The sequence below is a fragment of the Strigops habroptila genome, chromosome 2 (assembly GCF_004027225.2).
Source record: "Strigops habroptila isolate Jane chromosome 2, bStrHab1.2.pri, whole genome shotgun sequence".
Classification (NCBI taxonomy): Eukaryota; Metazoa; Chordata; class Aves; order Psittaciformes; family Psittacidae; genus Strigops; species Strigops habroptila.
Window position 1 is genome coordinate 59,996,445 of NC_044278.2, and position 71,106 is coordinate 60,067,550.

The 71,106-nt window shown below is 47.5% G+C and overlaps 1 protein-coding gene and 3 long non-coding RNA genes across 24 annotated transcripts in view; 1 reads left to right on the forward strand and 3 right to left on the reverse strand.

The window, feature by feature from the left end:
* Positions 1-22,683, reverse strand: part of LOC115604244 — a 107,060-nt gene extending 84,377 nt beyond the window's left edge. For 4 of the 21 annotated variants that reach the window (XR_003990169.1, XR_003990168.1, XR_003990165.1 and 1 more), the window contains exons 1-3: positions 13,625-14,515; positions 12,827-12,877; positions 6,602-6,684 (exon numbers count right to left, since the gene is read on the reverse strand). This is a non-coding gene — a long non-coding RNA (uncharacterized LOC115604244). Of the gene's footprint in view, positions 1-6,601; positions 7,505-12,826; positions 12,878-12,961; positions 13,075-13,290; positions 13,498-13,624; positions 14,516-22,536 lie in introns of those variants that run through there. The other 17 variants (XR_003990183.1, XR_003990178.1, XR_003990182.1 and 14 more) reach the window with 15 other exon arrangements.
* Positions 22,684-24,778: 2,095 nt separating this feature from the next.
* POU3F3 (POU class 3 homeobox 3) lies at positions 24,779-29,185 on the forward strand. The gene has a single exon (XM_030477159.1). The coding sequence runs from the start codon at positions 26,096-26,098 to the stop codon at positions 27,413-27,415; it is 1,320 nt and encodes a 439-aa protein (XP_030333019.1). The 5' UTR covers positions 24,779-26,095; the 3' UTR covers positions 27,416-29,185.
* Positions 29,186-34,697: 5,512 nt separating this feature from the next.
* Positions 34,698-42,025, reverse strand: LOC115604246. The gene is made up of 4 exons (XR_003990185.1): positions 41,790-42,025; positions 41,398-41,548; positions 36,797-36,909; positions 34,698-35,000 (listed from the first exon to the last, which is right to left on the reverse strand). It is a non-coding gene; the product is annotated as an uncharacterized LOC115604246 (long non-coding RNA).
* Positions 42,026-58,761: 16,736 nt separating this feature from the next.
* On the reverse strand, positions 58,762-60,824 carry LOC115604250. Its single transcript, XR_003990193.1, has 2 exons — positions 60,756-60,824; positions 58,762-59,561 (listed from the first exon to the last, which is right to left on the reverse strand). It is a non-coding gene; the product is annotated as an uncharacterized LOC115604250 (long non-coding RNA).
* Positions 60,825-71,106: the final 10,282 nt, after the last annotated feature.

Below are 71,106 nucleotides of genomic sequence, written 5' to 3' on the forward strand. Positions count from 1 at the left end.
ATAGTTTTCAAATGTAGCTTAAATGGTATTGCACTGGCAGGAGGACACAAAACCTTTTTTGTCCTCAACATGTTATGCGATATAAAGCAAGCTGTTCAACGTCTTTTTCCTCGATTCCTGGGTAGGTCTTACAATTCTCATTGAAGAATAAGAATAAATAGGATGACCTCTGACAATGAGAAGACAAAGATTCTTCTTTAATCAAAAAATCAAACATTTGTCCCTCAAAACACATAATTCTCTTCTGACCACACAGTTTGAAACAGGTTCATATAGGCAATTGTCAAACGTGTTAAGCCAGTCTATACTTACCTCATTTGGGTATTACACCCAGTATGGTATGCTCACGTTTAATACCCTAAATTACTGTATCATATCAATGGACTTTCCACCAGCACACATTTGACTACTGATTTCACATATGGGGCTGGGTCTAACTTTTCTCCTAATATGGTAATGGCACAGGCACAATTTAAATGATTCCTGAGCCTTGTAAATATACACCAGATGTATCTTTTGTAAATGTTACATTTTTCAACATCTCAGCATTTGTGAATAGTTGAAAGTGATGCCAGCCATGCTTTAATGGGGCACGGAAGCATGCTGCATTCAAAGAAATGGCACACCATTGCAATAGTCAAAATTACAAATGCTGTCAAAAAGCTACATTTTCACTTTATCGATTAGCGCCAGGTAACACAGCTCTCCATATCACACTGTCATACATGCTTGTTTCAGCTGATGTTTCCCCAGTGGGTACACAGAGAGGGATGTGGAGCTCCCAGGGCCCCCCCAGGGAAGAAGAAAGGCAGAGCCCCAGAGAACACGATGTACCCCCCAGCCACCCCTGATGGGCCAAGGTGGAGCAGGAAGGGGTGCAGGGGCTGCTGCTCCCACCGACATGGTCATTACCCATTGCCAAGAGGCAACCACAGGGATACACATGCTTTCCCAGGGCTGGGGAGGAAGCAAAGCACACCTTTCCTACCGGAACTGGTGCTGTCTGAAGTTACAGTACGTTTTCTCGTGGCACAGCCTCCTGCTGCTTGGCCCTTCCTTGTTGCAGGGGTAACTCAGCTCAGGGAGAGACATGTCCCGTTAGGGACCTCTCCTGGAGTGCATGATGATTTCATTCAGCTGTAAGAAGCAGCCACCTCCTGGACTTTCCTGGACCCCTTTTTTCCCCCAGGCTTTTGCTGGCTTTCCAGTGTCACTGCAGAAATCTCATAGAAGACCCAGGAACACGTGGGTGACAGGCTATGGAAAATGTCCTCTCCACACTTCCTACCTCATGGCACTTACCCTACCCATCACCACCGCTTCCCAACTGCCCTGATGTCCTCCTTGTTAGCACCAGGTGGTAAAAGGACCCATCAGAAAATCAGCCGGCACGTTTGCCTGAAAATGCACTTCTCCTTTGCAAGATTTGCCCCCCAGCTGTCCCGCAGATTCGAAGAAAGGCCTTTATAATGTTGCACAGTTACTATTATTTGCAAGGCAGAATGCTTTTGCTTGGTGAATTTTGTGCTGGAGTTTCACAGTGTGCCTCAGACCAGCAAATCAGCTAAAATCAGAGCTAGGTGGCACATGACAATAAACTTAGAGAGAACGGACTAGATATAATGCCCCACTACAAGTATTATTTCCAAGTTCACAGGCTTGGAAATTAAAATGTCCCTGGATCGCTGCCATAAAAAAGAACACTAAAAATCAGGGGAAGAGGTCTGGGCATCTGTTAGAAGCATCTAATATATACCAAATGTGTATGCTGAGCTTCTTAGATATATGTGTTGTTGAAATATAGCCTACGACTAATGTAAAAACAGAAATATTTTAATTGTGTTTTTCCATTTGATATTCAAATGAAAAAATATATCTTATTAAACATAACACTTGGCTTTGCTATTTTAATAAAAAATAAGTTGTTGAGGAAAAGAAAAGCAAAACTACTGATTCCTTTCCTTATGATGATCAAATAAGCCTTTCATGTTTGTATCTTATACTTCACTTTTTAGCATTTTGAGGCAAATAGCAGATATCAAAACTTAGTAAATAATCAAAGACTTGTTCAGTTTTTCCAAACTGTCATGCTGCTTATCTTGTAATAACTGATCTCTTAGGTAGCATAAGCTATTTAATTGCTACTGAAGATTATTTGAATGAGAAAAAGAGACGACATTCTCCTTTACCCCTCAAAAAGACAAAACTATATTCTTCAAAAAGACACATGCCGACAGATAGATTCTGATCTCTTCTACACATGCACAAGTGCAATAGCTAATTTTACAAGATTTGATAGGAGCTGCATATCTGAGATTACACCCTGTCCTCCTGACTGCACATTCCACATGGAAAATGGCTTAATTTGGAAATAAATTTAGTTGCTGATAAATCCAGCAACATAGTCTGTGGGCATCCAAAGAACCAAAGCTATTGAATCATTTTAAAAAGCAGCTAAGTATGCACAGCAACTGTATTTTAAAGGGACTTTTTACAGTGTTGGCCAAGTGCGTATTCATGTATCCCCCCTGACATGATAGACTGTAATGGCTTCGGTCTGTCATGTCAACCATCTGCATATTAAACAGTCCCTAAGTACACATTGACACAGGAGACCCTAATAGCTCTGAAGCCATAACAATCTATTGAGTCAATAATATGCATGTTAAAGAGCATCTCCTGTACTTCCATCAATATCTTTTATCTTTCCCTTAATTTGTACCTTCATTTTATATGTATATTTGGAGTTAAGGTTTTAGGAACCTTTATCCTTTAACGTGCTGCCACAGATGTGAAACATGTGGCATAGAAAGGCATATGCAGTAGCAAAACCCTTCCCTAGTATCTGGGCCAGATCTTTAAACGAGCACTGTAATATTTTTATGCAGGCAGCACACATTCTTCCAGATAAGGTGGAAATAGCCCCTCTTTTCTGCTGGGCCAGATCCTGTGCTGGTGAAAAGCCCAGGAAAGATTCCTGATGATTTCACGGGGTTTGGATGGAGCCCAGTGTGATGCTACTCATTTCCTATTATACATTTCCTTCTAATTAAATGAAATAGGTCACAAGGGGAAAATGAAACAAAAGACAAATGTATTTACTTCCAGTAATATCAACTCCAAAAAAAAAGACAATCAGAAACAAGAGAAAAGACAGTCAAAATGCACTGATTCTTCGTTAGCTTGAAATTATGTCTGGTACCACAGTCTTAATTCATTCCTATGTGATCCTGAGATCTTTTGTACTATGGGAGAGGGAGACTGTTATTTAAGCATAAGAAAATGGTGGCTTAACTTCTTTTGTCTGAATAGCCACAGAGAAAAAGCTTAATTTGCTTTTCCCCAACTTCACATCACTGTACCGTGATGTGATCCTCTTGCACCTGATCATAGGACTTTCCCATCTTCTTTTGCTCCTCTTGCTTTCTATAAGCATCACTATTTGGCTTACACTTTTAAGTGAAACCAAAATGCAATTTGTGTTTCCAATAGGCTGACCCAGGGACAGGCAGGCCACCTGACTCTATCAGCAGATCTTACTGGCCTGAATTCCCCCCTCCTTTCCACTAATTTGACACCAATGCATCTTCGAAGCACATACGGATTTATTCCAGCATACTCTTGATTAACTTTCGCACCAGCGAGGGCAGAATCATGGTACTCTCCCGGCTGCTTTCCAGGAGCGTGCAATTCATCCTCCCTCTGCCTTACACCATTTCATGTTGCCAAGCACACCAGCCCATATCATCTGATTCTGTAAGGGGATGTTCAAGACAGCATCCCCTAACCTCATAACAAGCACTGAAGGCACCTGCCCTCTATTAAGTCCTCACAACTTACTGGTAGCCAGCAGGCTTTTTCTTCCCAATACAATGACAGGGAAGCCAATCAGATGCCCACCTCCATGCCCAGGGATTTGCTCAACCATGAGGCAGGTCTTCAAAGCCTTGGAGTAGTGCATCCACTTCATCCTACATGCCACCGTGTGTGTTTTCAGGACAGAGCTTTCTGAACAGCAGGTAATGCAGTGCTCACATGAGCACAGTATTCATTATGTGAGCTTATCCACTGAAGATCTAGCAATCACATTTAGGTTTGCGCAGGGGATTTTTTTTCTAAACGAAGAAACTGTTGAAAAAATCAAAGCAAATGAACAAAAGCTAAAGGACAGATGCCATAAAAAAAAAATACAAGCAAAAGTCACTGAAAGTCCTGCTATCTACATTGCCAGTATTTCCTTTAGCTGAGGGAGTCAGCCCAAGTGGAGCTCTGGAAGGGTTTATTTCTGCAGGAAATGATTCGTTGCCAGCTCCCTTCTGTGATGCTGCAGTTCATCACCAAATAATAGATGAAGCTCAGCCCTCTCTCTGCAATAGTATGGGTACAGCTTTGCCCCTTGGAGGAAAACGCGTCCTCCCTGGTCTTGCTACAGGAGCTCTCCTTCGCTATTCACTCTAATCAATGCTGGTACTCTGTGTAGCACTGAGTCCCACAGCCAGGGCCAGTCCAGCCCCGGTGAAAGTAGGAATGTCACACAGCAATGACGCAGCAGCTCTGGATCATATATGACACCTGCTCACCTGTCCCTTCCATTTGCACTTAATGAGCCCTGTAAGCCTCCTTCCCTGTACTTACCAGAGTTATCAAGCAATGGCAAAGGAAGAGGAGGGCTGTTGGCCACACAGCCAGAAAGACAGTCCTTTAATGCAAATCCTCTGCACCGAGGATTACTGGGTTGGGTAATGCTCAGTCCAGGCAGCCAGCACTTCCAGGAATCGTTCCACTGATTTATGAGGAGAGGTCGCCCAGTCCAACCCTGCGTTAGAGTAACTGATACCAGCTCCAGGCAAAACAAGAGTCACCAGCCTCAATCAGTAAACGAGCCAGATATGTAAGGGCGATGAAGAGAGTGTGAGTGAAAGAAACACAATACCACAGGCAGGGTGCTCCATGACCCCCGAGCAACCACCTTATGAACACTGCAAGTGCAAAGTGGGCTCTCCAAGAAGGACCTCACCTTCTCCCACCTCATCCCCCTCCTGCGCAAGTCCATCCCACAGCCAACTCCAGCTGAGCCTGCCCCAGGCTGGCCTGATCTTGAGCCCACCAAAGTCAATGGAAAGATTCCCAATGACTTCAGTGATAAGGGCCCCACACCCTCAGGCAAATGTGGGAGAGCAAAATGTGGGCAGGGCTACGATTTCACTGTCTGTGTGCATAGGATGTCTCCTTCCCCACACGAAGGAACGCTGGCCACCCTTCCCACTTTTTTGGTTCTCAGTGTTCAACACTGCACCTGGAGTTATCTTCCATTTACCAGGGAGCTGATTTAAGTGTCTGACTCAGTCACATATGTTTGGCTCCCTTATCCAGAGTAAGATTTGGCCTACTAGCTGTGAAAACAGCTTATATCACATGTGCTGCAAAGCCCAGCCAGAACAGGCTGAATAAAGGATGAAGTTTAATCATGGAAATGTTGACCTACAAATAGAGAACAAAATGTTAAACCACATGGTATAGGGTGCTGCACGCCCCAAATATCAAGGAGAGAAAGAAGAATTGAACACATTTGGAAAGTAAAGCTCACTGTTTGGGGTTTGGGGTTGTTTTTTTTTTCTTTTCCTTTCTGCAGATTCGGAGAGTCAGACCCACACTGTTCCTGCTCGCGATGACACCCTGGCATCTGAAGAACAACATGACACCCACCACAAAATGCTGCTGTTGGCTGGCGCTGTCTAAAGCGGTGGGTTTGGTGAGGGAGGTGAGACTGCCAAAGGAAGGCGAGTGGGGGTGTCACACTGAGTGGGACCCGGCCACCAGCGTGACTTGGGTTTACGGGACCTGTGCAAACTGGGGTGAGGTAAACGTGAAGGGCATGAATGCCCCTTTCATCTCACATCCTTGAAAACTAGCTGTGGGTTACCTTTAACGGCTGGGGGGGCCTCTGTCATTATTTTCACACCACCTTTCAGCTGGGACGTTCTCACCTTTGTGGGTTTCACACAAAGAAGGGCAGCTTTTTTGGCAGAGAATCCATTTCCATTTTTAATCACAGCCATCACACAGACAGTTCATCTCACAGGATGTGAAAACTTTCTCATAGGCTTTATTTAACATCATTTAGGGGGTTGCAAAAGACAAAGAAGAATTTTTTAAATCAACAATCGTCTTGCTTTTCAACAACTTGCAGGCTTTGTCTTTAGGTACGCTGCATTTTAGTCAAATGTAGTGAACAGCAGCCGGCCAAGCCTTACTGACTGACAACTGTTTCTTTACAGGATTTCTGTGTGCCAAAGAGCTGGACAGTAATATCCATTTGGTATTCATGGAAAGTACTTGCAGAACAATAATGACAATAATTGCTTCTGATTCTTGTGTTTACAACACTGCCAAAGTATCATTAGAGCCTTATTTATAGATAATAATGCTTATCAATCACACATATTTGAATTTTGGAATGTATTAGATTAATATTCTTTTGTAACTTGCTTCTGCACTAATGCTATGAAAAGCACTTTCTGAATGCAGCCCACTAGGAAGGGCTCGCCTCGGGAAAGTAAAAGCGTCCAAGCCATCTGCAGGTGAGGGACAAAGGGCATACCTCTTCCTCAGCAGGCAAAACGCTGGAGCCGGACACACAATTCCCAAAAGCACGTCCTTTGGACTAAAATCGGGGCTGGACTCCTGAAAAAAAATACCATGAAAGGTGTGATAGTAGTGTCATGCTTGAGCTCGCTTTTTGATGCTCTAAGAAAGGGTTTGCTTTCTACTGCTTTATAAAGAAACCAGTTTTGGGGGTGAGGAAAAGGTTTGTCTATCATCCCACTCTTTAACGGCCCGTTCCATCTACCCCATGGGTGAGTTTACTCTGGACCTCAGGATTCCTCATCAGTCGAGCGGTGGGTAATGAGAAATATAGCACAAAAATCACTCCTAATTTTGGTTATTAAATAATTCCAGCTTTTCTCTATCAACGTCTGCTGCAATTCAATAGAAGGAAAATGGATTTTTAAAAATGACAGTTACAACAAGCAAAAATGTCACCCAAATCTAAATATCAACTGCCATATATTCATATTCTTCTTTGTCTCCCTGTAGCCCATTACAATGCTGAAAAATACACCAAAGCAACTGCAGTACCAAACTCTCTAATTTTTGGAGTGTGGCCAGCTCCATAAATTTGCGTTTAAACAAATAAAATCCATAACAGTGTAGTATGTCTTTTTTTAATTACTGTTTTTTTTCCCCCTGTGATGGTTCTTCAAGCAAATGTAAAGAGGCTCTGTCGGTTTAGGGACCATATTTCCGTCTGCCTTTCTTTTTTCCTTTTTACTCGCTGCTGATGTAACCACTATAAATGTCAGAAATTAGAGAAACTGGGAAGGGAGGGTACAAGTGGGGCTGTATTTTATTCTGTGTGTCCATTTTGTGGGTTTTATGGTGCTCCCTGCACAGTCAGGATAACCTGTTCCTCAATGTCACAGCCTCCATTGTCTCCAGGGATCTTTCACAGTGGCAGAAAAAAGAAATAATTAAAACACAGAAGCTTTAAATTGCAAAGAACACTTGTGGCTTTGCTGCAACTCCCCCAAACTGCCTCTACCCGATATATTTTAATAGACGAAATTACAAAGTGATGGTGCCCCTTTAAAATGCGTTTCGTCCATTAATATTCTAGCGTGCTTTGCTTAGTGTGTTTATAAAACGCCAGTATTGAGGTTTCCCAGGAATTTCAAACCTATCAAGACAGCCGGTGCTGAGCACAGCCCAATCATTTCTAGACGAATCCAGGATTTGAAATAAAATTAAAACCTAGCAGTGTAGTTAGAGATTAAACCAAAGAGCAAAGTTGAGACCAGGATGCAGAGGGGAGCCGCGTCCTTACGGGTTTGGCACAACAAAGAGGGCCATCGCTCCCGGCCCAGGTACCCCAGCTCCTGCGGGGGCTATGGGGCCAGCCCGCCCTTGGTTTTGCTGGAAGGAGGGTCCCCCTGCTTCACCCACCACTGGCAGACAAGGAAATTATCCCTCCGAGTATGGGCGCCAGGGGTGCACAGAGCTTTGTGCTGGGCCCCCTTCCCACTTTCGTCTTGACACCGTCAGTGCAAAACTGGTCCCAAAACTTGATGGTGCTGCGCTGAGAGGACTTTGACTGATAACCAGTCATAGGTTTTGGTTCCCCTGCTTCTCCTCATCTGAAGAGGAGCCCATAACCCAGGTGCACACGACCTGCTACAGGATTCACCAGAGCAGAGGTGTCTACGGCATATTCTCTTCCCAGCCATTGGCTGCTCCTCAAAATGTTTGTTATATTTTCCTTAGGTTTCAACACATCACAGTGGAGAAAGCTGTCCCTCTAACAGGTCTTTAAAATTTACATCTTATTCTTTCCTAACAGTCCTAAGAAATAGCTGGAAGAGATCAGTACTAAGATCCTAATTTCGGAAAGTCAAAACATGAGCATTTAAAATCATAATTCACTCTATGCAGATTCCAGACTTCTTATTTTCTTAATTGAGTAATGAACAATAATTTCTATTATTGATGTTTGTTTTTTTCAGGGTGGTAGTGGTTCAACCGTTTCTCCTACCTTTCTGAAGGAAAAGGCAAAGCAAAGAGTTATCACATGGGAAAGGTAGGGTTTTGTTTTATATTCATAGGACTGATGCTAAACCTATACAAAGATAAAAGCAGAAATCTCCACAATAGCATTTTGCCTTTCTTTTTCAGCCAGAGATACCAGAAGTTAGAGTTCTATGCCCACATTTGGATTCCTAAAGAAAAGTGGCCACTTTTTTTATTTAATACTGAGTTTTCACAGTTCTCGCTGGAGTCAAATGAAGGCGTAAATGCCCAATGCCCTTAAAAAATAGTCCTTTTCCTGAATTACCCCTTTCCTGTGCCTGTATGAACGCCCTGACAAAGCTGGCCCTCCTGCACAAAATAAGTAGATGACCCTACAAACACTTCTCACATACCCCATCCATCCGTTTCAGCACACGAGTTAGAGCTGCACTAGAAGAATCAGGTCTCAAGAAAACCCAAGCAATGAACAGCAAAAACACCTTCCTAACGATAAATGGGGTTAATGCAGGTTGCATTTTTGGATTTCTAGATATGGCACATGAAAATCAAGACATAAAAGTTTTGACTAACTTGTTCACTAACTGTATCTCGGTGGTCACAAAACATTAAAAATGAACATTCAATTGGAAAAGATCTAAACAGAGAGAGTTTCAAATGTGTATGTTTGTCATACCTTTTTATTTGCAATATTTCTCACTAGAACAATATTATTCTGTTTGTATTTAGTGTCAAGTTTATCATCAAATAGTTATTCTTTCTGCTATCAGATTGCACAATCATTGTGTATTTATCCCTCCAGACACATAGCATGAACATTTCTTTTCCTTATTTTTATATCATCTATAGCAACTAAAATTTGGAATTTGTAGTTTCACATTGTCTTCATAGAACTGTAAGACACAAGCAGGAATAAAAACAAAAACACACCTTTTCATCAAGTAGCCTGCTAACCAAAAGGAGAAAGAAAATAATCTTTGTATATTTCTAAATAGTCCTGTAGGATTCATATACTTTTACTATGTGCTATGTATCATATAGTTTCTCTCTCTGTTGTGACATCTCTGATTACTTAAAAAGAAAAAAACTTTCAAAAACATTAAGGCACAAACCTTTGTATGGAGTACTTTTAGTATGCTTTTTATTCTGACAAGGTTAATAATTATCCTATAAGCATGACATAGTGTTTTAGAATGTTGCTTCTGCTATGAGTTAGCATTGTGCATATGGGTATAAAAGTGGAAAGAAAGGTTATTTCACAGCAGAGAAATGTATATTTAAACAAATTGTAATAAAATGGTAAAACTGTTTAAAGAGGAAAAGTTGCAGGGTTTTTTCCCATCACAGCTATTCCGAACCCAAAATATCTGCAGCAAATTTCAGAAGGGCACTGGCATTTGTAATGAAAACACAAGCTACTGAAATTAGTCTGAGATAATTGAGAGAATCACAGCAAATGTCCCAGGGCTTTGGGCAGAAGTGGCCAGAAAGAGATCTGCTGTGTGGCAGGTGACAAGCGTGTCCCCTCCCCACCACCACCAACCTGCCTTCTTTTGTGGCACCTGTGACTAGCTCCTGGTGGGAAACAGGTTATGGACTAACCAGGCTTTGTGCTGTCCATCAGTAAGACAGCTCCTAAGTGCTTACAGTCCTCATGACAGCCCTAGTCTTCCCTAGAACATGCAAGTGCTCTTTTCACTAAGCTCATACACATCCAGCACTTCCCAATGGTGCAAAGACACCTTTTTTTTGCCCAACTGTTCAAAATGCCCAGTCATATGTATCCTGTGTACCATATGTAGCGACTGCCATTGTGGCTGGCCTGGTTGGCCAGAGCCAGGCTGGGTAGGATCTAACCCTTAGAGGGCTTCGGCGCCAGGACAAAGTCAATGTGGCCCTCAGACCTAACCCCATCCACATCAAACAAATGCAAAAATAATCCCTTGGCTGATATGAAGGTCTCATGGAGGTACAGAAGGCCAGATCCTGCTCATTCCAAGGAGGCAAAATTCTGAGTGGTTTCAATGAATGGGACAAAGCAGGATTTGGCTCATCTTGAGGAGCACAAGGTTTGATTTCCGGAGGCTGAGCCGTACCTGCTTGTTGGAGAGGGGCAGTGTGAAACGCTGGAGTCAACAGGCCTTGTACTGAGGAGAGGACCAAGGGCTACACTTTGTCCCCACGAAAACCAACTGCAAGGCAGGCAGTGGCACTGCAATTTGCCCCTGAGCTTTCGTGCTGGGCTTCAACCCTGCTACACGCTTTCTACTAACTTTCCTTGCAGGAGTAATTCTTAAATCATGTAATGCCAAGTGCCAGAGGGCTCACTTTTTACAACATCAAGCTGAATCGTATCAACTCCCATTCTAAATTTAAAATATGATTGCATTACTTCACTTTATACTTTTTATAAAGGTCCCGTTGTGGTGCGGTTTCATGAGGTATAAAAGCCCATGCAGGTATTATGGGCCGTATCAGTTCATTTCATCTCACTAATCAGCTGCTTAAAAATGTTTTCCTTGCAGCGCAGTAGAAAAATAAAATAAATGTTCTTTTTTATCACTTCCCAAATTAAATTCATATTCCATAATGACCGTATTTCATGTGCAAAATAACAAAATATGCTTACATACCTGACTTCACTTCTTTAGTGAATTGCTTCATTTGTAAAATGTTGCATATGAAATTGAAGCCTAAAATGAATTACTTGGTTTTTCTTGATATGAAACCTTAAGTTCACAGCAATTTTAAATATGATACATTTAAAATATTAATATTTCCCATATATTATTCACTGACTTTCAGGTTTCATCTCAAGTTAGTGGCACTTCATATTTCAAAGGAAGAAGTGTTTCTTTTTTTTTCAGTACTAATGTTCTATTAATTCACTTTGTAATATCATTCTGGTTCAGACAAATGAAATTGCACTAAATTGCTTATGCCAAGAATCTTGCTAAAGTTGTTGGCATTATATAAAATTCCATATTCCATTACTATTTTATACACTTTTATCTCTGTGGCACCTTTTTAGGCATAATTCATAGCCCTGTTTCGTTAGTTCTCGAAAGACAAATATAAGCACAAATATTTTTATGCTGAGATGGGGGTGTATATAGATATTTACAGTAAAACCTGTAACTTAAGGGACTTTTGCAAGGCACCAGATGCAAACTCCCAGTGAACTACCTTAACAGCTTTTCCTTTATGAACATTTTTATTTTGAGTAGCTTTCTCTCCCAGCATGTATTTCATCGCACACGTGTATAAACACGCATGTACGCACACATACACGTTTGTGAAAAATAAATGTATGTGCGTGCAGTAATACTCAAAATGCCTCATATGCATATTATGCAACATATGCCATTCATGTAATCGTTATATATATAAATAAAATTCATTTTATAGATGCAAATAAAAGATGAGAAGGAAGTCCTTAACGGACCTATAAAGGCCTAAACATAGACAGATTCTACATCACCTCCAAAGAGCTGAAAGAACCATGGATATAAAACAGAATTTTTTTATATATGACCATGTATCTTTTATAATCTTTCTATAAAGTCCACATGGCCAGATAACTATTTCCAGAGATGTGGATGGAAGTTATACCTGGACAGGCTGGAAATCTTTAATGAGTAAAGCAGCATTTAGTCCTACGAAATGCCTTTCAGGAGTGAAATAATTACAAAGCGCTGGAGCAAGAGTAGCAAACAGCGGTAAAATCACCTGTAAATAGATGTAAGGAACTATAAATACACCTCAATATTTGCATAGATGACTTTCTCTGGCTGTCATCAAAATCAGGTGCTCGGGAGCTAGAAATCTAACTCCAAGGAATACAGATTAATACATTTATATGAATATATAGTCTGTGTCTTAAACTTTAAGATTGTAACATTATTAATAATGCATGCTCCTTTTTTAATGCCCGGTGTTTGCTCCCTTTGCAATTTGCAAAATAAAGATTTTTTTTTCTCTTTAAATTTGATCCAACAAAGAAAAAAAAAAAAAAAAGGCAAAATAACTGATGCAAATCCCTGTCACTTGTGAACACAATGAAATTATACAGAGAAGAGCAAATACAGGAGAGGCTCCTCCTCAGAAACAGAAATGAATGCCCTGTTCCTATACGGTCCTCAAACGCCAGGATTTTGAAATATGAATTAGACCTCAAATGCAAATTAACCTCGGAAGGGGGGGGGAGAGGGGAAAAAAGAAAAAAAATATCAGAGAGACATACCAAGTCAAGCGCTCCTTTTTCTGCCTATCTCGTCCTCAATGGTAAAATAGGCTAAACAAAACAAGTGCACATCAAGACAGAGCCAATTAAGGACAGGAAAGCGGGGAGGGAAGGGTGAGGAGGGGAGGAAGGCACCTTACTGAGCGCACGGGGAGTGGGAGCGCAGTGTTCCCCCACATCTACCTTACGGGGGTTCAAAGGAAGACAACCGGGGTAAATTGGAACCAGCTTTGATTTTTGTCATCCGGTTGCACCCGGGATGCGGGAGAAATGGGGGGGGGAGGGGGGGGGGCGCGAGGAAAGGGTGGAAATCGGTCTGGGCGGGAGTGGAAGGGGATAAAAAGGAAGGGGGGTTTACCGAGCGAGGGTGCCAAACGGTATGCAAATGAGTGGGGTTTTCTGGGGGTGGTGGGTGGGGTGCGGGTTCTTTTAGGATAAGAGGGGGGGTAGAGGAAAGGAGGCACCGTCAGTGGCGGGGTGAGTGGGTCCCCGCCCGCACGCTCTGCACAAGCGTGGGGGAAGGCGAGGAGAGTCGTGCGGGGGACGGCAGGAGCCCCGTCGGGGGGCGCGGGGCAGCGCTGCCTGCCGGGGGGTGCGGAAGGGCGCGGAGGGGCGCGGAGCAGCCGCTGCGCCCTGTCGGCGGCGGGCAAGAGCGGGTGGGGCACGGAGGCTGCCCCTTCCCGGGAGCGAGGGTACTCCAAATTGGGAGGTGGAGGTGAGGGGCCGCCCCCTCTACCCCTCCTTCATTCGCCGCTTCCCCCCCCCCCCCCGCTGCTCCCCCCGGCCCGGCTGCCTCACCGCTCCCGGCGGCTCCCCGCTTGGAAATGGAGACCGGCAACTCTCGCCAGAGCTCACCAGCATCCCACGGTCCTGAGGAAGGAGTTTGGGGCGGTGGGGGGAGCGGGCGAGGGGGGGGGTGTTTGAGAGTGACGGTGAGGCGAGGAGGAGGAGGAAGGAAGAAGGCTGGTAAGAAGGGGGTGGGGGGAGACGGCGCTCCTGAAATGGAGCCAGCCCAAACAGGAGACGATGCTGGAGCGGGGTCTGCGTCATTTCGGGGCTGGGAGAGGGCTCAGCTTCCCCCCCTCTCCTTGCTCACATGCAGGGGGGGCAGGACAGGGCCCTCTCCGCAAGCCCTCGGGGCCGGGACGGGGCAGGAAAACCCCACTCCGGGAGAAGGGATAAGCCGCCTTCGGTCTCCCTAGCGATGCCAGGAAAGCAAAGGGCAGGGAGAGGCGTGCGGGACACGTCCGCTGCAGGGCTGTGGGCAGGAACGGTCACGAGTGGAGGCCCTCGGCGGGGCCGGCTCCCGCGGGGGAAACGGGGTCCCACAGCCGGACGGGCTCCGGGGAGGGCGGGGGTAGGAGGAATGATCGGCATTTATAACTGCGGGGGAAGCTCGCAGCCTTTCAAAGAGTTTCATCTGGGTGAGTGGAAATGCCTTCTGCCCCTTTCACTTTTGGAAGCGCAGCGGTCTTTTAGGGGGAGGAAGCAATTTATTGGTTTTTTGCCTGCTGGACAGTAGGTCTCTTTGAGCTTACGGTCATGTCCTACGGCTGCAATTATAAACAAACTTTCCTTCTGCAGAGAGGAAGTAGCTGAGACTGAGGGTCTGAAGCTAGCGAATGGCCAGCGGCTACCCCAGCCTTCGCTGGCCCTTATCAAGAAGAAAGGGGAGGTGGTGGCGTGGCCCTGCGCAGAGAGACGGGGGTGCAGCATGCTGCATGTCCAAGGCAGAATAACTGGCCTGGGAACACCTTCCCTTCTTCCAATTGTGCCCACCTCGTTCAAGGCAGCTTCTTTTTGAAACTCATCCCCTCAGAAGCTTTCTAAACTCAGATTCAGATGTTCACGTCTATGTATTATTTTATTATTATTATTATTTTCCTACCAGCCCGTGGTGTCAGCTTTAAAAAGCAAAGCTGCTCGTAGTGGGGCTGCGGTCGCAGGTGCCATCACAGAGGCCCATGTTGAGCGTCAGTAAAAAGCAAGAGAAAATGCTTGTCCCCAGGCAAGACTACAGTGCTGGTACACAACCATGTACAGCCTCATTCCAGCCTTCTACAGCACCTGCCACAGCAAAGGTGGCCAGTGCAAAGTCCTTAAAACACTGACCATGGTCATTATTGTTATGTGCATGTAGATTTTAACTTATTTTATGACTCTGCATTTGTGTGTATGTGATACATGAATGCATACACACACACATATCTGTATGTATGTATATATTCAATAGCGATGGGCCTGCTAAACTGAGCAGTGATTTCTCTCCTACAGATAGCTGTATAATACACACACATAGCAATGATACCTAAGGTGTTTGGGGTGGGGATGCATAATATCTTATAAATTTGAAGTTTTTATCAGGCAGAGCAGATTACTTTAAGCGTTCAATTTCTCAGCGATCCAATTTTATTAGGATTTACTATCATTCGTGCTGCGCATCCCTGGGGAAATAATGCTTTGATTAATGTAATCCTGGGCTGGGATCCGCCACATGCCCCTCTCCCAAGAGAAGGGCCCTGTTTGACAAACAAAAACAGAGCAGCAACTATTGCAATCTGCACTCACCTTTCGAAAGCACACAGACCTGCACGCACACACGCACACAAAATTTAACCCCCGCCTCCCCCCGACTCTAAATACAATAGCGGCATCTCAAAACAATGTGAGCTTATTCATTTGCACACAATGCCTCTGATTCAGTGTGGGCTGTACAGTCCAGCCCTCAACTGCACAGAGCCAGCCCAAAAAGGATCCTGCTCTGTCCCCCGCTGAGAAGCTGAAGCATCTCTGGGAAGCTCAATGCCTCTCTGTATTTCAGACTCTCCTTGGGCTCACAACATTTCTGCCTCTTTGTTTCCCACTGCAGGCCTTGCTGCAAACCGATTCCAAGTCTGCTCCTTCAATCCACCGGCAGCTCAGGGGCCCGAGAAGCTGGCTGTCCCTACGAGGCTCCCCGGCACCCACCTGGGGGGACATGTTCCTCCCTAAACGGGCCCTGGTAAGTGAACCACAGCCAGGCACTCCGCTCAGCTCACAGGGGGAGGGTAGGGAGGACACCCAGAAAACAACCTCAAACAGAAAGTCTTGTCACATACATTTTTAAAGGGAAGAAACGAAAGTATTCCTCCGCCTTTGGGGGTTGCTCGGGTTTGAGCAGCTTTGTTCCAGCCACCACCACCACACACACACACCCCACAACCACCACCGCCCCCCCGCCCCTTCTGTTTGTGTCAAAGGCTGGCAGGAACAATAGCGTTTAAACAGGAATAAACATGCCCAGATCAGAGCCCAGCCCCAGAGAAAGCTTTCCCTTTCTTTACATCCCTAGGTGAACTGCCCGGTGCTTCCCCTTTTCCTCCTCCTCCCCTCTCCCCCCTGAAATGACGCCCAGCACCGGCAGCCTAAATAGCAGTTTAATGTTGATTTTCTCCCCTCTATTCTTCCCCCCCTACTCTCCTCCCTCCCACCCCCCCACTCCCCCCCCCGCAACAAAGCGGGTCCCACTCCGCCTGAGGAGGACAGCCAGCCTCCAGAAAGAGGGCTCTGGCCGCACTTGGGCCACTTTATTCCAAGTCCGGGTTAATAAATCCAGGGGAAGGAGGAGGGGAGGGAGGGATCTCCAGGCTGGAGATGAGGAGGGATGCGGTTTGCGCCGGGGTTTTCAATAAGATGCTGCTCTCTCCTTCGTGTTTACCCACTGACCCCCAATACGGTGACTCAGCGATTACCGAGCACTGGGCGTCTGGGGGGGGGTCCCCCCCCCCCTTCCTCCTCCTTTTCATTCCTGATGAAAAACGTTGCAATTACATTTCTGCATGCTGATCTGAGAGTTCAAATAACAAGCCTTAACCGCGTTATCAGGCACTTGATAAAGAAGGAAGGAGGGGTGAACGGGAGAGGGGAACAAATCTAGGCGTATGTGCCTCTGAGTGTACGTATACCTATATATCCGTATAGTTACATATGTAGATAGATACATATTAAATGAAAGACTGCTAGAAGAAGAGAACGGCTGTTGCTCGGCCTGAGTCCCTGCAGCCGGGCAGTTGAGGGAAGAGCCTCAGTTTAAAACAGCACCAACCAAAGGAGGGAAGGAGGAGTCGCAAATCACTCCGGGGAAAACTTATTTGGACCCAGCCTCTGGGTTTTCCCAGGGCAAACTGACTCTCCTCCCCGGGCTTGATCCAGTTTTCCCGCTCCCCCTCCCACCCTGGGGGAGTTCCATCCCTATTTCGCATTTGCCTGCCCAGCAGCGGCCCCCTCTCCCTCCGCGCCCCGCCTGGGCGGGCGTTTGTTGCCACCTCGGCGCGCCCGCGGCCCGCTCCGCGCCCGCGGAAAGGCCGGCGGAGGGGAGGAGGCCGCGGGGTGGCTGCAGGGCCCCCGCCGGGATTTTGGGTCCCCGCCTTTACGCCTTTACCCTTCCCTCTTTTCCCCCCGCTCCGATCCCCCCCCAGCTCTTAGCAAGCGGCAAGAAATTGTTTCAGAAGTCGGGCGGCGGCACTGAATTCCGAGAGGGAAGGAGGGAATAAATGCGGGGAGATGATGAATAATGTTAACTTTTGACTGTAGGAGTCATGATGGAGTTGAGCGAAGCGTCGGGGAAATATGTCATTTAATCCCAGGGCTACCGTTAAGTCCCTTTTATCAAACGTCGTGATGCTGGAATTATACTGCTGTAAAAGCGACTGAGTACTTAAAAGTATCCAGCATCAGGCACAAATACAGTGATGGGAGGAACGGGTGTAAAATGAACGCGCCTACAAACTAACCACACGACCGTTAAAAGCCCAAGCGGATTAGATAAATATAAATAGATGTGCCTTAAAAAAAAGAAAAAACCCGGTAAAACTGGAGCTGCTGCATTCACGCAAGGAGAACAGACAGCGGGTGCGTGTTTGTGTGCAATGCCAAAAAGAGCAGCCTTAAGGTTGACCTACTGCAATCTGCACTGAGCTCCTCAGACAATAGCCAAGTTCAAATGTCAAAAAATCTAATAATAAAAACCAGACCTGCCAAACTGCACGAACTGTTTTCTGGTGTATCACAATTATTCACCCTCTTATCCACTAAGAGACTGCCAGTCCTTATGCGCCTAAAAGAAAAATCTATGTAATGCATATGGATCTTTCTTTCCCGTTTTTTTTTTTTTTTTTCCAAGTGTGAAACGCTATTGAGATGGCAAGCACGCAAATCGGAATGATATCATGTTTAATAAAAGCGGGGCTAAGGTTTTCACAGTCTCTTTTAAAAGGCTCCAACTTGTAAATCCCCTTTTTATGTCGCTACATGCACAATTATTCTTATAAATAAAAATCTACATGTTCAAGGAACTGGATTGGAACTATACAGCCCTATGATTTTAACGTCGGTGGGAGCATTAGCCATCACATGTAATGTGTCTCTGTTGAGCTCAAGTCGACAGATAGATTCTTCCATTCATTTGGCAACTTTCCTTGCAGCCTGTGAGAGGTGAACCCCGAGCATGACACCTCAGGAAATACCAGAATTATGAGGCTGGGAAGGAAAGGACCCCGGGTTTAACAGCTCTCCCGCTTTGCAAGGGCGGTTCTGTGTTATTGTCCTAATTTCTTACAGTACCCGGGGTGCTCTGTTATACTCAAAACAATAAATAAGGTTCCGAGCGAAGCCTTCAGAATAAAAGGTGCGGAGAGATGATCCGCCTGCCTATTGTGTGTCCCGTTATCATCGCCAGCCTTTAAAAGTAACCCGTGTGTTTTCCTCTTTCCTCCAGGCTGGTTAGTGTAACATTCCCAGTGCAGCTACCACCCTGGTCCTAAGAACTATGAACTACGGTGGGGGGAAGCTTGAGAAACCCCAAGCAGATCCCATTAGCCAAGACGGTTGCGGCTCTGGAAGCCAGTCAACTTCGCGCTTCCAGCTGACTGCTGGATTATGCCCGGATGAGTTTTACATATAGCAGGCTGTATACGGAGTATGTCTTTATGTTTAACATTTTAATTTGGGAATGCTAATTAGGCACTCGGTCTCCACGGTTATATTAGTAGATACCTAATCATTTCCCACTAGAAGTAAAGGAATACGCAAGACGGTAAACACTCTACTTTCTTTTCCCTAGCTCCGCGACAGTATAGCTTCTTACATCCCTTTTCCAGAGGCGTCCCTTCGGACAAAATAGGCATTTATTAAAAGAAAGGGAGCGGGAGGGTGGATGGAAAAAATTGTTCCCTGTAGCACTCTTACAATTGGGGTGCTGAGACCCGGCAATCCTGGCTGACCTGGGCTTTTTGGAAGGCAGGCAGCAAAGTAGTTCGAGTTTTGCCGAATTAACTTGTTGCTCGGTTTAGTGTGAAGTTTTTGCTGATCGCTTGCGGTACCCCGAAGCTGCTGACTGAGGGAGGTACAGCGCAGGGAGCTGCTCTCCGAACTGTGGTGCTGTTAAAAATACAACGCAGGGCACACTTGGGGGGATTGGGGAGTGAGGGGAGGCAGAAGGAACCTGGGGCGAAATCCGCTCAGTCTCAAAGCCGAGCTGATGGACTTTGTGGGGCTCTTCCAACTCCAAAACCCACCCGCTGATGAGGCGAGGGAAATGTTCACTTAACTACGGCAAATCTCGAGTAAGCGACCACGTTTCTGAGGAGAGTTGCGCTCTGGAAATGTGTTTTACTAGTCTGGAATATTGCTAGTGCTTATTTCGCCAAACGTGGTAGGTGGAAAGTTTTGTTCATGTAAATATCTCAACCTTTTTCCCGCACGGTCAATACAGACGGAGACTCGACTCCGTTTTCCAAATGAAGACCCACGAACACTTTAAATTAAAAGTTTATGTTCGTGTAGGTCGTTTTCTCTCTGTAATTACTTTTCTCTCTTCTCCTCCCCCTCTCTCCCCCTTTTTTTTTTTTTTCCTTTTTCTGTACGTGTATGTAAGTGTTAGGTTTTTAGGCGGGGAGCTCATCTTGCCAGGTTCTATCATATTTATGGGCTGTGTGATTTCCAGGGCTCCAATTGGTCTTTCCTTTATGGAGGCAAGGAATAAAACTTTCCCAGTCGGACGGAAACTGCTGGGGCTCCAGCGGAGGGGAACAAAGTGGCTTCAATTCTCCCCCCCGCCCCGGGGCCACCTCTTCCCCCCTCCCGCTTCGAGGGCTGCCCGGGACAATCCCCCCCCCTTGCAGGTGCGTTAGGGGATGCTGCAGCCACGCTTGTCCGTGTGCCCAGCATCGTGCCGTGTTTAGGAAGGAATACCACTGAATTTCTGAAAGAAATATCTGAAAGAAAAACTGAATTTCTCCTTCCTATCTCCTCTTGCAGCCACTTAGGGAGGGAAACGGAGGAAAGAAGAGGGCGCTTGGGGTAAGGGGCTGAGCCTGCGGGTGTTTGGCAAGAGACAGAGAGCCGAGCGGTGCCGCGCTGAGCTTCGGCCGCCGTCGATGTTTGTCGGTTTTAGTTGAGGTTAATGCCTGCGAGTGTCCCGGGCGGCGACAACGTGTGCCCGATGTAAGGCCGGTGTGGGCAGGGCAGGAGGCGGGGGGGCCGGCGCTGACTCTCGCAGGTAGAGAAGTTGGGGGGGAGACATGGGAGGAGTGGCCAAATTGGGGGGAGGGAGGGAAAAAGAAAGCAAAAAAAGGCTCCTTTTCCATGTTTAATACGGCGACTAAATATTAAATGATGTAAAAAAACCCGAGTCGCTTTACTGCACCTTCAGGGGCTTAAACGCCTTACGTGAACAAAAAACCCCAACCAAACGTGCGTGGCACCTCAGGCTCTCCCGAGCCGCCGTGCCCGTGCCTGTGTTTAATGAGCTGCTCTCGCTCCCTCGCAGGCTCCGGGTCCGTTGGAGGCATCGCACCAACTGGGACACTTTTGGGGTGGCCTTTGAACGTGCAGCAACCCCCCTCCCCCGCCATCCGCTTTGCCACCCCGGTTCCCCCGCCCGCCGCTCCAATATACTCTACTCCGCTATCGCCCTGCCGGCCTCGGGAATTTTGGGGCTCTCCCCTCCCCGGCCGGGGTGCCTTGGGGAGATGGGAGGCCGAGGCCTGGACTGGGGGAGACCCCAAAGCTGCCCCCCTCTCCCCTTCCCAGGACGGGCCAGGACCGGGGAAGGGGGGGGGCGGGACGACGAGGGCCGTGCATGGCGCCCCCTGGCGGTCGCCCGTCGCCTGTCGGAGCGCGCCGAAAGTTGATTTTGTTCAGCAAGCCGTAGCGTATAAAATTAACGACAGCCAATAAAAATTAGCTTACATGTTTCAACCGTAAAAGTCCAAACCAAAATAAAGCTAGTTTTAGTGAAGCAAAGGCGCTCTGCTTTGGCCCCGTTCTCCCTTGGCTTGAACCGGGGTCCTTTTATCTAAAGCCCAGTGCACAAACATATAGCTTAATGTGACTAGTGTTCTTCCTTTTATTTCTTTCTCTATGGCAACCAATATGTTCTGCTCAGAAATGTTCCCCCATCAAGGAAACAAATGATCTTGAGGGAGCAGCTCTATAAGGCATCTGTTCCGATGGAGCACACAGAGTTAACCCCAGTCAAAAGAGACGCTGGGCACGTCAACAAGAAGTGGAAAATGAGCGATTCTTCTCCCCCCCCCCCAGTTGAAACCTATACCTCCCTAGTTTTACAAGCCATTTTATTGATTTGACTATCGACCGTTTCCAAAGAAGTAACTAATTCTAGGAAATTACAATGATCACCATGCATTGTGTATCCAAAAGAGCAGCAACGGAGGGGAGGGGGGGTAGGGGAAAAAAATAATTATGCAAATAACACGGCAAAATTAAAATAAATGAAAGTCACGTAATGGGATATTTAAGCCTCGGTAAAGTTTTCAGGAGCGGTATCTGGCCTAGTAATTTAATCCTACATTATTTATCACATTATTTATCACACTGACCCAAACGCTATAAAAGAGTTTCAGATCATTAGCCCGCACCTCTCAATTAGAAGGGGTTCGGGGAACGCGGAGAGACAGGCGAGGCTGTCAGGAGAGAGAAACCGAGTGAGATCGGGTCTGTAATCCCCCAGCCCCAGCCTCCTCGGAGAATAAAATGAAGGGATGTCCTGGTTAGTTTTGATTGATTACACTCTTTCTGATGGACTTTCACTACAGAGCTCTAGATGTTGTGCTTAACCGGCTGTTCCCTAGTTACAATATTAACCCTCTCCGTGCACCCGCCGCTCCGCACCTTCCCCGGCCTTCCCCCCGCCCCGCTCCCGGCCCTCCGCACCGGCCCCGGTAGCAGGTGCCCGGGTCACCGAGCACCGGCACCGGACCCCCCCCTCTCCGAGAAGCAGCGTTTACAAACATCCCGCACTTCTGCCTCTCCTCTGCTTTACAAATCTGTCATATTTTCGAGAGCTTTCCTTTCTTCCCCCCCCTCCCCAACCCTCCCCACCCGAGCCCTGGTGTTACAATAATTAACAGTGCCCAGAAAAGTGAAGTAGTAACCAGAAAGACTTTCCAGAGCTGAAGAATTGCTTTGCTGCCTTGAGCTTTGGAATGAATCCATGCTTTTTATGTAATATTTCACTAAGGTGCTTTTTGTTGCTGGTGGGTTTTTTTTTTTTTTCCCTTTCCCTTTTTTTTTTTTTTTTTTTTCCAGCCTGTTTCCTTCCAGGCAGTTGCCATGGGTTTCCCTATCTTGTCCTAAGCTTTTGAAAACATATATCCAGAAGAGTTTAAAGAAAACAAAAGTAGATTTTTGAAAAAAAGTAAAACACTTACCGATCATACTTCCAGGATTTAGAGAGTTTTGTTTTTTTTTTTAATTTTTGATTTTAATAAGGTGACAGGGGGGAAAAAGCATGTTCTCAACTCCAGCGAAACGATCCATGTTAAGATTTTCCTTTGCACTGACTCCACTAAGCCCCGCTCTCCACTAGTCTATTATTTTCACCAAAATATATGAAAATTTATGCAAATGAAAATCAGCACTAACTGTTCTCCCCTTGTTATACTTTGGATTTTTTTCCAGACAAAACAATCTCACTCTGCAAGGGAGGGGGTGGGAAGAGTTGGGGAACTAACTTGGTTGTTGGTTTGTTGGTTTGGGGGTTTCAAATTTTTTTTTTTTTTTAATAAAAGGCATTACTCCAGCTCGAGCTTTATTTTTTGTTGTCGCCGTTATGAGGGTGTACATTTATTTATTTATTTACTTTAATTTGGGGGGGGATTTCTCCCCCCCCCTCCTTTTTTATTAAGAAAGTAGATCTGTTTGCAGAGGCGCTATCACGTTTCATCAGGCCACCTGAGACGGCTTTTGAAAGCGTGTACTGTGAAATTCATAGCAGTAATTTAGACAAAATCCTCACTGTATATTAATGAAAGACGGCCCCATGGCACCGTTCCTATCCTCCCCATTCAGTGTAAACAAAACCACGAGACTCACTCGGTTTTTGAGCCTGATCCAAGCAAAATCGGCTGGAAAGGAAAACATGGGGTTCTGGCACTGACTATTCAAACGTCTGCACCTGGAGATCTCAGATTTATTCAATGAAATCTGTGTTGGATCTTTTAGATATAAAAAAGAAACCTTTGGAGGACGCATGGGAACAAAAAAAAAAATATTTTATATATACATAAATATATAATCGTTATGTTTGGGGTTTAGTTACCAGTGCCCTTCAGATCCATACTCTTCACTTTAATGGTTTTCCTAAACCTACCTACCACGGTATTTTTGGCAGCGCCAGCCGGGGGCCGGTGGGAGCTCCGAACACCGGGGGCCGGCGGGGCCGGGGGGGCCGGGGGGGCCGGGGCTCACCGCCTCCCGGGGCCGAGTTTCACGGCGGGGAACAGGGCAGGGGGATAACGGAGCCAGGCGGGGGGCCACGCTCCTCGTGGCAGCAATGCCCACTCCGCGCAGTTTCTCCCCGCGCGTGTTTTCCCCACGCGTGTGCGGCGGAGCGCGGCGGGGGTGCCCTCGACGGCACCGTGTCCCCTGGACGTCCGAGCGGTGTCCCCGCACCGGCGGTCCCCAGGGAGCGCTCAATTTGCCCTTGTTTTTGTTGCCACTTTCTCTTTCTCCGCGGTTCACTGAGGTTGCCGCCGCGCGGCGTTTCCGCTCGGTCGCATCTCTCCCCGCTCCCGCACACACACCCCCCGCTTCCCCCGTCCCCCTCCTTCTTCCCCCCCTCCGTCGCCTTCCCCCGCCCCCCTTAACTCTTTCCGCCGGACGAGAAATAACGCAGCGGTTCACGCCGCGGGGCCGGCTCCCTGTGAGGGGCCGCGGCTCGCAGGGCAGGCCCGCCACCTCCCTCTGCCGACTGGGAGGCCGGGCTGACTCACCCCGGGGTGCGGGGCAGACAAAGGCTAGGGGGGGATGGGGGGGAGCTTTGGGGGCCAGGGCCGGCACTGCCGGGGGAGAGTGGACGGCGTGTGCACGGCGGTGGCCCACTAAACGTTCCTACCCGTGGCCAGCCTCGTTGTTATTATTATTGCTGTTGTTGTCGTCATTATTATTACTAATTATAAGCTGCGTTCCGCCACCGCCCCCCCCCGCTCCCCCCCGCGCTCGCCGCTGCCCGAGCGGCGGGAGAGCCCCGAGGTGCGTGTGTCCGCCGGGCAGGAAGAGTTAAGGGGCGGAGGGAGGAGGGATGGAGGAGGGAGGGATGAAGGGATGGAGGGAAGGGGGGGGACGACACACACACACACACACACACACACAACTTCCAGCTCCGACGCCACTTTGCCTAAATTAAAAGGCAGCCAATCGGAACGGCCGGAAGGGGGGACGCGCGGCCGGCGGCGGGCTGTCCGTCACGGCGCCGGCAGCCAATCGGCGGCAGCCGGCTTCCTCGCGGCGGGGCCGGGTGGTGGCGGCGCGGGCGGCGGTGGCGCGGGGCGGAGGAGGGGGCAGACGGCGGGAGGGAGGGAGGGAAAGGAGGGAGGGAAAAGAGGGAAGAGGGGAGGGAAGGAGGGGAAAGAGGAGGGAGGGAGGGCGCGGGCACGGCCCGGGAGAGGGAGGCGGGGAGAGGCGAGCGGCGGGACTCCGGCACCGCCAGTGCGCGCTGCCAGCCCGGCAGCCAACTTCCCGGCTGGAGTTAGTGTATAAAGGATACCATATATGCACACACACATACCCACACCTCTCCAGCAAGGCGCTCCTCCTCCGCCTCCTCCCTCGACCAACTGCTGGAATTAAAATAAAAAGCAAAACAAACACCAAAAAAAAAAAAATCCAACAACCAACAATCAACCAACCAACCAACAAACCAACAACCAAAACAACAAACCGAGCGAGAGAGCGAGAGAGCGGGAGAGGGAGAGAAACAATTCGCGAGGTAACGAGAAATTTCAACTTTTTTCTCTTTTTTTTTTTTTTTTGGGTCTTTTTTTTTTTTTTTTTTTTCTAACCGCCTAAAGGAAAGGTAGAGAGAGAGGAAAACAAAATGTCTTATCCAGAGCGTGACTCTCGCAAGAAGGCTCCGGCGGGACTCTTGTTTCAAAGGGGACAAAGTGCTCCAGCACCAGCACAACTTTGAGAAATGCATCATCACCACCATCACCACCATCATCATCACAGGAAGTTTTCTTAGGACACCAACAACAAAACTTGCGAATAAAAGAGCAAAAGGAGATCGAGGAGCCGAGGAGAGCGAGAAAGACGCGGAGAGAGAAAGAGACAGAGGGGAAAGGAAAAAAAAAAAAAAGGAAAATATACCCACACACAAAGCCTTAAAGGAAGAAGAAAAGGAAAAGTTTCGCCCTGAGAGGGGAAGGCTGAGAGGTGGAGATGTACTCCTAGGGGAGCCGAGGGGAGAAGGCACGGGGGCTTTTTGATCCCCCCCCCCCCTTCTTTTTCGCTTTTTAGCCTTTGTTTGGTTTCCTCCCTGCGAGCTGCAAACTCGGGCGAGAAGGCGGCGGAGGAAAAATAGATGTACAGCTAAATATTTCTCCTTGTTTTTGGAAAAAGACGGAAAAAAAAAAGAAGACGACGAGAAAAGCGATTTAAAGAAAAAAAAAAAACAAAAAACAAAAAACAAAACAAAAAGGAGAAGGAAAGCGAGGCGAAGCGAGAGCCGGCGGCTGCAAGGGCCGCGGAGCCGCGGAGCGGAGCCAGGACGGCGGGCGGACGGGCGGAGGACTGCGCGCCGCGGAGCGCTAGCAGGTGAACCCCGCGCCCCGGCGCCCCGGCGAGGCTGGGAAGGCGGCGGCGGCGGCGGCGGCGCGGGCGGCGGCCCCGGCAGCGCCGGGCAAGGGCGCTCGCGGCGGGCGCCCGGCAGCCGGCGGCGGCGGCGCGGCGGCGGCGCGGCGGGGGCGAGCGGCGGGCGGCGGGCGCGGGATGGCCGCGGCCACCTCTAACCCCTACCTCCCCGGCAACGGCATCCTGGCGGCCGGCTCCATCGTCCACGCGGACTCGGGCGGCGGCGGCGGCGGCGGCGGCGGCGGCATGCAGCCGGGCAGCGTGGCCGTCACCTCGGTGGCGGGCGGGTACCGCGGCGACCCGGCGGCCAAGATGGTCCAGAGCGACTTCATGCCGGGCGCCATGGCCGCCAGCAACGGCGGCCATATGCTGAGCCATGCCCACCAGTGGGTGACAGCCCTGCCCCACGCCGCCGCCGCCGCCGCCGCCGCTGCCGCCGCCGCCGCCGAAGCGGGCTCGCCCTGGTCCGGCAGCCCCGTGGGCATGACGGGCAGCCCCCAGCAGCCGCCGCCGCCGCCCGACGTCAAGGGCAGCGGCGGGCGCGACGACCTGCACTCGGGCGCGGCGCTGCACCACCGGCCGCCCCACCTGGGCCCCCCGCACCAGGGGCACCCGGCGGCCTGGGGCGCGGCGGCGGCCGCCCACCTGCCCTCCATGGCCGGCGGGCAGCAGCAGCAGCAGTCGCTCCTCTACTCGCAGCCCGGGGGCTTCACGGTGAACGGCATGCTGAGCCCCCCCCCCGGCGGGCAGAGCCTGGTGCACCCGGGGCTGGTGCGCGGCGAGACGCCGGAGCTAGGCGAGCACCCCGGGCACCACCACCACCATCACCACCAGCACCCCGGCCACCACCCGCCGCACCACGGCGGCGTCAACAGCCACGACCCGCACTCGGACGAGGACACGCCGACCTCGGACGACCTGGAGCAGTTCGCCAAGCAGTTCAAGCAGCGGCGGATTAAGCTGGGCTTCACCCAGGCCGACGTGGGGCTGGCGCTGGGCACCCTCTACGGCAACGTCTTCTCGCAGACCACCATCTGCCGCTTCGAGGCCCTGCAGCTCAGCTTCAAGAACATGTGCAAGCTGAAGCCTTTGTTGAACAAGTGGCTGGAGGAAGCCGACTCCTCCACGGGCAGCCCCACCAGCATCGACAAGATCGCCGCCCAGGGCAGGAAGAGGAAGAAGAGGACCTCCATCGAGGTGAGTGTCAAGGGGGCCTTGGAGAGCCACTTTCTGAAATGCCCCAAGCCCTCCGCCCAGGAGATTACGAACCTAGCGGACAGCCTGCAGCTGGAGAAGGAGGTGGTCAGGGTTTGGTTTTGCAATCGGAGGCAGAAAGAGAAACGGATGACCCCCCCGGGGATCCAGCAGCAGACCCCCGATGATGTCTACTCCCAGGTCGGCACCGTCAACTCCGACACGCCGCCTCCTCACCACGGACTGCAGGCCAGCGTGCAGTGAGGGGCACCGACGGGCGGGCCGGGGGGCGAGGGGGCCGGGACGGGCACAGCCACCGCCACCGGCGCGCACAGCCGCCCGCTCACCCGGACACACTCACACACACGCACACACACACACAAACACACACACACACACGATCCAGGCTCGTTCAGACTGCTTGTGTTTATATATATATGGATAGACGCGTGCATCTATATCTATATATATATATAAGATCGATACCGATAGGGAGCGGTGGAGAAGGGTCGATCCGAGCGAGAGCGTTCAGACCGCGTTGGGAAAGCGGGGTGGAGAAGCGTAATGCACCAAAACTGCAGCTGTGCCCGGGGGGGTGGCTGTGGGGAGAGGGCTTAGGCGGGTGGGCTCAAGCTTCTTTTTTAATTTTATTTTTTAATTATTATTATTTTTATTTGTATTTTCACTCTCCAAATTAGCCCCCTCTCGCAGCAAGGAGCACCACTGGTGTCTGCGCCTCTTCTCTCCCCTCCTCCCCCCCCCCCCGCACTCTCCCCCCTATCCCCAAAAGGGCTCTCTTCTATGAATCACGGAAACTTTTTTTCTCCTTTCTCTCTCCTTCCTTTTTTTTTTTCCCCTTTTCTTTCCTTTTTTAATTTTTTTTCTCTCCCTTTTTTTTTTTTTTTTTTTTCCGAATGGGAGCAATCAAAAAAGAAAAATAGGGAAGCAGAAGCAAAATAATCTGGTTAATCAGAGGGTGCCTGCTGCATTCCAGCACCCTGTTTTTCTTGGCCAAACCGTAGGATTTTGGTGCAAGGCAGACATCCACTCTGAAAACATATATATCTATATATCTATATATTCTGCAAAATGAAAGGGGCCACTTTTTCCAGGAAAAAAAGAAAAAAAAAAAAAAAAGGAAAAGAAAATATGCACACAGCACTAAAAACAAGCAGACTGCATAGGGAAGCAAATACATATATATATATTTATCTATATATATAGGTATAGCTATAGAACAAAAAAATATGGAAATAAACGCCCTCATGCCGAAAAACTGACCCTGAGGAGAAAAGGGGGGGAGGGACGGACGCCGGGGGGAGGGTGGGAGAAGGAGAGGTTGTTGGTCCCTAAAGTTCGAGCTCTGTAGAAGGACTTTGCATGAATTAAGGGAACCAGCGAGAGAAAGGGAAATAATTTAGGGCTGTCAAAGTCCTGCTCCTGACGGCTGCCAATCATCATGGAAGAGTCATAAAAAAAAAAAAAAAATCCACTGCTAATATTTTTTTTATTAATATTTTTATTTTTTATTTCTGGACTGATTCAGATAAAGGGATTTAGAAGGACTGAGCATCTGCAGCTGCACTTATCTGAACTTCTCCTCTCCTAAATCCGTTGCCAACTTTGATTGAATGGGTGCTGTGGATGTGATTATATAATACTGCCATTTCCAAGCAGTGTTTTTGGTAGGTTTTAATAAACAGACTTTTCAAAAAGACGGCAATATAGAATTGTTAGATCCGTTGTTGATCTAAAAAAAGAAAAAAAAAAAAAATTTGCTTTATATTTTCATTAAATGACTTCTTTTAATATTTTATTCAGAATACCTATGAACTGCTGCAAAACGGTAATTTATTTTTTCCCCAGATCTTGTATTACGTGTTTTTTTCAGACGAGCACAAATCAAAATGAAATGAAAATATGGACAGTTGTTAGGTAATAAGGGTATCTTTTGATGTGATAATTTGATTGTAATTTAATTTGAGTAGTGATTCCGTAAGAGCTGATTGAGAAAATAAATTTGTTAGAATGAAATAGTCTGTGTCTGATGCATAAACACTGTGTCGAAAAAAACACAAAGTTCTCTGAAGGGTAATATTGCAAATGATGAAGTGAGAGGAAAATGGGGGGGTCTGAGCCGCTCGCCCGGGCAGTGTCGCCTTCCCTCCGGTACCCCAGGGGCTATCCCCCTTCATCCCCTCCTTGCCCGGCCGGCACATCTCCGTGGTCTCCTCCATCAGCGCAGGGCCCCCCCGCCGTGGGGAAGGAAGGCGACATTAGGGATGCTGAAAGCCCCCCTTGCCGCAGAGAGGGCCGTGCGGGGCGGGTTAGGCTGGCCCGGCAGGGCCCGGGAAGGGCCGGTGCCCGGAGCAGGGCTGGCTCCAAAAGTTCGTTCTTGGTTGCCCTCTTTTCAAACTGAGGCGAAGGGCGAGGGGAGGTGGGGGGGTAGGCCATAATTTATTTTGACGCATTTTATGTCTGTATAAATATTTGTATTTATAATTTAAGAAGCTACTTTTTTTTTTCTTCCACTAGAATAATACTTTATCCCGTCCTACGTGCGGTCCGCCTGGTTCACCGTTTCTGTTGTTGCTGTTGCTGTTGTTGTTGCTGTTGTTGGTTTAGGGTTTTTCTATGGGGTGTGAAGTGTTGTAGTGTAGTTTTCTCCCCCACCCTGCCTCAGCGCTGCCATACCTCCTTTGCAAACACACGCGTGTGCTGGTAACGTTGGAGATGCCGGTGGATGCGCTAAACCTGCCTGTCAGATTTATCTGCTATAATTTATTGCGATATAGGGACAAGTGAACCACCGTCTCCGCTCTCTTCATTTTCAAGCGGGGAGGTTGTGGGAACTACAGAGCTGCACCTCCCGCCTCCACCCGCCCCCACCGATAATCTACCGGAGAATAAGATTTTCATTTATGGTCCATCTCGCCCGTGGCTCCTTCTTCACCTTCCTCTCCTTCCCTTCGTCCTCCCCATTTACTCTACGTGCTATTGAGGCAGGGGGTTAAACCCCCCGAAAACTGCTGTAGGAACAACAAACATTTCTTCCTTTCAGATTAGGCCTTGTGTCAGTCCATAAATCAAAGGCAACCTGAGAGCCTGGCGCCGGGATGCGTTATTTTACCACCAGCTCGTAGTAAAATATCACCGTCGGTTTGATTTGTGAAATCCGAAAGGCCCCACTGACACGGAGGGAAAAAAGGGGAGGGGGGAAGGGGGAAAAAAACCCCAACCCAACAAAGGGAAAGAAACCCCGAAAGGGTAAAGGACGGTCTTTCTTTTGTTCGTTTTAGCAAAAGCTGCCGGCTCATGTCGCTGCTGGGGGGGGGGGGGGGGGGAGCGCCGGGCCCCGTTAAGGCGGGAGGTGGGATCCTCTTTTCCACGCGTGAAGAGGAGCGGTTTATTAGGCGGGGAGAAGGGCTGTTTAAATTTCGGAGCGGTATTTGGTTCCTCGATTCGGTTGACAACAAAGAGCCAACGTGAGACTTCACACTGGTTTCTATTACAAGGCAACCTTGGGGGGGAGGATGCCTCAGAAAAGCCGGGGTGCAGGCGGGGGCGGGGGGGGGCAACCTTCGGTCGGTGGGACCGGCGAAACGTGCCCGTTCCGTGGACCTGTCACGCATAAAAAGTGAGGCCAGAGGCTCTACCCCCCCTCCCCACTCCCCGAGAAACGGAACCCTTTGAATGTATTTAGGAATTTCAGGGTTGTGAAGCTGTGAGATAACGAGAGGTAGATAATCACTGAGAGGGTTTGCGCTAAGGGTTATATGGTTACACGTGTAAATAATGAAAATATTGTTATATATCGCCAGATCTCTTAATGAATTTAGTAATTGTGTTCATTTCTAATATCAGTGTTCTGTGCTTGGTAATTGAGTCGGCATCATTTTCCTTACTCCCTTTTTTTTCTCACCCCCTTTTTTTTTTCTTTCTGCTGTTCTGCCTAAAGGAAAGCCAAATGTTTTACAAAGTTCTGTTTGATCAGTCTGGGTAATCCCGAGATGTGCTTATTTATAGTTTACATTTTCATATCCTGTGGTCCCCAGTCTCCTCACTCCCTCCCATCCCATCCTTCCCCCGTCGAGCCTGTACACAAGAAATCATTTTCAGGTGTATTGAAAACAGCCATCTCACTGCCGTTGGTCTGCGTATCTCTTGGAATTTAGCAGGGAGCTCTACTTTGGTTTAAAAACGCAGCGGTTCCTCTAGGAAAGTGATCTTTCCAGAATCCTTATGCTTTAATGTAGTGGCTCGTGTTTGCACATGACGATGCTCAAAACTTGTTTTGTATGACTGGTTTTCAATGGAACGCTTAGAGAATAATCGGTTCTACTATGAAATGCAGTATATACTATTGATAATTTTATCCGTAAGTTGTAATATTTTAAATAATTTTAACAATTAAATCTGCTTTTTTAAATTATATATTTGTAAAATATTTATCCTGTCGTAAAGCAACAATATATTGTTGTATTTATTCGTTTATTTTTGTAATAAATGATCAACATCTTCCAGCTACGGCAAACTCAATACTTCTATACATTTATCCAGGGATATTTGTCTGAGGCGCAGAAAGGCTTGTTCGGGTTTGCCCGGGGTGGAAGAATCACCCCTGTGCCTGGAAGGCTGCAGGACCAAACTCTAGGCGAGAGCTTCTTCGCCACATGTACTTTACTTTGCTGGAGTTCCCTGGTAATTAATCAAACTCGGAAAGGGATGCAACAAGTCCCGGCCTCGGTGGCAGGCGTGGAGAGAGCGCTTTAGGACAGGGACCAGGTTTGCTAAAACCGGGGATGGCGAGGAGCGTGGTGGCCTATAGCCGGCCGGCCTGCCGGCCGGATGGATGGATGGAGCGAGGGGAGGTGATGCAGAGAGGTGGTTACCCCACCGGTATTCTCAGTTGGAGTTTAGCATAACGGAGCGGGCTCTGCCTGCAATGGCCGGCGGGAGAGAGGGGAAAGAGAGAGGAGGCGGGCGGCCCCGCGGGACCGGTGTCACGGCACTCGGGAGCTTATTTTTGGGGCTGAGAGGCTTTGGCGAGACAAAAAGCTAAGGGGCTAAGGCCTAGCGGGGTTAGGCTGGCCGCCGACCCTGTTCTCCCCGCCGTCAAAGGAGCAGCGGGGCCGCGGGAGCGCCCACGGGGCCGCGCTGTCGGGGCCGCGCCGGCACCCGACCCCCCTTCCTTCCTTCTCCTCCCTGGGGGCCGCACCTCACCCAGGGAGAACGGTGCCCGGGCCGCGTTTCCCCACACGTGGAAGGCCGGCCCGGGGCAGCGCCGACGGGGCGTCCGGCGGTGCCCGGCCGCGCTCCCTCCCCATCGCGGCTGCCCGGACGGCGGAGTGCGGCGGCCAGGGAGGGGCGGGCGGGCCGGAGTTCCCGGCGGAGCGGGGCAGCCCCGGGGGGAGCCGGCGGGCGGGCGGCGCGGTGCCGCGGCGGCAGCTGCTGCGGGTCCCACAAGTTGTTTTCCTCGTGGCGACCATTGAGGAAAACGCAGGCTCCTTTCTCCAAGATTTAAATTTCGCGGATGAATTACCATACAGCGGTTGCTTAGCAACTAAATTCAAACCGGGCTAAGAATATGCAAGCTTTTTGTATTCTCATTAATAAAAATGCCACTCTGACACAGCAACCTGACTTTGGATCACTGCAACTTCTGTAAAAGCCATGGGAGAATACAAACCGGCTCCTCCATTTAATTACAGATCAGAGTGGCTTGAAATGTGATGTTTTGTTAATCTATCTTCCTAAAAGCGATGTAAAAAATAACGGCTTTTCAAGAGCAGTGGAAAACTACTTTTTTAATGGAGCTGTCTCCTGGTGCTACTGATGGCTGTAAAGCGAAACCTTCTTTCTCTTTTTTTTTTTTTTTTTTTGAGTCACACTTTCAAGTAGCATCCCCCCTTCCGTTTTGAGTTTCCTGAAATCAAAAAAACATTAAGACGTTTGGAACCACAGGGGAAGAAAGAAAATAATAATAAAAATAAATAAGCTGCAGGCGACTAGCAGGTTGGAGAGGCGAGCGTCGCCCAGGGAAGAGAAAGGGGGAGGTAAAAACGTCGAGGTGCAGCCCCAGCCTGGCACAGACCCACATGTGGGGTGCTGCCTGTCCTGGCTCTGGAGCAGGAGTCAGTCCCTTGTTCCGACATGATTCTGTTTGGCATAAAGTGCCCGGCTACTTCGGCTGAGGAGGGCAGGAGAAACGCCTTCAGGGACACCTTGTTGAATGTTTCTCTCCAAAAATGTATTTCCCCTTTCTGCTAACATTGACATTACATTGCTCTTAGAGCGCTGAAGATAAGCTCTTGGCGTTCGATTCTGGCATCGCGCACCCAATCTCGTATATATGGGAGAATGACCTCATCAGAGGAGGACTGTGTGTATAGATAGGATTATTTAAACATAGACTAGACACCTACATATAAAGCTATATATAAAGATGTGTGTGTATGAGATAGATATATATATATCTGTATGTGTGGCTTCAGCAGCACCAAAGAACTTCCCCGCCAGCCCGTGGGAAGGGCTGCCTGCCTTTGGGACGGGGGGCACTGGCTGCAGGGGCCGCTGGCTGCTTTCACTGATATCTGGGGGTTAGTTGTGGTGCTTTTCTAGCAACAGAGTTAAACCCAAACTTTCTTCCCTCCTCTCTTTCCCCCTTCGCCCCCCCCCCCTTTATTTTTTCCTCTTGAAAGTGCTAAAATTGAGCCTGAATTGCACAAAACCCAAGCCACGTTAAAAGTTCAGGCATGTAGGGGGGTTTATTATTGTTATATATATTTTTCCGACGGGGTTTGTCTGCAGGAGCCTGTCCGAGCTGTGCAGGTCACTGAGGAATCAGGGGGTGCTCCCTCCTCCCTCCCCCCCCCCCCCCTTTTGCTTTTAAGTTTTTCTTTTCTCCCCTGAAAGGGGGAGGATGGCTTGAAGGGGGGTGGTAGAGGCTGGTAGGCATTTTCCAAACGTGAGTTTGTGATCGAGGGAGCTCTCTCCCAGCAGGGTTTAGTCTCTACTCACTTTAAAACGTAGAACAGCCGACCAAAAAGAAAAGAAAAAAATCCCATATAACAAATACCAAAGGAAGAAAAGGCAGTGAAATGAGAACCTGTGAAGACAAGAGTCCCCCTGAAACTCAGGCTCACTCAAAGCTACAGCAGAGTGTTTTGCTTCTCTCCCCAACGGTTATAGGATGAGTATCACAAGGCTACAGCATAAATAATCACATTCCCTTCCATTTTGCATCTCTCTCTCTCTCTAGCAGAGTTGAGATTAAAAGCCAAAATCCAAGCGCAGCCCTTACAGAGTGGTTGAATGGTGCCAGTACATATGTTTCCCACTCACATGTTGAAAACTGTACCTTCAAACATAGGCTTGTTTCTGATAGCTTGCATTTCTTCAGCTACAAGGGGCGGGGGGGGAAGCTAAACAGAACTTTTCTGAATTGTTCCTATTGAGCACATCAGTAGGGTGAAAAGATGGCGTTACATTAGCTCGATACCTTCAACGCAAACAGGGAAGGTTTAGCAAGGCAAGCTCACAGGTGTGCCACAAATGGAGATCTTTATTTTAAGACCTGGGATGGCTCGAACTGACTTGATGCCAGTACTGAGCACCATAGCATATTTGGTTTGGAAACAAACTTTCCTCCGCAGTAGCATGAAGTGGGTTGCTGCTCCTCGATGCCAGGTCACTCCAACTGTCCCCTCTCTGCCTTTCTTGCAAGGTGCACCATAGAGAGGAGAGTTTCTATCCACAGGGATAGTGCTTTCCGATTACACTTCTGTGCCATGCCCTCCAAAGTCTAGGCAAGGGGTCCCAGCAGAATTATTTCTTCCTAGGAAGGAGACTAAGCCGAGAAGGGGAAAAATGGATTAGAAGTGGGAAAACAGCTGGGGACTGCTACCTGCACTGGTAGTAGGCCTGCTCTTAAACACAACACCAAGGCACCGAGATACGCATGTGAAATGACAAAGACAGGTGCTATTTCTTCCTGATGTCCACGTTGAGTGGAGAAAGCCAAAGGGTTGTTGACTATCTTGTGTCTGGGGCCATTCTTTCAATTTGAAATGAATTGATTTAAAAAAGCAGGGACTGGCAAATGGGGAACCGCATGGCTGCTATATTTATGTGCATCAAACCGAAATTTAAACAACTTGAGGCAGTGTGGGCTGTATAAACGTTTTATATATAGTAACCTTTGTGCTATTAGTTTTGGAAATGCTTGGTGCTACTTCCCTGCCACCGCTCCATAGAGCTGACTATACAGCATTCAGTCCACGCTACAGGCAAGTGGGAACTGTTTGCTCAACAACTCTAGGCTCCATTTCCAACTGGAGTACTAACTTACACCCTGATCTGGTCACACAAAGCCAGGTAACCTGGTGTACATAGACCACTTCACTGAGCAGGCAGCTGAAATAAAAAAACTAAGTGCGTGGCTGTAGGGGAGGTGTGGGCTGGAGGGTCTTCTGAATGGGTTGGTTTGGTTATCTGGATTTTTTCTGCTCTCTGTGTGAGTGCTTGTGAGAGCCAGAGGATGGGGACATCCTCTGAAGCTGAGTCTGAGCTCATCTTTCCACCTCCCCTCCAAGTTGAAGACATTGTGAATATTTACCAAGTACGACAGACATGAGGAGTGCTGGGCATTGATCATTATTATATCCCTTCCTCGACAGAAAGTGGGCCCAGGATAGCAGAGCTGAAACTAATCTTTCTGAAAGGGGGGAAGAAAAAGGAGGGGTGTGTTGGTGAAGAATCGTGCTGGAGTCACACACATTTCTTTCATCTTCTGGAGCTCTCATTCAAAACAGGGGTCCATCTGCCCAAGTAGGACATTTCTCAGAGAAATCTAATAGATATTTATTCCAGAGTCCACAGTAAAGCCATAGACCAAACGCAAGGTGCAAAGCTCTCCATTTGTTTCTCTTTCTCTCACACGCATACACACACACACAAACATACACTCCCTTCTCTCCCTAAAATAATAAAACATCCTCTCCCCAGTTCTGCCGCCTTCCCTATTTTATGCAGATCCATACTCAAATGTGTACCAAAATTCTTAACTCAGTTTACTGAAATCGCCTAGATTGTCGAGGAAATTAAACTAAACAAGGAGCTGTGTGAAATGTTGAACTTTAAATACCATCCACTACCTCGAGAAGAAGAAAATGAGTCAATAAATGCTCAGGTTTCTGCTACTTTCAGATTATCCTAATTAAAAGAATTATTTTGTTAGATATTTTTCTTTGCCTTAGCGTGGTGAGAATTCCCTCATGCTGTAATAGTGGGTATTTGAAAATAATGCTTTTCTCTTTTGATTTTGGGCTGAAGGACGGGGTTACGGTGTCTCCCCTTGGTGTTAATGACAGATACGGACGTGTTTAATCTCACGAATGGTACGTGTGTTTCTGTGAATACCAGGCGAGATGACAATGTCATTCTCAGTAGCCTAGAAGAGGCATGTTTTACCTGGAGAACTGGGCTGGGTGCTGCTGCTGCTGCTGTTCTGGGGTTTGGGTTGGATTTTTAATTGTCCTGCCTATTCTCTCAAGCCAGTACTAATGCCATACAGCAGGGCTGAGGCCAGGGCTGAGCGAGCCCCGTCATTAACAATAGCATAAACAAAGGAAGGGGACCAGTTACCTTGACATTAGATGCCCGCTTTGTTCCCAAGCCTCCAACTGCATCCTGAAGCCCATACAGGGAAGTATTGCCTACGGGAATGAATAATCCACTCCAGCTATTGTCCCAATCCCCTGGAAAACAAGACAACACAACCAAAACAAAGATGACAGCCCCCACCCCCCCGCTCCGCACGGAGCCTGCAAATGGTTCCATCCCCTCATGCCTTTCCCCGCACTTCTCCCGGCCACTCTCGCCACTAACCCGCACCCCTGAGCGCTGCCCAAGGGCGCTTCCTGCTTCGCCCAAGCTCCCCAGGCCCGCTATTCCCCAGTTTCCACGAGGCAGGGGGTTGGAGGACCCCACACGCACACTCCGTGCTCTGGGGAGGACGAGGGGCAGCGAGGAGGTTGTGTGCTCCTGTGCTTCCGCAGCCCGGCCGGGCCGCACGGGGGGTGTCCGCGGTGGACAGGGCGGCCCGGCGGGGTGGAATGGGTGCCCTCCAGCCGGGGTGTCGTGTGTGTGTGTCCCTGGCCTGTCACAGGGAGACGGGATTCATCCCACCACCACCGCGGCGTGGCCTGACCGAGGTGCAGCGCGACATCCCCACGCACCGCCGTGGGGAGCCTAAGGCGGGGGGGGGGGGGCGAGCGTCTCTGTCTGTGTGTGCGTGTATCTCCATTGTCCTTCCAGCTTCGCCCTCTCGGGGCGGTTTTCCCCGTGGAAGGACCCACCCGGCGCTGCGCTCCCCTCCCCACCCCCCCCGCCTGGCAGACCCCCGCTCCGCAGCCTCCTGGATTTGGCAGAAACGCCCAGTGCAAGCCTCCCCCCCCCTTCCTCTTCCCTCCCCGCTCCTGCCCGGCCTGAGGAAGGAGCCTGCGTGGAGAGGGAACGTCCGTTTCCTCTGCCAAAATAATTGAGCTCCTCGCATCCAATTTTGCGTTCCCCTTCTCCTCGAGACCCATGCTGGCCCTAAGGCAGAAAGATGGATAGGAGCCCCCCCAAAGTTTGAGGGGGGCTGGTCTAATTCCCTCCTTCCCTGCACGGAGGTGGAGCCGGGCCAGGCCACAGTAGCACTCCCGGGGGCTCCCCCCGACCCCGGTGGCAGCTTTTGTTCCCGCCGAGCTCGGAGAGGAGCAAGTTCAAGCCCCGGGAGCCCTGTGCCTTCGCCTGGCTCTCCGGGATAAGAGGAAGAAGACCTGGTGGCTTAGCCCGAGGTAGAGGGAGGCCTTAGGAGGCAGATGCACCGATCCCAGAGGTAGCCAAATCCATCCTCGCAACGTGAGGAGGTTCGTGAGGATACAGGAGGAGCGACAGAGGTAGTCTGAACCTAAAGCTTCAAAGGTTGCTTCAAAGGTTAAGACCTCCCTCGTCAAACGCTGCTGGGCTGAAGTTGGGGAGCATCAACATTAGTGCAAATTTCAAAGCACTGAAAATAGCTCTACGAAATCCCGATGATCGGGCACCGGTTCTTTTTTCCCGGGACATGTGCATTAGGGGAAGCTTTTCCCGGAGGTTCCTGTGAGCGAGGCCAGCGGGAGCCACGGCTGCCACCCAGCCATCCCACCCCCCGCACCTGCAGCCTCTGGCTGCGCTGGGGACCCTGCTGCTGCTGCCGGCTCAGTAACATTCCCCCCCCCCAAGCTGTGTCGGGAGCAAACTTGCTCCCAAACCCACCACCCCCACTCCGCTCCCGGGCCGTGCCCCTGCTGGGAGCCGCGGCGGCCGGGCAGGGGCCGGCCCCGGCAGCCCTTTATGCGCAGCGGTCAGCACCCGGGGGGTGGGTTTGCAGCTGCATGCAAATAAATCCCCGGCAATAATCTCAGGCGGGTGTGCTGCCCCGACGACGAAGTGCCGCCACAAACGCGAGTGCTGGTTTTCTTTTTTCCCCCTCTTTTTTTAATTCTTGACCACCTAGGTCCCTCAACCCAGGGAAACAAATAAAAATAGGGAGGGAAGAAGAGAGGGGGAGAAAGAAGTTGGTTTCATCAAACGCAGCCTGCTTTTGTGATATACGGGAGCCGAGGATTTGTTTCCTGCACCTCTGAGAGAACATCGCCACCCGCCCCAGCTGGAGAAAACGATTCCACGCGTGACGAGCAGGACCGAGGTGTCCTACCCACGCGGCCGCCCGCTGCTGCCTTATTTGTTTCGTGCCCACGTGGAAAATGCATCTTTCCCCTCAATTTTAATTGAGTTACAGCTGTATTCGATATGGGACGGGGGGTGGTGGGGGTGGGGGTGTGATTTTGTGCAGTATCTTTTCTTGCAGGTAAAAGTTCTTCTGTTTGGTTGGTTTACTGCTCTCCAACAAACCTACCCCTGTACTGTTTGCACGTATAGGGGGAGGGATGTTTGGTGTTTTCCTTGCCCGTCTTAAGCGAAAGCTTAAGAGCAGAGTCAATGGGATAAAAGGAAAAATAAATAAATAAGAGAGGGTGAATCTTTGAGAAAGAGCCGGAGTGGAAGAAGAAGAAAAATCAAACCGCAAAAAAAATCCCAGCAACCCAATTCCAGAGAGGATGGGATGGAGAAGAGTTCCCAATTGCCATTCTGCAGACTGCCATCAAATAAAAAGGGGGGTGGGGAGCGAATAATCACATTGAAGGCTTAGGTGGGGGGTGACTTTTGGGAATTGGGAGTCTCTGCCGACCAGCAATCCTTCGGGGCACCTGGTGTCCCCCGGGAAGACACCCCCTCCCCCTGTTGCCCCATTCCGCTAGTTCTCCCGGTTCCGAGGAGGATGCGGCACCCAGCCCGGGGGGAACTGCCTGATCTCCCTCTTTCCTACCCCGAACTTCGGGAGGGGGACACGTTATTCCTGTGGAAAAGCCCGTTTCCCTGTCAAAACAGTGGCAGCTGGGCGTCCAGCCACCCTCCCCCCCCGCCGCCAGCTCGCCCCGGGGCTGCGGGCTGCCGGTGCGCGGCCCCCGGCCTGACCCCAGCCTTCGCCCGCTCCACCTGAGCCGGCCCCGCTCTGCTTCCGCGTTTCACCCATTGGGGCGGGGACGCTTCTTCGCAGCCGTCGTGCCGGGCACAAACGGGCCGCCCCGCGACCAGCTGCCCCCAACTCCTCCCCTCCGGCCCACCGGGGGCTCTCCCAGGCTTTGCCCAACTCTCCTAAATCCCCTCCCAGGCTTTGTCCTTCCTCAGCTCCCCCGCTGAGCCCGGCGCCCCAGCACCCAGGACCCGCCGGCAGCCGGGGAGTGTCAGGGCAGGGGTGACTATCTCCTCGGTGTCGCGGCTGCACGCCCCGGCTTTTCCTGCCCCCGGCCTTGCGGCAGCCCCTCCATTCCGCCTGTGCACAGAGCCTGGCCCAGCTGCCGCTTGTCCCCTTGGGGGGCTTTTCCCCCTCTCCCCTTCTTCCCTTCCCTTTCCCTGGTCCTTCCCCGCCGGGGGCCGCAGCCTGGCCCTCCGGGGGGGCTCAGCGCCCCGCAGGCTCCCTGACCGCCGCTGCCTCCCTGCCTCCGTTCGCAACACAAAAGCCCCGGACCGAAGCGGCCGAGCAAAGCCCTCGCCCGCTGCCCTCTCCACAATGCGAACTCCAGAGGGAGGTCTCCCCACTGGGCTTCGCTCCTAAGCCCGGCAGTCCCTTAGTCTTTGGAGCTTTCGGCAGGAGAAAGAGGAGTTGGTCACCTCAGGCACCTTTACGTGACCAGAGGCAGGGACCAGGACAGCGTTGCGCCGGTTTCCGCAACCCAAAAGGAACCCTCAGGGCACGGGGAGTAGGGCTGAAAGCCAGGGGGTGTCTCCGGAGCACCCCTCACCCCTTACACCCCATGCACAGCCTCCTCAACTCTGTCCGTGAAACTGTTTAAGACAGCAGCTGAAACACCATTAATTGTAACTGATTAACATGGATTAGTTTGGCCTCCAAAGCACTTTAAGTCAATTCAGCAGCCATAATAATAATTAATTCATTAATAAGTACTATTGGTGCTTCATCACTAACGCCAAGAAAAGTTTCTCCGCGAAGTACAGGTGGCAGGGAGTGTTAAAATGAAAACATTTGCATGCAACTTTTTAACCAGAAGGGAAAGCACTTTGGTTATATTTGGAGACATGTGTCTCACACATTTCCCCCTTTTTTTGTAAACTATGTAAGAATAAACATTACAGCTCTGGGCTTTTAATTTCTCCAGATGGAATCATAAAGTACCTAGTAGATTTCTTTCTTTCTTTTTATTTTTTTTTTTTTTTTTTTTTTGTACTATACAATTGAGGACACATGTCTGCTTTTCCCAATGAGGACCGAGAAGCAACTTAATTTGAAGGCATAACTACTGAACCACATTTCGAATAACACACTCGAACAAGTTCACTTTAAAAGGCAGGAAACCGCTAAGAGCACAGCACTGAAAGTTGCTCCTTCCCACTGGAGCTCCACTGACCTTCACATACACCCTATCGTTTCCTATGCGTATAGGAGAAGTGTATGTACACGTATGGGTGGAGGGGTGCCTGGCCGCGGAGGGGGCTTTTCCAAGGCGCTCACATCCCCAGGAGGCCCCGGGATGCTCGGGATCCCCCCCGTTACGGCGGTGGAGCCCTGTGATGAATGATGGTGGGAAGAGAGAGCTCCTCCCGCCCCCTTCCCCGGCTGCACCGAGGGGTTTACTCACCCTCCCGGCGCTCCCCTCCGCTCCTCACACGGCCACCTGCGCACCCAGCAAAGCGCTGCCGGGGAGGGCGAAAGGAGTGGGGAGCTCCGAAACCCCACTGCTTGGGTACCGTAGGGCTGCACGCATGCTGAGCGGGTCAGGATCCCCTGGGCTGGGCGGGAAATAACATGAAAAAAACAAAAGAAAAAGCTAAAGATAAAGTCCAAGGACAAGATTTCTTGCCCTAAATTCTATTATCCGTTGGGGGGTTTTGCTTTTCTTTGACTTTTTTCTTTTTTTAATTGGATTTTGATGATGGGAATGAACAAAATAGCCCACTCATCTTCCTAACTAGACTCAGCCTCCCCTCCTCCTCCTCCTCCCCCCCAGTCCCCTGCCCGGTTCTGACTTACATGTGTTTAGCGCAATGGCAAGGGGCTCCCCACTGGAGCCCTGGCAGAGAGTGCGTGTAAAGCGCGGATGATTTACTCCCCGAGGATTCGGGTCCCGCGTGTGAGCCTCCGGCCCCACGTCAGCTGGGCACTGCTGCAGACAAACATCCTTAAATATGCATAAGGAACAGTTCACTTTCTTAAAGGAGAACTCACCCCGCTGGGAAGTTCACTGCCCGACAGCAGCGACGGAGTGCGGGGCGGGGGGTGGCCTTTCCGCCGGGAGAGCCCTGACCTCTTCCTGGGGTGTTCGCCTACACGCTCAGCAACCCAGGTGGGGGGACGCGGCCGCCTTTCTGCTGGGGACCGGGTGGAGAAGTGACGCCAAGCCGGCCACTGGCTCGGTGCGCGGTGTTTGAGCGGACCCGCGCTGTCACCCGGCAGCGCTATCCCCGTCCGTCCCCGCCATGCCCGGTGTGAGTCACGGGCAGAGCCGCGCACCGAGGGCAGCCCCGCTCCGGCGGGTCGCCGACTCGGGCCACCGGGGGGCTGTCCGGAAACGTGCGGGGTCCTAAAGCGGGGGAAACACGGGACTCCAAGAAAAGACAAAAACGGGGAGTGTGTGTGGGGGGGTTGTTGATGAAACCCTCAGCCAGCAGCGCGCAGGCCGGCTGTGCAGATTGCCCGAGCAGCTTTTTGGAACAGAACAGGAACGCGGGGAGGGACGGCGACCTGCGCGCGGGTTCCGCCGGGCTCCCCGGTCGGGACCCGTCTGGGGCACCGGTCGTGTGTCCCTTCGTCCCTCCAGGCTCTTCGCCCGGGAGGAGCGCGGCTCTCCGGGACCTGGTCGCCCGCTTGTCCCCCCACACCTTGCTGCGGGGCCCCCGGGGGCCGGGCCGCGGGGCTGCGGTAGGTGAATGGGCATCCTGCCGCCGGTGTCCCCCCACTCCCAGCCCTCCGCGGGGCGGGCTCTACGCGTTTCGGACACTGAGTTTATGGTTTTTAATGATGATGATGATGATGATCCCTTTTCCCCTCCGCGCACGTGGTTGTAAGGTCTGTAGCGCCACCTAACGGGAGGCGGAGGCCCCGCCGCTCGCACCGCCGGGGGCAGCGGGGCCCGGTCCCGCCGCCCGCCCCTCCCCGTGGCTACCGGCGCCCTTCCTCCGCGGGAACGTTGAGGGTTCGCGGCGGCGGAGTTATTTGCTCCAGTTCCCCCTCCTCTTTTTATTTGCGCCTTATTTTTTTTCTTATTTTTTATTTTCTATATTCTATTTATTTTTATTTGCTCCTTTCTTTGGTTTTTTTTTTTTTTTTAAAGCCCCCCTGTCCCGGGGGGGCTTTGATTTAAGGCATTAATGAGTTGCACAGATTAGGAGCCTGCTCACTCCAGTCCCATGGCATGGGCAGCAGAAAGAGACTCTCTGGGGCATGTCTGGGCTTGTCTAAGATCACCGCCAGTCTTTACAGGTGCCTGCCTCTCTACAGCTCTTGCCACCTCTAAGGGCTTGGGTTAGAATTGGAGAATACAGGCATTGCTACTGAACCAGGACAGAAGGTTTTCTTTAGGTTTGAAGTTTACCTTCATTCAGCTTCTGTATTTCTGTTACAGATACAGAACACAACCTAGGTCTTCAATTACACACACCGCTTTTGCTGTGTTTACCTAGTTCTTCTGCACACGCATGTTGGCAGTGAGTCCCAAAGAAGCACAGAAATCTTTCTGTCCATGCCTAAACTCATAAAATGGTAGTATGGCCTTTGTCTAGCATCAACTGTATTTGCATCAGCCACTCAAACAGTATTCATTTTTCAGCCCACGTTGTCCAATCCCTTGGATATCCCTTCTGTCTGTGGCAAATCCTTTGTGACTTAGATGGCCGGGTTACATTTGCCAGTGATTTTGTCAGGTTAGGTACCCGAAAGCACTGACATCCCTTGGCTCAGAAGTTTACCACCGCTAAGGCATTTAAGGCCCAGCCCAAACAGAGGGTTCAGGCTACACACTCCTGTGTTAGGTCATGACTTGCTCCAGACACCAGCAGGGAGAGAAAAGCCTAAACAAGAGTTACGAGTCTAAATCCTTTGCTGTATGTGGACCTCAGCCTTAAAGCCCATGCTGAAATATTCAGGTTCTAAATCCCTCTTTATTTTGATGTAACCTCTGAAAAATCTTTGATGGGACTCATAGTGTTTGGAAATGGGATTCATGCACCCATGTTGCCTGTGCCTTCTGAACAGAAGAACGATTAAGTACGCTGAAAAGCCTTCACCTTGAAATTCAATTCTGAGGCCCCCTGACAATCAGAATCAGACTTTTTAGGTGCTCTTTCCTGCTTTATCATAAGGAGTGAAAACTTCGTACACACTAGAAGGAATCTGAAGTGCAAGGTGACTAGGACATTATCCTTTTGGATTGTGCTGCGCCACAGGCTACTACATAAACCAGACAATTAAGCGTTGGTAACGGCTGCCTGATCAATTCTCTGCTGCTTGGTCAAATTTTTATCGGGTTTTGCATTTTCAGAAGTTAAAGTGTGATTCATAATCCCTGTCCCATGTAATCTCCTGGCACCTTAGGAGCACTAATAACGAAAAATAACACACATTTATTCCAGTATCAAAATAAGGCTTGTAAATACAAGCTAAACTTTGCATGACAAAAATGAAATAGAATACTGTCACTCAACTGGTTTTGTAGACAAGAAATTTTAATGTGTGTATCCACAGAAAATAATAGATTTTCATTCTTGGGTCTGCAAACGCTCATCTTATTCAGTGATTGGGAGGAAGGGCTATTTCTGTCTATGCTGAATTAAGAATGTATTTTCAGATGTATGGACAATAGGCAAACTGATAAGTCAGGCTAGGATGTCTCAGAGTAGGCATGAAAAATTAGGCACACTCCAGTTCATTAGCCACCTATGAAGAGTTAGGCTAGAGAGGTTTATGACTAGATCCCGTGAAGGATTTACATGTTTTAAAAGTTAGTTGTCTCAGTACTTAACTTTCAAGAGCTGTGCCCCAAGGCTGGCGTCCCTGGTGTTGTGTTTGGCATCAGGGCTCACTACACTGTGAATGGAGAAGGTGCGTACAGCCAAATCTTTTGTGCCTTGTCCAAAGCCATACTGTCCGGCAAAGGACAGGAACATCAGAGGGTCCCGGGCTTGTGGTTACATCAGGAAATGAGAATTACTGGTTTTAACTGAGAGAATCTTTTAAAGAAAGGGAAAGTTTTTCCTCCACTTTTACATGAAGAGTGATGGAAGGACAGCTGCCCAATGTCTTTCAGGTGGAGGATTCTCCATGCTTGTTCTTCAGACACCCCACAAGGAGCATGAGTCCAGAAGGATAGCAGCTGGCATGTTTTGCTGTCACAACCTCCAGCTTAGGAAAGGTCCTTCTGACACTGATGAGGGAGACCTACTTTTAGTTCTACAGTAGCAGATACTCTTTTCTATCAGGTAGGACATAAAGATTGTCATTTGACCTAAAATTGACACTTATTTTCTTTTACTATATAATCTTAGAGTACCTTGGGTTTTCTCTATTATTCAAAGAAGTTAAGCTTTGGCTTTGAAATTATTTCAGTGTTGTGAGTTTTCTCATACTCGAGAGATGAGAACAGCTCCTTGAGCTAATTCTAAGCAATGCATTTCCCAGGTCAGTCCCAGGAGGGCCCAAGGCAGGATCAGCTGTGGCAAGTCAAAGGTATGTTTCGCTGTGCAATGCATGGTGATTAGACCATCCTAAACTTTTGATCCTGAACTTGCTGAAGTTGTGGTGGGAGGTTTCTGTTTCTCCAAAGTCCTTTTGCTGAGCCACTGGTGAATTATGTGACAGGCCCCTTTGTTTTTTTCTGGGGGTTTAGTTCTGATTCAACTGAAAAAAACTCTGTCAGCCCCAAAGGCTTCTCTTATAGTTCTTCCCTTTCCAGTGTAGAAAGACAAGGGACCAAACCCTTTGGGGGTTTTTCTAGTAAAGCAAGAAGCACGTGAATTCCTCTGTACAAAATTGAAGCAGCTTCATCCACATGAAGGTTTTTAATTAAAACTGGAGTAGGTTTAAGAAGTGCTAGGGAATAAGTAGACTCAGTGGGTGCTCGGTCCCTCTGTAATTCACGAGCCCTTCATGTAGATGCCAATGTTTTGACTTGGCCGACTACCTTTAATATTTGGACTTAAAAATTTTGGCCCATGTGTTCTGTTTCCTCAGGGCCCTCTAATCTTAAACTTTTACCATAGAAAAATCTTAATGTTTTCAAGGTTCCACCTTGCTAGCAATGTGGTTTGAATCAGATACACTGCACAGAGACTATTTTGATTTTTAAAAAGAACAACCTTCTGGTTTTATTCCTGCAGGTATGAATAAAAATCTGAGAGATCCTGTGTTTAGAGCTTGCCTTCTCTTGATAGCAGACAGCATGAGCACTGTGATATGGATCAGTGATACAACATGTTTTCCTTCCTTAGAAACACAACCTAGACATTAAAAACAGCCTGCTGAAGAATCACATTCATTTAATAATCATGTAATTTCACAATCAAGGGGTTACTATCCCTCCCCCTGCCCTTCCTCCCTTTAGGACTGCCCTTTTATGGAGAACATCTGATACAAGTAAGTTTATGATACCTATTTCTAAAAGCAATGCCTGCATTTCAAATATGGCTTTAGCAGCTGAGTTATCAGATACAGCACTGACTGCAGAAGGGATTTATCTTCACTAGCTTTAGCCATACACTGGCTAATGTGTAGGCCAACTCTGGGCTCCCTCTGTATTCAGTGGAGAAAGACGGAGGCCGATTCATGCCAGCTAGCTTAGGCACCTGTTAAAGGGAGGGATAACTCACCTTTTGAAGTTGCCTGCATTGCTCAGATTGTAGCAGGAGGCCAGACGACTAGCTTAGTTCTAGAGTACCTGACCAGCTGGCTGAAGTTAGGGTAGATGGATCCTGTCCTACCTCTCTGCAGGCAGTGGAGACAACGACAGGCTGTATTCAGCGCTGCCTCAGGACTCAGGACTAGTCAAGATGAGCTATTAGTACTGAGCATGAATGTGTTTTGCCCATAACAAAAATCACTTGGATGGGCTCAGTTTTAAAAAAGGAGCCTGACTTATGCTGTAGCCCATGGCAAAACACTCAGGCAAAATGACTCCCGCCTGCAGCTCATTTGATCAATTTACAGTGATGCTGACTGAAATACAGTTTTACTTTGGCACCCCTTTGTTTGCCATCCAGGCTGTGATGCTTCTCTGCGTCATGAAGTCTTCTAGGTTTTTTTTATGACAGGGTGAATTGGACCCTCCCTTTTGTTCAAACATTTTCTGCATAACCATGTGAGCCTAGGAGCTAGGCAGGCATCAAATGAAACAAAGAACTCCAAAACCCAAACTAAAACCTGGCAGAAATGAATATAGGAATACCTTTTCATGTGGTTGTGCTGGGATGAAATACCCCCATTTACCCAGGGCTGGCACACTCAGCTTGTATAGAGCCAGACCTACACTATAATAAACTCAAACTTTTATCTCATTACCTAGTTAATGAGACCTGAGGAACTGGGAGGTATGAAGGCAAGGGAGCTGCTGTGCTGGGTTGCAGTGGAAGAGACATATGTATCCTAAAACCTTTTTGTTTGTTTTGCTTCAAGTTTTCATGTGTTAGCTGGAACCAGGTGGTGGTGGGATCAATCACACCTAGCCTGGGATGTCAGCAGCCTGGGGCAGCCAGCAGCACTGGGCTGCAAACAAGCAAGTTGCCAGAGCCATGGTGCAAGACGGGGGCTGGACCAGTGAGTCTCAAGAGCAGAGCATGACACAAGGAATGGCTGATTAACAGTGACAGAAACAGAAGAATAACCAAGCACCAGTTTCTTCAGGAGACTGTATCTCAGGGGACCCTGTCACCTTTATTGAAAGTTTCACTCGAAGGACCTCTCTGGAGAAGCAGCAGGAGCAGATGGACCCTGGGGACAGAGGAGAAAATATCCACCTACTCAGCGACAGAAACTCCATATATATTATCCCAGTGAAGTCAATGGGTAATTTCCTACAGCATCTTGCAAGAAGCAGCCCAAGCTTTTAGCTCTGCAGGTCTGTTTAGCTTCAAACTGGCAAACAGCAACACTGCATACATATGAGATGGTATTAAACAAATGTCCTAGGCCACTTTATTTCACTTTGGATGCTTAGCTGGCAGGCGGGTAGTGAATGAGGCTTGTTCTCTACATAGGATATAGCCAGCCTGAATATTTCAGATGGCTGAGTAGTCAGACAAGTCTGTGATAAATGTTTTGATTTTTACATGAAAATCCAAGTTCTTCCTCTTTCACCATTCAAACTATTGAGTATTGCTCAAACTTGAAAAGTTTTTTGCAAGATTTGTGTCCTTCCGTTTCAGTTCATGTTTAACGAACTAGCAAAAGTTTAGAATTGAGAAGCAGCTGAAAGATTTTCCAAATACCAAAGGAGATCTGCAGTCTCCTCTCACCACACAAATCTCTCCTTTTAATCTCTCCCTTTAATCTCTCCCTCAGGTATTCGGCCACGGTTAGGCCTACCAGACTAGAAGAGGCTTCTTGGACTAGCAAGAACTCCTCTTATCACAAACACATAGATCCGCTTTCAACGATGTGTCAGGTTGAGTCTTAAATACCATTAGATTCTTGGTGCTCACTCTTCGCCCCCCCCCAGCAAGACTCTTAACAGCAAGGAAGTATTTTCTGATTTGGCTGATTTCTTGTGGCTAGCTTGTATCCAGCCAAGTTATTCGGGCCTCTTCTTGATTCCTCTTGGTCAAGTTGGCGGTGTTTCTGCTCCAGTGCTTCCAGTTGGTATCAAGCCTTCCTGCCCATGGGATGCTCATAGCTGCCCACAGGGTCTCATCAAGATTTTCTGCTAAAGCATTAATACTTTCCGATCTCTGTCCCACTGGATTTTAGTTACCTGTTTTGAAAGCTGGGTCATACTGTAGCATAAGAGTCACCTTGGATAGCATGGCCAGGTATTTCTGTTCACTTACAAGCTTGGAGCAAGTAGGGGAAATTGTACTGTTAGTCCTAACTTTGAAATTATTATTTTTTTTTAATCTTTACACATGCTCAGTCTTCATATGCTTTCTCTTTTGCCTGTTACACAGATTCTCCAAACATTTAGTCACTCAGACCCATAGAAAGTCTGAGTGACTCTCCAGATCTCTTTCACGTTTTAATGCCGGGACTCTGCAATCCATCTGCCTTTACTAATCAATTCCATGACTTTACCAAACTTTGCCCTTTTGAAATGCAAAACCTTATTAACAGACTCATTTATCTGTTCCATTTAATTAGGAAGTGTCAGTCCCTGACCACTTGATCCAAGGTCATTTTTTGCTGCAGTCATCAGTTATCAAAACCAAGTTTCAATCAGCATCACTTCATATGAGTCCTGTGAGAATTTTATTAGGAAATTTGTTGGCTACTACATCTGGAAGTATCTGGATTTCGTCATCATTAGTGGCATTTGTTCTTTCATCCCTATTTGGGAAGGTAAAAGTTTCCCTGTACAATACAAACCCAACAGAACACGTCTCTCCAATGGCATTACTGCTGACTTTACCCATAACCAGACCCAAATCAGAGGGCTTGCACTTTCCAAGTACTCTCTTTTACCAGCTTTCCCCAAAGTGATTTTAACTGGAACAAATTCTGCTTTTTGCATGCTATCCCTTCTGCACATCCTTCTTTGCAGTGTTTCGTATCATTAATGTGCAGTTCTCTGCCACCACCTTCACCTTTATCTCTGCCTTTCTGAATAATGCATATGCTTTGAGACCAGTGTTCCAGCCGTGATTGCTATTCTGTTGCGTTACCAGTGTGTACTTGTCCTGCCTAATGCCCTGCCAGCTTAGTTCATGCTCTTGCCTTTGCTGGTACATACACTGTTGCTAAATATTTCTGTACCCCACACCACAGCTTTGCTAAGACCTGCTCCTGACACTCACTGTATTGACAACTTGGAAGCAGTTCTCATCACAGTTTGCACTTTCTTTCTTCCTATTCCCTGCCATTCTGATCACTGAAATTTCTTTATGCTTTGGCATACCCTTGTGTACCTAGGCTTTCTCCTCTGGTGTTCTACGGGCATGTGGAGATTATCAAGTCTTTGACTCTGTACCCTTCATTTCTCAGTTCAAAGCTCTGCTTATCAGTTCTGCCAGACTCGCTTCCAGAAGGCTTTTTCCACAGTTGCTCAGACTGAGTCTGTCCTTCAAAAGGGGTCTTCTTTCAGTAAATACATCCCAGTGGTCAAACATTGCCAGTCCTTTGGCTATCTGTTGATCTTCCTCAAAGCACTTTTTTTTTTTTTTGGCCTAGTTTTTATTTGTTACAGCATCAGAAAATGCTAGACCGTGGTGCTCCTTTAAAATAAACAACATATTAAGAAAGGAAAATTAAAAAAATAATGGCATCTGCCCCAAATCTCCAGTAATACAGTTCTAAAAGCAAACTCCCTCATGCAAGCAGCCAGCCCAGAGAGACAACTGAGATGCAACCAGAACCAGCAGTGAATATTCTGTTCCCCGCCTCAGGATTTCTTGTCTACGCGGAGAGTTTTGCCATCCTTGCTGTGTCAGTCAGAAGCATGAAAACAATTGCCTGAGGTAGACAGAGCAGTATCAGGGAAAAAAAAAAAAACAGAGTCTTTTTGCTGGTTTATTATTTTGTTCATCAAAACGGTTCCACTGAGGTGGCTCTGTTGGTATTATATTAGTGTAGCTATGCTGGCAAGCCCCTTCACATGTTGCGAACAAGGTCTAATGGAATAGCAGGAATAGCAGGGACTACACCGTGTCCGTTATGCTTTGGATGGTGATTCGGTGGGGATGGCTTTAGGATCACATCAGTTTTGGGCAGAGATAAGTGCAATGTGAGAAAGGACAGGAACAGCCCCTGTAGAAGTAAAAACTACAGTGGATGCCCTCATGAATGTCCTCCACTCACAGAACTTCCTCAGGAGCTGGTGTTTCTGAGCTGTGGGCTCAACATCAGCTCAGCAGCCACTTCTGGTGAACTAACATTTTGACCATGTTAATCTATAAAAAACTACTTAGAATATGAGTGACTTCATAACAATGGCAAATACGTAAGAAAACAACAGACTTAACTGTAAGTGAACGTGAAGAAGTAAGGTAGTCGCTTGACTTGGGCAGACAAAATGCATGCAAGTTTTGCATCCCATCTTCTCCCTCCCTTCCCTTCCCTTCCCTTCCCTTCCCTTCCCTTCCCTTCCCTTCCCTTCCCTTCCCTTCCCTTCCCTTCCCTTCCCTTCCCTTCCCTTCCCTTCCCTTCCCTTCCCTTCCCTTCCCTTCCCTTCCCTTCCCTTCCCTTCCCCTCCCTTCCCCTCCCTTCCCTTCCCTCCCTCTGCTCACTGATCTCAGACATGATATAAACTCACAGTAGAATTTGATCGAATGAAGTGCAAAAATGTATTTGCACTACAAACAGCTTTGTATTGTAATGAATTCAGAACTGATGTGTGAATTAAGAAAAACCCATGGCATTTCTGGAAATGCCAGCCCATTTTTTTTTAATGCAACAATTCTTGTTAGTTAAAATATCACTTATGGAGTCAGAACAATGTAATTTTGTAGATGATCACCATCATAAGCACATACTATAAATATTGAATAAAGTTCTGTGAGGAAACAGCCCCCTTGGTATATCTCTCTCTGGATTTATGCCTGTAGATTTAACAGTAAATTAGGTGAAAGGAAGTGCTGGCTAGCCATTAAAAACAGAAAATTAGGGTTGTGTTGTTTCTACACCTTGTTCGGTTCCCAATTCACTCTGTGGGCTTCAGGCAACTGATTTCAACTCTTTGTCTCATTTTCAGTATCTGCAGAAATCATAAATATGCTAACATTTATCTGTCCGTCTGGGCTCGCAGAGGGTTCCTTAACAAATCCGCAATACGCTGATGTAACTGTAAAGCACAGTTGTTGAATAACTATGACTGGCATAGGAATGGACCTGGAAAGACTTGAAGAAAGTTGGCCATTAACCACATTTCTGTCAAGTCAGAGACCACTCTGCTCAGGCTGTTGGCTCCCAGGGCTACAGCTGGTGGCCTGTATGGTCAGCCAGGTGATGTGCTGGTGGTCTCTCCTCCTGCCCACCTAAAGGGAGGCTCTGGGCAGCTGCAGTCTGCTTCCACCCCATTCCCTCCCCTGCTTTCTATTGCCCAACAGCTGTATGGCTAGCTGAAGAGTGAACAGTAAAGGTTCAAATCAGAAGCTGAGCCTCTCCTTCTTTAACTTTGGGTTAGATATGTCCCTGCAGCTCAATGGACCTCATTTCATACGGGTAACTCCCAAAGTTTCCAGTTGTAGGACTTCCCTCTTCAGCATTTTTCTCTAGATGAAACAGAAGCTCTTCACTATTTCTACCTTTAAAGGTTGAAAGGGAAATTCTGAGAAGAAAAAAATCCATCTAGCCATATTAAACACAAAGATAATACCTCTGGCTCAGCTTGTTCTCTAGCTGCAAATCACTAGAAGCTAGGAGGGTGTATCAGAGAACAACGGCTGTATTTTTTGGCATTGTGTTTTTCCCTAAACATCTGCTATTAGTCACCATCAGAGGCAAGAGTCTAGAGGGACCTTGGTATGATCCAGTATGACCATTCTTACATTTTGATACTATGTTCTGATAATTTGGCCTTACACAGCCTCTGAAAGCCAAGACATGGTGACGTCTGGGCAAAAGGGCATGGATCAAACATTGCTGTTGAAGCCCATTCACTAATATTTTAGAATAAGCACATAAAAAAATGATGAAGAATCCACCCTTCAGCTTGGCTGTTTGCAGCAAATATTATAAGGGTATTAAACTAAACAATGGCTTGTACTCATCTGGCTCTCCAGATGTTTTCTATGACTCTTATTTTCTATCAATCAGTTAACCACGGTTTTTGCTTTCCTTAGCAACGTATTTCCAAATCAGAATCAAAGAAACTAACGGCAAATAATGAGGGCTAGATTGTATTTGATTGCTGCTAGTTGCTCATGGGAAAGGAAACTGCAAGAAGCACTGCCAATTCTTCACACTGGCAGACCAGCCAGGAACACTTCCAGCTCCCTGACTGCCTCCCCCCAAGTGTGCTTCACGCCAAAGGAGCTCCGCAGCAGTTGCATCTGATGGGCAGACCCTATGGCTAGGGATGGAAGGAGACATGCAACTGACTGTTGTATGTCAGTTGTATGTATGGGACAGGAGATATGGAATTATTTATTCTCTTTCCACTCAGTCCTTTATTACAGCCTCCCCAACTTGCTCACAGACATAGCAGGCTGCAGTCATTTAGATTTTAGCAGTGGGTGTTTTCAGCCCGGCTCCATGAGGAAGCACTGCTCATGTAATTGCAGTGTGTGTGTGTGCTCGTGTGCATGGTTGTCTAGTAACTTTTGAACCCATTGGCCACTTGCAGCTGAACTTGGCCCAAAGGTGGAGGTTTCGGAGATAATCAAGTTCCTAAGTTTTTGTGAAAATACAAAGCTGAAGAGTTTTCCTACTGATAGAAAGGCTGCAGCCCACGCTCAGTTCTCATCTGACACAGAGAGAATCCACCGGGGAGAGAGACTGGATGTATGTGAAGGAAAGCTTCAGTCAGAGCTTATACCTTATTAGATATAAGGGAATCCACTCCGCAGCCAAGGCTTCTCTCCCCTATGGATTCTCCAATGTCTGATAAGGGCAGAACTCACACCGCAGCTGTAGTATAATTCATTTAAAATGTCAGTCAGGCATGAAACATTAACTCCATTGGAAACTAGGCTTCCGGAATAATTCTGGTATTCATGGAAATACTTGTTCCTTCATAAACTGCAAAGCCTCAGGAGGAATTATGGGTGTTTCTCCATTGCTTCCAGTCTTCAAGCTAGCTCTCTCGGAGTTACCTCTGCCCAGCAATGCACTGGGTCTTTCTAGCGCCCACTGCCTCCAGAGGTTTCAGAGAGGAAAGTTGTATTTCACTTCTTTCCTCAGTGCCAGGCTCATCAGGCATAACTTGTCTGAAGAGCCTGATTCATAGAAGAACTCCCCGTTCCCTTTTAGGCACTGAAAAAAAAAAAAAAAAGAAAAAAAAGAGGCCAGCTTTCTCAGTGGCTTCCTGGCCAGAAAGAATTGCTGGCTGCTGAGCACTTGTGGAAAAATGCTCTATTGAGAAGTGTAAATGAGAATGGAATCTTTCTGAAAATCTGGATCCAACTGGGGACTATCGGCACTTCAGAATTTGGCCCTCTTTGCTTTTGAAATATTTAGCTCTTAAATGAGCAAAATCAGAAGTGACTTTTCAAAAGCCTCCTGCCTTCATTCCCCCTTATTCCCAGGTAGCACTGAAAATACTTGTGGTATTGATGTCAAGCATTATGCTCGAACCAGAGGGAAAAAAAAAGGACACATTTCAGTTGGCTGAATGCTCACGTTTCCTCTAGATACTGTTTTAATAACAGACTCATTAGGAAATTCCCCAATTATTTGTATTGTCTTCCCATGTTAAAAGACAGAATGTTATTTCTTAATTTCAATATTATTATTGAATAGGGATAGCTATTCCCTGCAGAATGAACAGATTATTCTAGTCCACTCGGGGATCAGCATTATTTCTGGCTGCTACATTTCCCTGGGAATGAATGCTAATATCATGACAGGTATTTGACAGCAGTATTAAAAAAAAAAAAGGAAGAGAGACATATCAAGTCATTCGATTAGTGATAAAGAGGGAGCAGGAGATCAGCACATGGAGACACATGTGAGTTCTCCCATCAGAGAGAATCCCATGCAAAACGGAACAATTCTCATGCCTGATCTTGGCAGAATTTAAGTCAGTGCCAATTTGCCACACATCTGAATGGGAGCAGGGCCCAACGACAAAGAAAACAAAATTTATTTCCCATATAGCTACGCAGTGTTGTTTAACTTCAATAGGCGTTGCAAATACATGCTGGGAGTTAGAGCCTGGCTCTGTTAAAAGTCAGGGTTGTGGGAGATTGCGCTGAGATTGTAGGCAGGACAGATCAGATATTGCATGAGCAAGAAGGAAATACAAACCTCACAGAATTAACATATATTGTCACATCCTATTAAGGTTTTCTGTAGGGCTAGATCAGATTAAATGCATTGAATCCCAGTCATCTTACAGCATATGAAAATATTGTCATGGATAGAATTTTTCATTAGCGAATAAAATGCAGAATAATGAACAGTAGACAAAAAAGAGAGAAGATGTAAAGCCAATCAAAGGAAGGGCAGATGTTTAAAAAGTCTTTTGCTATTCAGGATTGTGATCCAACAAAAGCAATTATGTTTCTGCTTTCTCAATTTCAAAACAGCAGAAAAGAGCTTTGAGGTTTTTCCAGTGCTTATGGCCTATCTCCACACCGTTAACTGAACAGAAGGTAACATAATACCAAACATAGCCAAAGGCAACTGATTCCATGCAAAGCTTGTAATTTGGGACATCCAGTGAGTTAAAGGGGATCGTAATCAAGAAGGAGAAATATATATATATATTTTCAAAAATTGCCAAAGAAATCTATAAGAAGCCTAATTAAATTCTCTTATAAATCTGGAAGAGGAATCATAAAAAGAAAACTACATCAGTGCCTACAGGTGGAAATTACTCTTGGTAACTGCCCTCTGAATCTGTGAAAAAGATAATGTATGGAATTTTGTTGAGGAATGGCTGGCATGTGGCTGCAGAAAAACAATGGTCTTTCTTGGCAAAGTTCTGAATATTCTGTTTGCTCAAAAATTGTGTTATTTTTGAATGGATAAATATCAGAGATGTAATTATAAATACAGTCCACCAGACTCCTCCCCCAGTATCCCTAACCATGCACCTAAACAAAAGTCAGTCAGGCTGCGTATGGGAATATTCAGTGAATGCAGCATATGCATGGTGATAGAATGGAGATGAATGTGACAGAATAGAGAGGGAAAAGATTCAATGCCAATCATTCTACACTGTGAGAGAAACACTTTCTTAATAATATTCTTTCTGTGTTACCTGATGCACAAGGCCTGATGTAAAGAGGTGCTACTCGCTACTCAGAGTGTGCGTACTGTGTCAGAATAAACAATGGAGAAGGTTGCATTCTGCCCTTTGTAGTAGTCATACAACTTATAAACACTGCCACTGAAAGGGGTCTGCGGTCAGGCATAAGGACACACAGCCATAGAATAGTAAGCTGTTGAAGTCAGTGGAATTTTTGCCAGAGACTTCAGTGGAGCTGAGATTTGCCCATACAGTTTGCCTTCTCTTTATCTGACTCTTATTCTGCTGTGCTATTCAGACAACACAAGATGCATCCTGCTTCCTTGGCTCCCCAACAGCGGGAACGGGAAGGATAAAGTCTCATTTTTGCAGGTAAGCAGGCAGGATTTCTTCAAGGCACCATGAGATGAACCTGGGAATGATCCCAAACTGTCTTTTATGTGCCTAAAATGCAACTTAGGCAGAATGTAGGTGCATACTGAGGGTCACACAGAAAATCCTGCCAATCTTGATTAGGCGTCTCCCAGGCATGTATGTTGCCGAGTGGGACTTTCTTAGGTGCCCAGGACAGATCTACTGCATGTGTCCATCCACTCCTACCCACAGCCATCTTGATCAAGAGAATAGGAGTGTAGCCTTTCTGCAAGGGGAGGAGCTGGGGCATGCTTCCCTCTGCAGCAGAAAGTGCTGAGATACAGTAAAAGCTAGGACAGACCCTGGGGCAGAACAGGAGGGTTCAGGGGAACAAGGCTCTTGGTCCTGTCACGGAAATAAAGCAGGGGCACCTATTACTACACCAAGATGCAGACTTCTGCCTCATTTTCCTGGGCTCTGTCTGAAGCAAAGTAGTGCTATTGCTTTTTTGCTTGGTTTGGATTGTCTTTTTGCAACAGGCGGCAGAAAAATCAACAGCCTGCTTGCTAACTGGCCCTGCTGCAGGGCTACATAGCTGAACCATTCCTGTTTCCTTCTACAAGCTGGGCCCTCCCTACCTCAAACTCTTTTGGGTCAGAACCAAGAGGTTTGCCCTGAAGGTGTATAGGACCAGAACATAGGACTACTCTGGCTATTAATGGCAATTGAGACCCCCCCAGCTTATTTTCTGGGGCACATGGTGCTAACTAGCAGCTTTTGAACATGAAGCTGTGTAGCTGCATTAGCTCAGGATCAACTTACAGTAAAGCAGCTCCCCAAGCTGGCTTGGGAAATGGACAAACCAGGCTCACCTCTGCCTGCAAAAGACCATGTCAGCATAATCTCATACGGTCTCCAGCATTTGCAGCCACTTCCTTTCAAATGTGACAACTGCTGTCTACCTTTTGTGCAATTGCCTGGCAGCTGGAACACTTTGGGAAATAAAAGTTTTCAGTTCTCTTTAAGCTAAGCTATGGGTTTGAAGGTCTTTTAAGAAGACTCTCATTGAGAGAGAAGAGGTAGCAGGGGACAGAAACGTATCACACTACACACTGAAGTGAGCCATGGTGCAGCTGGGAAGTCAGGAGTTGTAGAGCTAAACAGAGCAAAGATGAGGCACTGCTTTTGCAGTGTGTGTAGACAGGCATGGACCCAAAACCAGGGTTCAGAGCTTCCCATTCACAGTGGCAATACTCATTACCTGCACCACTCACAGCACTCCTTTCTACTCGCTCTGGCTCTATGAGCTGTGCCTTCTGGGCTGCAGAGTGACCCAGCCAATACAGAGAAAACACAAGTAGTCTCTCATCACTATGCCCACTCTCACCTAAATTATTCTGATGAGACTCCCTTTTCTATGTTATTGTAGAGTCTGCTGATATAGAGATGGAGTCCCACTTCCATGGCATGTATTCAACAGGCTACTAGCTAAAAGTGATATCATCACAAGCCCCATCTCAAAGGAAGAAGAGAGGTAAGCCACCTGTCCCCAGATGTGTGGCTAAGGTAGCTGAACACAGGACAGCCCAGTTCAGGAGCTGACATTCAAAGACACAACTGCAGCTCTGAATAGGGAGCAAAACTCCCCTTACTGGGAGATTCGGTGGCACATTTAGCTTGCCATGCACATTCTTAAGGTATGTTTACATCGGTGAGTACAGACAGACACATCTACTCCATCTGTGATCCAGGCCAAATGAATATATGACATTCTGTTCCAGGAGATAAAGTTTGTGAGCTTAAGTCCAGTGCTGTAGCTGCATAGGTACACACAGTTGTGGGACCAGAGCTGGATCACCACACATGACAGGAGCAGGCATATGTCTCACTCTACCCATCTTCATGTGGTTATTCGAAGTGCTAGCTTTCCTCAGCTGATGTACAGGAAATTTAAGCTTTGTATCTATCTACATGTCTTGCCTATACCTTAGCCCAAGCTTGTGATCTAACCCAGAAATTTACTCACTGCTGACCTCTAAAGCTGGAATGCACACTGTCTAGCCTGGATCTTCAAACTTCTGGGTCAGCAGAGAGGCAGTCTGCATGGACACATTCAAGCTCTATCGAGAGCCAGCTGTTAGCACAAGCACAGTGAGAGCAGTGTCTTAGGCTGACCTATGCCTGGGTTATAATGGGCTGTTATAATAGCCATTTAACCAGTGTCCTGCGTCCTTGAAAGCCAGGCTGTCTGATGACACGAAATGAGAGGTCAGAGTATGCATCAAGGAACCTGCTGCTCCTCCCAGACTCAGCAGTCATTCCCCCAGTTACCCAGTGACAGCAGCATCAAGGATGGCTCTCAGACATGTTATACTGCTTCCCCTTCCCTCTTAGAGATGGAATAGCCCTGGCGACCTGCTCTGTTCTCTCTCCCTTGAGGCAACAAAGCTGGATTCTGGGACGTTGCAAGGCACCTCTCAGTCTGTCCCATGCACAGTGTGGTACGCTGCCACATTCCAAATGCGCCAGTCACACAGGAGCTCAGGCTGAGAGACAGAAGCAAATGTCTGAATGGTGGTGTTAAAAATACAAAGACTCAGCACATCAAGGCTTCCCCTCAGCACGTAGTCACCACTTTATTGCTGAGGTAGGTTGACAGTGTGGACTCTATCCCTGCTTCACTCCAGGGAAACATGCATCCCACTTCCCCACCAGCCTGCATGACTGCACACTGAGAAGAAGGGGACGTGCTCCCACTACTGGGTTGCAGTGTAACAAGTGGCACCAGTTGACAAGTGGTTTAAAAAGCCATCCCTTACTACCTCTCAGCTAGCAGTTGGTGCTTTCAAGCAGAGATACCTGCCAGAGTACATACCATTTTGATCATAGCAACAGGGAGGTCACAAAGCTCATCAGAACAAATCCATAGGCAAACATCTAGTGTACACAGAGCTTTAGGTAACTTGCTCAGCACTGTGAATTTTGATGCAAGAGCTAAGCACCCCTTCCAGGTATCACACAGCTGGCACGACAACACCGAGGGCTGCTATTAGGTGAGCTCTTCTGACTTCTGCTCATCAGGGTTAAGATGTGGATGTACTCAGCTGTGTCCAGAAGTTTGTCCCCTTTCCCCAGTGGTTACTGCCCAACCAGTTTTGCCATTTAACTCTTTATCTGATTGCTCCTTGACAATGATTTCCGTAAAGTGATTCAGGTTGATGAAAAGAGCCTTTGCAGCTGGCCTCACCAGCACAGCTTCTTAAGAGTATCCCAGCCGATCTGTAAAAGAAGTACCGGGTGCAGCTCAGAAGAACATGAAGAGCTGCAAGGGAGCCTGTTGTAGCTTTCTGCTTCTGGGGTTCATGCTGCACTTTAACAGGTTAGCTACTGGCCCCATGAGGGTCCTGGAAAAGAAGAGGGAAAATGCAGGAATACCGCAACTGCACCCCTACTCTGCCCCCACCAGGCTCCCCTAAACGGGTTCTGCGGGAACAGATGGCATAGGAATTGGCTCTGTCAGCTTTGTACGAGCTAGGAACTCCCTCGTGCCAAGGGAATCCTCGAATGGGGAGATTCGGCAGCTCTCCAGCTCCTCCAAAGTGGGTCAAAATGATTTAAGAATCTGGCCCGCTGCGGCCTCATTTCCTCTGTAAATCGGCTCAAATACAACGGATGATGGAGTGGTGAGAAGGCAAAGAATCAAATTTCTAAGAGGATCAAAATATGCCATTTTAGCTTTTGTATGTATAAACATGCATAATATGACATTTTGTTTAGACAGTTATTTAAAAAGAAACTTACAATCTTTTTAATTAAAATGAATGCAAAGGAATAGGCTATAAATATGAACACAGGAAGGTAGGAGTTGACAGCACACAGCCTTCCAGACAATCTTTTTTCAGTTGTTATGGAGTATAATAAAATTTTGTTTTCCTTTGCAATTTTTCCATAATGTTTATGTTTGTTTTAGGTAACAGATTAACTGTAGGTGACATTTTCTTTTTTTTCCCATGTATTATGTCATCTGTTGGAAGCCCTTGTTTTACAGCTCGTGCGGTGAATGAGAGCAGAGAATGAGATTATAGGAGTAAAGAGAGAGCAAGATGGCCATGTGAGAAGACCATACCTGAACTCTGGATGTGATATACAGTTTATACTTATATTACTGTTATTACTAAACTATTGCTGGCTCCAAGTCTCATCACCTTACCTTACCTCTGCCATTCCCCCCACTGCCCGCTTTGCTTTACCTCTGCTGTCTGTCCACCTACCTAGTGAAATGCTAAACAGCTTTTGATATTTACCTGTTTACGATTAAATTGCAAAATGATCTGCTCGGTTCTGATCTAAATTAAGGTCTGATTAAATGTCATAGCATTTATCTTTCATAAAACGAGACAGCAAGGACACTAATTTCCCCGGTACTCAATCACTGCCCCATGCCACTGGAGAGAGTCTCAGGGCGCAGCGTGCCCGCCACACACAGCTCACTGGCAGCACTGAGGCGGAATCGTAAAAGTCAATTAATCATTAAAAGCTGTTACCAGCCCGTATTGAACCGCTCTGGCACAAAATGTTAATCAGCCCCACGTCGATACCATAAATTCCTGCAAATTGGAGCGGTCGATGGCGCCGGATCGATGGGAGGGCATGAGGCCCCTCCGCTGGGCCCCGCCAACATGGCCGCCGGGCAGCCACCACACCCCTCCCGGCAGGCCCCGCGCCCCGCCGTTACCACGGCGACTGCATGTCGCCCCCCAGCCCGGCCTGCTGGGGCTGAGGCGGGCACTGATGCATCACTGCCTGTGATGGGTCTGTCAATAACACTTAGCAGGGGAGGAGAGGCCTTCCCGTCGCGTTGGGGAGATTTAATGGCTCGAGGCGCCGTGTGCCGCTGCATACGTGTGAGGCTAAGCAGGGCCAGGGGCAGCTGCTGCCCGGGGACGGGCTGGAGTGGCTGGCGCCGTGTGCCATTAACCCGGGCGCTGCTGCGGTAGGAGTAACCCGGAGCTCCGTGGGTTAGGGAACTGTTCTCCGCTGAGCTGTAATACGTTACTCATGAACGGCTGTGGAGTTGTTCATTAATCCCCTGGGTCAGTGTTTTCCTGCGGTCCCTGGTGCGCTGCTGCCAGGCACCCATAAAATGGCACCGGAGCACCTGGGGCGTGTGGAGGTGTGGGGAGATGGGAAGGTCGCTTCTGCTTTGGCAGCTGCTTAACGCTTTTTCTCACAGAACTGTCGCTGCTGTGGCAGTGTGAGCGGTACAAGAGAGCTGCCCCTGCAAAAGGGACACTTTCAGCCTTTCTTTCTAAAAGCATCCATACATGTTTGGGTGTTGGTTGCCGGGAGGCTTCCAGTTACGTCCTTGCCACCCTCACCCCTGAGGCCACAGCGCACTCCTAGTGTTTCCCACACAGACGTGCAGGCCAGACTGGGACAAGCGGAAGAGCCTCCGGCAGAGAAGTGGGCACAACGGGAAGGACTGCATCCGAAGTGGGAATAAGGACTCGGTCCCCTAAGGCTGCCCCTGCAGTGCCCCTGCTGCCTTCTGCTGCTGCTTCTCCCGGGAGAGCAGAGATCCCTGCCTCCCATCCACAGGGCTGCTGAAGGCTCAGCTGAGCCCAATCCATTTATCTCCTGTTACTGTTATTAAATCTGACCTGCAGTAGGCGAAAAATAGCATTTTTAGGATTGCAGGATATTAAGAAGCCTCTTTAGAGATGAAAGAAATGCCGGATACCATTACTCTAGGGAAGGATTGTGTTCCACCAGTTTCATTGTCATTTAACGTAGAACATAAAGGTTAATGCTGAATAAAATAATACCCATGTTGATTATTTTAATAGTCTCAAAGTATAACTTTTCCCCTGGACTGCAGTTATCTAATCCATGTGCTGTACATGCTCTGGCAGTATTTTTCACTTTTCCATGGTGCTGATATGGTGGTTCCATTAAGTTCAGTGCTGAGAAGCTATTGTGTGTATCTCTAACACAATCGTTCCACACTCTATGTAAAAATGGAAAATATATGGATCCACACACATGCTAATTCCCAAGATTTGTACATTTTTAAAGATTAATAAAAAAGTCCATCTTATTATTATCTGAGTTATAGGAAACATCAAAATAAATTAGGAATCCTACTGCAAAGAAATCCCCTATTCAATGTATTGAGGCAGGAAGATGTTATGAGTGTTCGGACAAAGGTAATACAGTGCCTCTATTTAATTGCCCTGACACCTTGCTCAGTTCCTCCAGCTATACTCTGCGAGCTAAAAAAACCCCTTCTCATTGTTATTAATTGTATTCCTTTTTAAATGTAATGTCATATTGCTGCGGGCTGAGCTAATGAAACATACCCATATTACCAAAATAGGCATATTTCTTTTTTGTACAACACATTCTATCAAAACTGTCTGCTAAAGACATTGTGTTAAAGACTTTTCATAGAGCAATATAAAGAATATCTCAGCTACTCCAACATTTCTATTACATGATTATTAAAATACCCAGGAGGACTAAACAATATAGTGTGGATCCAGTTATCATATAAGACTTTAGAAATATTGTTAATTCCTGCCACTGATTTATGTTAATACTAATGCTAGATTACATGCTATGGCTACTAAACAGCTACTGCATACCAATTCACACAAAGACAGTTTCCATCTCTCTATGGGAGCTGCACTCTTCTGTTATAATGAGAATCTGAATTATTTATCTCTCTTTATCCTACAGTAGTTCACTTGACCACAATCACTTTTTTTTCTCCATTTCTACTGCACATCAATGCATGTAAACATGACACAATAACAACTACTATCTTCACCTGTTTCAGCCACTTTAAATCACATGAGATCAGTCAGAGGATGGAAGCAAGAGTATTGCACAGTGCTGAGCAGGAGAGAGGTTTGAAGTTTCCTAAATGCTGAAATGACACCCCTACCCCAGGTTGTCTTCGGTATATTTAAATACAGGTCCAGTGTAAATCACAAACTGAGCAATACAGAACACTTCCTTGCTGGTGGTTTCTGTTGATGGTTTCCTTGCCTCGATACCTGCTGCTTTTCACAGCTCTAGCTGGGTGCGAACAGCTCCTCCGCAGCACGTGCACAGACTCTGCTATCTCTGTGTGGGACTCCAGGCAAAACCAGCAGCCTGGGTAGGATCAGCTACTGGTCTGTTTGGGATGTTCATACGAAAGCAGTGTTCAGTTCCACCTTCTTCCTAATCAAGAGCAGGGATGTGGCCAAAGCTCTTCTACATGAAAGACGAGTACTGCATCTGTGACACTATACAGCAGCCTGTGACATGTCTGTAGAAGTGTTTTCAACCTGTCTGTAACACCTGCTCTGCATTCATTAGTGCTGGGTTTATGCATTATTCATCAGAATAGTGCATTTTACCCCCTTCCTATGTGGCACATGTATGTTTTAGTTGAACTCCTCATGTGATATTTGTATGCTGCTGCCCCACTGCATTTTGCTTGGCTTTGGCTCATCAGGACAGTAGGAATCCAGTCCTGCTGAATTAGTTCTGAGCTCCTTGGAGAGGGTTGGTTCTCCTATTTTCAAAATAAAGAAGCTTACACTACATCTAAGACGCTACCTAACAGTAGGATACCAGTGTATCTCACTGCTGCTTCCATGCCTTTTGCAAGCAGCAGTGAAAAGTAGGATGTTCTTGGTCATGGCAGCCATCCTACAAGTGTCAATGTGGAGGCACGCAGGTTCCCACTGTGTACTGCTCCATGACCTAGGCTCCAACTAGAGTTAGAATTCACAGCTGCACATGTCACTTGCCATGGGGAGTTGCAGACAGCCATTTTACCTGGTGGCAGGACAGGTATGGACCTGATACAGGCTGCTAAGGACCCATGTTGGCAATAGAGGAGCATGTTGTAGATGAAAGATGATCAGCTATGGAAAGAATAAGAAACATAGCATTCGTTGGAATCTGAGCCACATCTCAGCTGGTGAGGAAGGTGACTATCATGATTCTCAAGAAGTGTTGAGGAAGGGTTTGTAAAGGTTATTTGGAAACTGACAACCTAAATTACATTTTCTAGGCAATTTGAAGTGGGAAAAGCAGAAAGACTGCTCACAAGTTGGCATGTGCCATTCAGAAGACTTTTGTGCTGTGCTATCTGTAGGTATTGGATGCACAAAGTTTGGAGCCTGTCCAGGACGTTAGAGGACCTATATCACCATTTTTTTTGTATTCTTGGCCTTTCAGTCACACATCAGTTGAAAGACATATTTTTCCGCTGTGCTTTTAGCTATTGCTGTTCACTACACTGTTTCACTGCCATTGCCACGATCTAACAGGACATACTATGAGAGGTTTTTCCACAGTCCTTGCTTGTCCCAGGCTCTGCAGGTATCTCAGTTTTCCCTGGCAGTTAAACAAATCAAGGTCAACAGAACCATCATGCTATTCACTATCCATCTTATCTCAGTGACCCATCAACTGCCAATTTCAGCCACCATCTAAAGCACTCAAGTTTTCACCAGGGAAAAAAAAAAAAAGTGGAATGGAAATAAAATGGTGCTTTAAAAAAAAAAAAAATCCTCTACCTCCCATTTTTTTAAGAGCAAGATGGTAGAGTTTCTCTGTCAGGCTTGAGACTACATTCTGTATGATGCCAGCAAGACCAAGGGTGAATAGATGGGAGAAGTTTGCAGGAGGAGACTGAGGCAGCATCACACTGCGTGAAATCACATTCATTTACCCATCAGAGCCAAATGAGTCAAATTGTGATGGGTGTTTTGCCACCCATTCTGTGTAGAGGGCCTGACCACAGCTGGAGATGCTGTGGTGCTGTATGCTTGCTGCTTTGAAAGTCATAAACCCTCATTGTATGCAAGTCTTGATCCCAGTGTCTGCTTTCTTTAGCTTGTCCTTGCCCTTGCTGGCTCCCCCTCACCTGCACCTGCAACAAGCAGCCATCATTATACTATTATCCTAGGAAAGCAATGGGAGAAGAAATGCTGAAGAAGGAAAAGTGTGGGGCTTTGTTGTGAGAAGTAACCAGTACAAAAAGAGAAAAGGAAAGGAAAGGAATGGAGGGCCAGGCCAGGTCAGGCAAGGCAAGAATCCCTTTAAAGGGATTGATTCGGCAGAATCATTTGTAAGTGTGACTGCGTGGAGGTTTGAAGCCACAGAGGTGGGTATATGTGTGTTATTAAAAACCAAGGTCATTGTAAGGACTTGAATCTCAACAGGAAACTCTTATGGCGAGCTCTGAAATGCTTCCTTCATTGGAAGGAAGAGATGTGCACAGGGCCTTTGCTGCTGGGCAGCAGCAAAAGGACCTCAGAGTCTAACTGTGGAGTTTGACACAGCTAGACTCTGCTGCTGACCCACACTAGCTCTGTCTTCACTTCTTCCTCCATCTGGTTTGCTTTGCACACATTTGCTTGGCAAGCTAGAGGTGTCTGCTGGCTGATGACATGCAGACTCCTGAGGCTGGAAGGGAAAGGAGCAGGACATCTCTGACAGGGTTGGGGAAATGAGCAAGGAGGGAGGAGCAGAAGTGGCCCAGAAACAACACAGGCAGCCAGGGTCTGTGTGCACAGGGGTAACCTCAGAAGTGATGCTGACCATGTGCTCTGAACACCTTTAATCTGAAGAAGCAATCACATTGAATATTGTGACACTGACCCATCACACTTGGCTAAAACCCCCTCCCTTTCACTCAACCAAGGAGGCCCTGAACTATTCAGTGGTGCTATTGATATGGTGCCTCAGAGGTGGACATTCTGAATTCCAATTAGTTGTAATAATTAGTCAAGTTCAGTAAAATACCCCTAAGATGGTATTTTAACTCAGGAAAATAGGAAGTCAGATTTTATGTGGTACAAATTAGCCTAACTCCAAACCCTTCAGCATAGCTGTATTAATTTCTATTATCTGACATACTGGTTTGGGTTACACTGGTTACCATGGCAAACCATTTTTCTTTGGGGAAGTAGAAGTCTAGAGATAGACTTTAACCTTCATTATGGCAGTCTAAACCCAGAGTAATTCTACGGAGTTTGAAAGAGTTATACCAGATTTACAGTGTAAGAAATGAGGTCAGAATCGAGTCGTAAAGAAAGATGCCATTTAGCATCTATCAGAGTTGATGAGGGCTTACCTTGTAATATTTAAAACCACTGGTATTTTAGTCAGATAGGGAAATGCACTCTCAGAGTCCAATTTAACAAAGTCTAATTTCAAAAAACGAAGCCCAGTTCTCCTAATCTGAGTGACTTTAGATACATATGGGAATATCAAAACATGATTGCCCTGAAACTCAATCTTCTTCTTTTTAATTAAAGAAAGAATCCTATCTTAGTCACCTGAGAATCTGAAAGATACTCTAAGTATTTGACACTCGGAAGAACTTTTAACAGATAAATTATGAGAACAAGAGACAAAAGCTACCATCAATAGTAAAAGCAAATTTAAAATAAAACTAAAGATGCTTTGATAATTCAGAAAAAAAGAGCAAATCAATCCTGATCTGCAAATCCTGCCTTCAAACCCAAAATAAACCTATTTCAGGAATTAATTTAAGTTATAAGAAGTCGTGACTAGATCTTCAGCTGACGTAAATCAGCAAAGCTCTGCTGATTTCAGTGGGCTCTACTAAGATAGGTTAGATGTGAATCTGACCCTCAATTGCTTTGTAATTTTTTTTCCCTAATATAATTGTTAAGTTAACATAGAATCCTATAATAAAATCACAGAATGGTTTGGGTTGGAAGAGACCTTTAAAGCTCATCTAGTCTACCCACCACCCTGCAATGAACAGGGACATCTTCAACTAGACCAGGTTGCTTGGAGCCCTGTCCAACCTCTCCTTGAATGTTTCCAGGGATGGGGCAACTACCACCTCTCTGGGCAACCTGTGCCAGTGTTTCAGGACCCTCATTGTAAAAACTCAATAAAATTCTTTCTTATATCTGGTCTAAATCTGTCCTTGAGTTTAAAACCATCACCCCATGTCCTGTCACAACAGGCCCTATTAAAAAGTCTGTCCCCACCTTTCTTATAAGCACCCTTTAAGTACTGAAAGACCACAATAAGGTCTCTCAGGAGCCTTCTCCAGGCTGAACAGCCTCAACTCCTTCAACCTTTCTCCATAGGAGAGGTGTTACAGCCCTTTGATAATTTTCATGACCCTTCTCTGGACCCACTCTAACAGGTCCATGTCCTTCCTATGCTGAGAACCCCAGAGTTGGATGCAGTACTCCGGGGTGGGTCTCACCAGAGCAGATTATAGGGGCAGAATGACCTACCTCGATCTGCTGCCGAAAAAGCAGTGCGTACTGAGGGCTGGTGCAGTGAGTGCTCTGCAGATACTCATGCTTCCCCGGGGTGATGACTGATGCAGACCGCAGTTCCTCAAGTGGTCCTTCAGAGCCAGAGCTGGTGCACTGGGCAGGGCTGGCACAGCTGCCTGCAGGCCAGACAGTGAACAAGGTGAGAGAAGCAAGATCTGCTTTTCCCACCAGGTCAATTCCCTGTGCTTCTGTAACTCATGGCCACATAAACACCTGGCTAAGCAAAGCATCATGGTGACACGGAGCTGGAAATAAATACACAAGTGGCTGGAGAGTCAAGAGCTACCTAAGGCCATTTAAGTAACACCATATTTGTCACCAAATGTGAAGCCACACAATCTGCTACACAATCTGCCACACCATACCACACAAAACTTTCAAGAGTGGTTCTACAGCCTGAATTACAGAAGCAAACAGGAAGTGCAGAGAAATGGAGGAGTACTGATATCCTATGCCAAACCAATTAAGCAGTCAGGCCCATTGGTAAAATTATCTGGAAAGAAAACAGCTTTGTGCCTTTCCTGAGTACAGCACAAAGAGAACTGGGAATACTGCGGGGCTGGAAGGAGACCCAAGCCAACCAGCAAATTGCAGTGTGCTGGCTACACTGATTTCTGTTCTCTGGGTCCCCTTGGATTTACAGCTGTAGAGTTCCCCAAATCACTTCCTAATAACTTTATAGTGAATGCTATGAAAATGAAGCCCATATAGTTTTTCTCTTGTTGATTGTGAAGCTTTTAAAACTTGGGCATCCAGAAATACAATTCTATTTTGTGCTGTATTCTTTTCTGCTTGCAAGTGTGGTTTACGGTCATAGCAACGGTAGAAGGAGGATATAATGTCCCTTATCTATTAACCATCAGGCTGCCATTATGAACACTAAATGGCTTCCCGACTGCTTCAAAATAAAAAGCACCAGCAAATATTTAATGCTATACAATAATTAGAAAAGTCTGGAATTGTCTCTCATTCGTTAACCTTAATCATATCAACCTGTTCGCACACATTAGCGTATCAAATGCCAAAAGCCTGCTGGGAACCCATCCCTTTGCCAGCTGGTGTGCACTGTGTTTAACCAGGGCTCCTTTTTGTATGGGAAGCAATGAAAGAGCATCCACAGCGGTTTGACAAAAAACATGGAAACCAGCAAACACATCTGGAAGTTTCTGAGAACAAGCACACACACTGTGTGTTCATTTATTTTCCCACAAACAGCGAGATAGACAAGAGGATGTAGTCTGTGAAAGCCATGCTTTATCTAGGACTATATCATTGGGGCATCATATTACATTACTGCAGAGAAAGCACATGGACTTCCGCTTTTCACCAGGGAGATCAGCTAACTGTTAGTCTGAATACACAGAGTGAACCACAGAGGTTGATAAGGAATTTTGTTACCAAATGTTCATCACCCCTTGAAGAAGTCATGTGCTTTGTTGCACAGAGGTATCATCATTTTTCCACAGAAAGTGAAAAGAAATTCGGTATAGGGGAGGAGCAGATCAGCAAGCAAGGGGCCCAGAGTTATACCCACAGATGGCCCCTGGACCTGAGCGGGGAGAGGGAAAAGGGACATGTCATTGCTGCCCGGCTCCATACACATGGTCTAAGCCACATGGGTGCAGTCAGTCACCCTCTTACACATCTTTCCTTCCCACAGCTGAATCACTTTGTGACTGAAAATGGAATAAATTCTGCATTAGAAACTTTCTCAATAAGACATAACATTGGTAAAAGACAATTGGATGCCACAGAATATTATTAGTGCATTTTAGTCTAAGGTTAAATTTAAACACATGCACTTAAATTTTCTTAATTTCACCCTTCTGGTCTTGCCTCTTTAAGCCTTGCTTGCTAGTTTTGCTCTTGACCAATATGCCAGCATCTATTTCCCTTCTATTGCTGCTTGTTCCCTGGGTAGGTGAAATGAGGTCTCTCTTAGAGCTGAATTCTGCACTAAATAAAACTCTGTCTTTCTAATAATGAATCCTTCACATTGTCTCAGGGGCCACACACACAATTAAGAACAATATGAAATTTAATTAACACAGGATAATAATAAGGGTATGAATGTCACAGTGAACTCTGAGTGAATACAGACCCCCACAGTAAATGGTTTGGGAACTGGAGTGAAAGCCAGCTGCTAAAACTCGGGCCCCAGACACCCAAGTGGCATTTCAACACCTGACCTCAAGTATCAAGGTACTAGAAGGAAAGAAAAGATGACTGTGAAGCAATTAAGACCCAAAGGCTACATATCTTTATAGGATAATTCTAAAACAGGGAGTTATACCCGTAGGTGGTGACGGAAGGAGTGAAGTCTGGGCACTGAGTGCTCTGAATGCCTGCAGCCTGCCCAAAGCGTCACCTGTGCGGGCACCACAGGTCACATCCAAGGGACGTTGCTCAAAGGGTGCTCCCGTACCAGTCACTATGATGGTCCCAGGCATGTCCTTTAAACTGCAAAACTCACTTATGGTCACATAAGGTGTCGCCTATCTTGACAGTTTATCCTGTGTATGTCTGTGTCCAGGCAGAGTGTACCCTGCAGCCCTGCACCACACCCAGGCATTGTTTGGGAACTCCAAAGAATACACATTAAGTAGAATCATAGGTAAAATTTGTATTATAAAAACAAAAAGTCTACTAGAGAATAAAAAGGTAGTGGAGAAAGGAAAGAAACGACTGTCTGCAAGCCCATGTTTCCATTAGGGGAAAACGCTCACTTGCTAAGATTTAGATAAATCTTCGTTACAAAATCCAAGCACAAAGGTAGACATCTGACGTGTGGTTAAAGTATTTCCATCCCCTTACTTCTCCTGCCTTTTCTCCTCCCTCCAACGAGCCAACACAGCTCTGGCACTTCACACTGGCTGAGAAATGGGCTTCTATTCCTTAGACTGCAGTCATGTGCATGTGTCTTCTCATTTAAGCTCTTCCATTCTGTTTCTCTCAGAGACTGAGAAATCTGCTTTTGGGAACAAGAAAAAAAGTGGCGAAGCTCATTAGTAATTTGGTTAGAATTTGAATGTCAGTGTAGTCGCTTATGTCTAAGTGACTGAAAAATGTATGTGAGTCTTTTGACTTTCAGCAAGAGATCCAGTGTTCTAACATCAGAATGAACAATATAATTACTGTGTGTATGAAGACATATTGGTCTCCGTATAATGAGGTATTCAAATCTGCTCTACTTGAATCAGATCACAGAGATATATTAAACACACATGGCGAAAGAATTCAGTGTAAGGGTAACCATGTGTTCTGCCAAGTCTTTCTATGCATGAATGGGCTGCCAGGGCACCATAGGCTACAGACAAAGTACAGGAGAGCTGTGTTCAGAGGTAGGGAAATGAGGTTGCGAAGGTATTTCCTCTTCATTCCCCCGAACACGCGAGTGTCTCCCATTTCTCTTCCTCTTTCACAGGCTGGTGCACCTCAAAAGCAATTCCACCAGAATTTACTGTAACATTACTGTATCATGGTTTCTTGGTATGGTTTATTACTGTGTATTTATAGCACCCAAGAGTGAGCTGGCTGCCTGAGAGGGGTAGCCATTGCAAAGGCTATTCTCAGTTTCAGTTGCAGAATTGTTTTCACAAGTTCGCAATATTCTGGAAAA

Bases quoted from the DNA above. Each gene is read 5' to 3' on its own strand.
- POU3F3 (XM_030477159.1), top strand. From the start codon at position 26,096: ATGGCCGCGGCCACCTCTAACCCCTACCTCCCCGGCAACGGCATCCTG.